The sequence below is a fragment of the Pelodiscus sinensis genome, chromosome 2 (assembly GCF_049634645.1).
Source record: "Pelodiscus sinensis isolate JC-2024 chromosome 2, ASM4963464v1, whole genome shotgun sequence".
NCBI lineage: Eukaryota > Metazoa > Chordata > Testudines > Trionychidae > Pelodiscus > Pelodiscus sinensis.
Window position 1 is genome coordinate 208,427,599 of NC_134712.1, and position 72,089 is coordinate 208,499,687.

The following is a 72,089-nucleotide window of genomic DNA, read 5'->3' on the forward strand; positions in this document are numbered from 1 at the left end:
TTGAGATTTTTTTTTGCTCATCTCATGCAAAAAGCTAAAAAAAAAACCCTGCTGAGCATTATAGCTTTGAAAATTGGCAGTCAGTTTAGAACATTAATCTAGAAATTTTTGCTATATTTAAATTTAAATTAAATTTCTTACCAAACATCTGGCTGCATAAACAGAGTCTGGATCAGATCCCAATGTAATGTCATCATCTTTTTAAAAAAAGCTTGTATCTTCTTGTAACAGTGTCATCTTATATACTTCTAATGCTTCAGATTCTAAAAGAATAGTGTTGATTGAAATACTCAAGCTTTAAAAAACCTACCGGCCAACTAACTGTATAGCTAATTTATCCTAAAGAAGAGAAATAAATTGAAAATTCAAGAACAAAGCTAAAGGAAGTTTGAAAGGAGTTAGATATAAAGAAGTACACAGCTCTGAAGATAAGATGTACACTGCAATATATTATGAGCCAAAGCCTTATACTTTGAATCTGAGTCTTTAAGCTTGGAAAGTTTAATATGTGAGGATTTGCTGGATTAGGCAGTATGTTACCCCCACCCATAGGTATCTACTATATATATAAAGGAGAATGTTTGTATGTTTCTGCACTAATAACTGGGGCATTAGAAGAGCTACCGCAACCAAACTTTTCATGGGGTAACCTTTCCTCCATGAGAAGATTTTAAGGTATTTTTGACAGTTTGGGGAAAAGTGGCTTCCCGGGGGAAGCAGCGGGGACAGTCACTCACTAAGGCCAGTGTCAGCCGACGGTCAGGGCAGTGGGTGTGTGTATGTTTCCGAGAAAAGGTTTAACATCCGTGTCTTTACTGCTAGGACTGCGATCCCATCGCAGAGGGTGGCCAGCAGGCCAACAGACACCCCGTTATATAGGAAGAGCTTATTACACCTTAGATTTTAGCTGCTAGAACACAGGGGTTCCTTCGCAGCGGGCAGCCTAGGAAAGGCTGAAAAGGTGCCCCAACGGATCTTGTCACCTGGGAGTGACAGATCCAAATGCCCAAGCTCTCCCTATGTCTGTCCCTTTATGACCGGCTGAAGTTCTTTTAAATTGTGCTTGGTTCTATTACAGCAACTGAAGGAGTCAGGTTAAAGCTTAAACAGTTACAGGTTTATTAAAGAAGCTTATAAATCATATGGTTACAATGGCTATTACTTCATTTATTAAATGCTAGCAAATATATATATATAGGTCTTAAAAATGATTACAGGAAAAAGGTAAAGATAGAAAATAGAAATAATGGTACCAAGTGACAGCTTAATCTTTAAAGAGCTCTAACACTATGTATATAGATACTTAAACAAAGGACCACATCCAGGTACAATTTTTACCCCTTTCTGTGCCTCTCGACTCCAGCGTGTCAGGCCAGGGCCGGTCTCTCAATTCCTAGGAAAGACGAATACGAGGTGGGCGTCCCCTCTGGAACCTCGGGAGATCAAACACCTAACCCGACCAGCAGATAGATGGTAGATTGACACTCAGAGAAAATGTGCTGCTGGACCCATCTTTATACACCTGGGGGCCCGTATCCTCTTTCTTATCTAAGAAGCCAAATTGTACTGGTCCGTTTTGTGGCGCCAGTTCTTACAAGCAAGTTTCAAGTTAATTTACACTTGCAAGAGAGATAACTAAATTGTGAGTACTAGACATTTTTTTACTGGGCGAGAGATCCCTCTCCCCCGCGGACGGCTGAGTGTTTGTATCAGTCTGGGTTAAGTCAAGGACACTCCTTGGCAGCCTCTTGGTCAGCAATTGGCGTATCTCTGTTTACAGCCATTCACAGTCACACAGCCTGGGCCTTCTGCTCTGTGTGCCCTGGATGCTCCAGGCAAGCAAAAATGGATGTTACAAGGGGGGTTTCTGTCTGGCTACAGCCAGCGGCGGAGGCACGAGGGGAGGGACGGCGCTCCGAGTGACAGCTGCCCCACTCACCTCTACCAGGCCGTTCCACTGCACAGGTGTGTCCAGGGTGGGAGAGCCCCCTCTTCCCTTCCACCCATGATGTCACTCGGCCCAGGCCCCTCCCCTCCGGCGGTAGCTAAGGGTTGCCAAGTGGTGGGCTGGAGCTCGCGGCCACTGCTAGGGGGAAATTGCAGGCACAGCGGGGCTAGCCCAGCAGGGAGGCGGTGGTGGCAGTGCTGGGAGTGGCCTGGGGTCCAGAACAGCTTCCTGGCCGCATGGCAGGGAACCCGGCACTTGCTTGCTGCAGCCCGCAGTAGAGCGGAGCCCCAGCATGGCCCCCTGGTGTGGCAGGTAGCAGGGCGAAAGTTTCGGGGTGGGCGGTGTGGTCATTGCACTCCGAGCTGGGCCGCCCAGCCCACACTAGGTCCCATGCTTACCCCCTCCTGCTCCTCACATGGTGCACCCCTGGCAGGACCCCATCGCCCATCCCAAGCAATGCTGGGTAACCCAAGCTAGTATGTATATAAGTATGTATATAAACAACTTCCTAAAGTGCTTTAAGTACTGTGCTGTCCAGTATACGCCTTGGCTACGTTTATATTGCATCTGGAGCTTTGCTGGAAAAAAGATAAAGTCTAGACGCGGATCTTTCGGAAAATAAAGCCTATTCCAAACGATCCCTTATCCCTTATTTTAAGAGGGATAAGGGATCTTTTAGAAAAGGCTTTATTTTCCGAAAGATTCGTGTGTAGACTAGTGCTTTTTTCCGGCAAAGCTCCGTGCCGAAAAAAAGCGACAGCCATTTTTATGCTAATGAAGCGGGGGAGATTTAAATCTCCGCTTCATTAGCAATTGCGATACGTCTAATTTGCATCCCTTTTGCGAAAAAGGGATGCAATCTAGACGTAGCCCTTGACTGTCATGAAAAAGTCAACTTTTGTCAACAGATAACAGTTATTTCATATTCTAAATTAGGGAAAACCAATGTTTCTCAGACACCAATAAGTGGAAATATTTGGGAAGTGTTGTCTTTTTAATGGTGAGCACAGTGCAAGCTACTATAACTAGACAATTTAGCTCCATAAAGTGAAAATTCTCCGTCGATTCCAAAGACCTAGTTTAGTTATACTTTGTACATGTTATCTCAAATGGTCACAGAATATAGAGATCAGAGTGTATGTAAGAACATGTGTGTCTGCCTTACAGTACATATAAAATATACAAATGTGCTATCAATACGCTTCTTGGAATTTAATTTTAATTTGTATAATTTCAATGGATAATATCAATGTTTATTTCTGAGTTATTTTTTATCAATTTATAGTTGTGGCAAATTGTGGGGGGAGTCAGACAATAATTATTCATGGACAATAGATGTCGATTTAGAAAAGTTGAAGCTTTATAGCCATTAAAACACAAATTATCAATACCACATATTGAAATATACCAAGTTAACATCCTTAAATCAAGTTCTAATAAGTTCTAAGCAGCATTTTCTTACATTGCCTCAATATTAAATCTTGATTGTTATTGATACAAATTTTTTTGGGAGGGCTGTATAGTGAAACTGACCTTTATCAGCTTTTACCAATAAAAATCTAATCCTTCCAAATTTAGTTATCAGCAACTGAGTTTTTTATCACAGGCTAACATCTAAAGTGCAAAAATCAGGTAGCAGAAACAGTTTGCCTCTGTAAAGTAAATATTTGCAAGAGAACAAGAAACAAAAGTAGGTAGTTTCATTGTTTTGTTTTATAAACTCGGCAGAAGTTGGTGAGGTGCTGGTATTGCAGACATTAGTGCTGTGTCCTCTATTATTTTATTCATTTTAATGAACTGGATAATGCTATAGAAAGCAAGATTTCTAGGTGCTTCTAAATTACGAAGAACAGTAGATAATGAGAAACAATGGAGTCAATAACTGGACTAATAGATGACGGATGTAGTTGAGTATAGTTTAATGCAGAATAATGAGTCTGGGTGGGTAAATAAATGAAAAAAATGACTAACTGGAGAGAACACCTATTTGCAAGCACTCTTTCTTTCTTTCTCTCTCTCACACACACAAACATATCATAAATTGCATGAGCTTTCTCCTCTAATATGAATTCCCTGCAAATTTCAGCCCAAATATTGTCTACAACAGAGGAAACAAGATGAATGGTAGGAAGAATACAGAGAAAGAATTGATTAGTGTCTCTGCATAACAGAAAATTGTATAGTTTTATGGCTTTATTGTCCCATTTGGGTCTTACATGTTCTGTTATGGTCCAGGCACACACACACTCGCACTGCTGATTGGGCTTATGTACTGACGGAGACTTTTGCATGTGTTTATTTTTTTATTTGCATATACTTAGTTTCAAGCAGCTTTACTTCAACTTTTGCTATTTATCTATAGCTGGCTTAGTAGCCATAGGTTTCTAATGCTCTTGGTCAATAATGCACAGATCTCTTTTAGACTGTGTATTACTTGGACAATCCCACATGCATTTTCCATCTGCCAGTTCACAAAGATCAACAGGATATTCTCTTTCATCTACTGGTGGTACATGAAGAGCCCACCTAAGATTAATCTTGATAAGTATTGCCCGCATCCTGATGGGCAGCATTCCCCTCCCCTTCCAATCATGTTGGTTACTATATTTTGCTACTTTTCACCCACAACACATCTCATCTAGAAACTGCCTAATAACACAATGATATAACAATATAAGCAAATCTTTTTCTTAGAACTATAGCATAGGCTGGAAAATGCCACTGAACTGTAAAATATACATTTTTGCACAAAACAACTGTCATGTTGCTTCCAAACATACTTATGATTCTGGCTCATTATTTAAGCATGTGCTTAACTTTAAGTCTGTGAATAACTCTGCTGAAGTGTGGATCACTATGGCATTTCTTTTATAGTTAATCTTTTCTTAACACATTTTGCTGCTTTTCATGTCTCCCTTTGTACAGCTGTCTACTTTTGCGGGTTCTACTTATTTTCCCAAACTTCTGCATTTCTTTTTCTTTCTTCATATATCTTGCCAACTCTGTGATCTTTTTCATCCTTCTTGGCTCATATTTGGTGCTGGTTCCTGTTCTCTGACTTGAAGCTTTGAATTCTATGTTTTATTTCTCCTGGGGATCCTCTACATCAGGGATGGGCAATAATTTTTTTATGGGAGGCCACTCTAAGAATTTGGTGAGTGGTCAATAGCTACTCTCCATGATAAATGGCAGCTCAGAGTAGGGGGCGGAGATGCAGGAGAAGATGTCGAGTCTGGGAGGGAGTTAGGGTGAAGCAGGAGGTTATGATTAGGGGCAGGAGATTGGGGTACAGGAGGGGTTGCTAGGTTCAGGAGAGGATTCTGACCTGGAGGAGTTGTATAGAAGAGGGCACAAGGTCTGGGAGGGGTGTGTGATCTGAGGCAGAGGTGCAGGGATTTGGGTTGTGACCAGGGTTAGGAGGGGGGAAGAAGTTTGAGGGGCTGGGAGAGGAAGGGACCGGGGTGCCAGGTGCAGGCCCTGGTAGGGAGGCACTTACTTTCAGCAGCTTCCAGCCAGAAGCCTAGCAGGAGCTGTGCCCTTGCACACTGCTCAGAGCAGCCGGCTGTGGGTGCCATGAGCTCTGCATGCCACAAGCCTCTTCACAGAGTGTCTGTGTGCTGCCTGCACCACAAGCATGGTCCAGGCAGCTCCCATTGGCTAGAAACTAGCCGATAGGAGCTACAAGATTGTCCTGGGGATGGGGGCAGTGCCTGGCACCCCATCTTCTCCTTCACCCTTCCAGCTGCCCCCCTCCTTCACCTCTAAGGCTCTGGCTGGGCCATGGAATGACAGTGGGACAGATCCAGTGGTTTGGTGGGCTGAATGTGGCCTACAAACCATATTTTTGCCCACAACTGCTCTAAGTTTTTTCTTCCTTCCCCCCCCCCCCCGTTAATAGCATTAATCACTAAAGCTTAATACCCTCTTTCTGAAAACTCTGCTGTTTGTGGCTTGAGTCTGCAAAGTGCTGTTGGTAATCTGGTCAATTCGCTTTACCTTATACCACTTGGTTTCCAAATAGGTACTTCCATTGAAATCAATAGAAGTCAAGGGCCTCTGGGTACGTCTACACTAGCTCGTTAGTTCGAGCTAGGTAGAGTAATTAGGGCAAGCGGAGTTGCAAATGAAGCCTGAGATTTAAATATCCCGGGCTTCATTTGCATGTTCCCGGGCGCTGCCATTTTTAAATCCCCCTTAGTCCGAATTCCGTGCCCGCAGCTACACGCGGCATGGAGTAGGTAGTTTGAATTAAAGATCCTAATTCGAACTACCATTACTCCTTGTGGAATACCTCAAGGAGTAACGGTATTTCATAAGGAGTAATGGTAGTTCGAATTAGGTCTTTAATTCAAACTACCTACTCCATGCCGCGTGTAGCTGCGGGCACGGAATTCGGACTAAGGGGGATTTAAAAATGGCAGCGCCCGGGAACATGCAAATGAAGCCCGGGATATTTAAATCTCAGGCTTCATTTGCAACTCTGCTTGCCCTAATTACCCTACCTAGCTTGAACTAATGAGCTAGTGTAGACGTACCCTCAATACTTTCATGGCTCTGGTCCTAAGGAGCTGGCATATTGAAAAGGTCCTAAGGACCTGGCACATTGGCATCTCTTCTAAAGTCCATAGCTATTTTATACAATTAGCATCCTATACAAATTGCGTTTCTCATTTCTAACTCCCTGTTCCACATATTTCTTATCTGTGAATTTCAAGAACTATTGATTTCAATATTGCATTTTTTTCATGCATCTTACAAAGAGCCAGCTATTGGTGTCTTTGATAATGTATTCTCTCCAAATATGAGATCCTGAAGATCAAGTGTTCAAGGCCAACAGGAGTATTGTTTTGGTCAGATGGAAGGGAAATTGCCTTGACTTTGTTCCAAGCATGCAATTAAGAAATGATAAATTGGACTCTCTTTAAAGCTGGAACCCATTACTCTCAAACATACCATGCACTCCAAATATAAAATACCTGATAATCATAAAAATATTACCAATTGCAAACACATACATGTACTAGAAAAGGGAAGGATCGAAAAATTTAAAGTTCTGTTTAGAAATTTCTTCCTTATATAGGGGAATTAATTGATTATCAGAGGATCTTGTTTTCTTGCATTTTAATGCCTTGTTTGAGGTCCCCCCCCCCCCCCCCCCCACGGCAATGCAGCTTCACTAGCTCCCTCCCCATGCAAACAGTTCTATAGTGATTGCTGAAAGGACAATACAGAATGTTGAATGACACTGTTGATTCATGATTTGCAGAAAAGAAAGGGAGAAGGACATTGTGGGTCAGTACTGGGCTAAGACTTACAAGAGCAGAAGTCAGTCCCTGGTGTTAATTCAGTTCTTAGGCAAGTAATTTACTATCTTTGTGCTTCAGTTCTGCATCTGTACGATGGAAATAATATTTCCTTACCTTCCAGAGATGCTGTTAAAATGAATTCATTAATGTTTGCCAAGTTTATATACAACATTAGTGCTAGCCACCTAAATGCTGATCTTGTCAGAACATGTTGCAATGTCTCACTAGAAATACCTTGTTCCTTACCTAGTTTTTGTGAATTCTCATTAGTCTAATGTGGTCATTCTAACCTAGTGCATGGCCCTGACCTTTAGAATGCTACCCACCATGCTGATGCTCATGATATCTGTCTGATCTCAGTGAGATGTAAGTAAAACACTACACCCGAGCAAACAGGTACCAGGACTCTGCCAGTATCAGGACTGGCAAATTCTACAATGCAACATGAATTTCTTCCCCCATTCACAATCCCTATGTCATTGGGCAGTGTAATATAAACACATTAGGCTTTGTCTAGACTGGCAAGTTTTTCCACAAAAGCAAATGCTTTTGCAGAAAAACTTGCCAGCTGTCTGCACTGGCCACTTGAATTTCCACAAGAACACTGACTTCCTACTGTCTGAAATCAGTGCTTCTTGCGGAAATACTATGCTGCTCCCATTCGGGCAAAAGTCCTTTTGCGCAAAGCTTTTGTGCAAAAAGGCCAGTGTAGACAGCTCAGTTTTGTTTTGCGCAAAAAAGCCCCGATCGCGAAAATGGCGATTGGGGCTTTTTTGCGCAAAAGCGCGTCTAGATTGGCACGGACGCTTTTCCGCAAAAAGTGCTTTTTTTTTTTTCAAAAGAGGTTTGTCTGAAATTTGGCTCATGTACATGGGGCCAAATGTAGTCAAAAACTCCTATTTTGGAACATCTCTTATTCTTCTCACTGAGAGGAATACAGGGATACTGAAATAAATGTGCTTTTTTGGAAATTGTGCCGAAAAAGTGGATGCGTTCCCTGGACACAGCAGAGTTTTTTCCGGGATACCTCCGGTATCCCAGAAAAAATCTGTAGTCTAGACTAGCAATAATGTGACCTATGTGAATACTATTGAACCTGGTCTAAAGAAGAGACTTTTGGGATCCAATTATTCTGATTACCTCCTTAAGTGATCTTCTTAACACCAGAATAATCAAAATAATCTGAGATTATCTGGGCAAGAGGATTACCTGGTGTTGCCTAGGTCTTTGTGGAGGCTCAAGGAAGGCAGAGGAAGGGTGCAACCCTAAGGGCAGGGGGCAGAAGAGGTGTGTGTGCTCAGGGCAGGAGCTGGGAGGTACAGGAGTCTGGAAGGGGGCCCAGGGTAAGGAGTTGGATATGTGTGGGGGCTCAGGACAGGTGATGTGCAGGATTCAGGGCAGAGGGAGCTCTCAGATCAGGGAGCTGAGAGGTCGGGGGGCTTTCTGGGGCTGCCTTTGGTGGCAAGGATGGTGCTGCCCCCCCCTCCCCCCCCAGGGAACTGCACTGCACAGCCCACCCTGGCAAGCGTTGGCTATTTGGGACCCTGACTGGCCATTTTTCCCAACCTTTGCAGAGGTGGTCTGGGGGATGGGCTGCCCATTCCCTGTTGTTGTAGGGAGAGAGCCTGGGGTAGGCCATGGTTCCCAGCCACAGGAGAAGGGGAAAGCATCTCCTCATGGGGGACGAGAGGAAGGACTGCATTTCCTCACCCTGGGGATGGTACCCTGGTGCTGTGGCAGTTGGGCTGGGGGCTTGCAGGCTTTCCCCCTGGTGCTGCGGCCAAGGGATGGGGGAAGGAGTTTAGGGCAGGAGGGTTACTTACTCATGGCTGGTGGCTGGTAACATGGACAGCTCTGGCCTTTGCCGGCCACTCTTCCTGGTGCAGCTGCCCCTAGTGGTCACTCTGCAGTCACTGCCCCCATACTCGCTGCCCCCCAGTGGTCACTCTGTAGTATGGCTCACTCAAATCAGAGCCCTCCCTTTCCATGTTATGGAAAACAATGAAACACATCCCATTATCCTGGCACAACCAATCCCTGACCTTTCTTTAAGTTAGAGTAGGAGGAAGCTGCATACCAAATTTGGTGATCGGACCTTTTACTGTTTTGAAGGAGTTCTTGAACAAATGGACAGATGAACCAGATAGACAGATGGACATTTCTAAAATATATAGCTGGATTGGACATTATTTTTTACCTTGTTTTGCTTAGCATTTTCTCTTGGGGACTGCATTCCTGATCTCTTCCTTAAACCTTGTTCCTGCATGTACTGGACAATTTAAATTAAGTATAAAATTAAAATGTAAGTTTGATCTTTGTTGTCATTTAACCACTTGTTATGACATGAGCTAGCTTTTTAACTCCTACATGGTTCATGATAGGACCCACATTTTTTTAAGAGTTTGGAAATCATTTAGTTAGAATTTTTGATGATTCTTCTTAACAACAATTTAAGGAAACACATCAGCACAGTCTACTGTCATATTTTCTGTGAATATGGAACAACAGTGTCATTTAGTCTGAAAGTTCACTTTCATTAAGTATTTTCTTTAAAAAAATCCACTGTCTGGTATTTTAATTAGACTCAGTTAAAATCGAGCATAAGACAAAAAATAAACAAAAAACAATTAAACCCATTAGATCTAAAAAAACTTATGAATTTTAGAAGGCTAGCCTTTGACCATTTCTAACTTAACTGAAAATTAAAGCACTCACCCACTATTCTGTGAATCACTTACAAACAGAAGCCACTTGTTTTTAACATAGTTATAAGGCTTAGCTTAAAGGTTATACAAATAATAGTCACCATGGAATCTTTTATTTCCTGGGGTGGGGGTAGAAATGAATACTGTATATGCATTAAATGAGTAAGGAATAGTTTCACCCCCCAATATATAAATTAAGTCAATAATTCTGTAGAAAGAATTCAGTTGCTAACAATATGAACAATGAAAGCAATTTTGGAGTAGTCAGAATATGATCAAAACCCAAGATAGATACATCTGCAATTTACATACACTGGAATCTATTAGAAGTACTGGCAATCCAAGAAACCAGTTGAGATGCTTATATGCACTGAAATGCTGCTGCACAGCTTCAAACAGGGATGGGCAACATGCAGCCAACTGGGGTTTCACTTGTGCCCTGTGCCCTAAGTACCTCCTCTCTGCTCCCCTCTCCCACCCATTTCACAAGCATGGGTGCATTGGAGCCCCACACTTCCTACTCTTCCCTTTCCCGCCCAGGAATTTCAGAGCACCATGACTCCAACGATTTGCACTCCCTCCCCACTCCTCCCCGCTCCATCCCAGGACTAGAACACTGCAAATCAGCTGTTTATGGCTGATCAAGCTCTGGGAAGGAGGGGGAGGAGTGGGGAATGGAGCACAAATCAGTAGCTTTATGGTGCTCCAAAGTGCTGGGAGGGAAAGAAGAGTAGGTCAGAGCAGGGCTGCAGTGCTTCAGTGCACCAACAACACGGGGGAAGGGAACAGATAGGAGGTATGTGGGATGCAGGTGGAATACCAGTGGGCCATGGGCTGCTGTTTCCCCACCACTGGAATCATGAGGCCCCCTGAGATGGAGGGCCATTCATGAATCTCAGACACTAGTCTTGGTTGCCGATTGCTGGCTTGAAACAACTAGGAATACTGAAACAATGAGGATTTGATGAAAATCTTGAGACCACAATCTAGATTAGTCCTGGGAGTGCCCCAGACATTATTATGTATGCAAGAGGGAATGTCAGAGAAAGACCCCAGAAGAAGTATTTAGTAATTGTGGCTGTGAAGAACCCCTTTTAAAATGTGAAGCAAGCACAATCAATACAATAATGCCACCCTGTATTTTCTGAGAGCCTGAAAGAATAGCTCACAGCTATAAACTTCTCCATTCATTTCAGTGGGGGCTAAACTCAGATGCCAATGATAGCACTTAAAGAGATCAACATTCTTAAGTATTTCACCGCTCTTCAATGGATGTGAAAAAAGAGGTAGTGCCATATTCTGAGCATTTATTCCTGAGGATAGAAAGTGTTTCCCAAAGTGTGTGTGTATCTGTGTGTATGTGTAGATATGTAGGAATATCTACGAGATGTAGAGGAGAGTTTTTAATCCATATAAAATAAGATGTTTTGACCTACAGCAACAAATACTATGACTACAGGAGGGCACAACATGTTTCATTTTGCTGATGGTGTTGTTCAGCTTTCAAAGATTTTGGAAGCACACTGCTACAAGATTCAAAGTTATTTCTTTATAAATCACACACTGTTCTCCTGAGTTTTGTGTATTTGGTCAAGGCTGGATTAAAGCAATATGGGCCCCTACATGCACAATGTGGACCCTCAGTAACATGGCCTTTTCTACTCCAGAGGGAGTGTGAGCAGGCCCTCCTCCCTCCAACTCAGAAGCAAAGACACTGATCCTATCTCCCCTGCAGAAAAGTAGGGAAAGCTAGCATGCCTTCCACTACAGACTCTAGAAGTGAGTATAGCTGCAGTAGAAGTACTCGCTTCACACACAGAGGGCACATTTATACTATGCGGAAGACTGATGGTGCCATGGTCGATCTTCTGGTAAATCGACCTCTGAGGGTGTCCCCATCAGTGGCAGTACTTCTGCTGCTCATAAGGAATAAGGGAAGCCAATGAGAGTGTTTGCTCCCGTAAGCATCCCACTCTGGGCAAGGTATGGAAACACAAGGTAAATTATGTTGATTCCAGCTATGTAATTTACGTAGCTGGAGTTGCGTATCTTACTTTTACCTTCCAATGTAGTACTCTTTAACCTGGTCTACACTTTTCTGGGCTGGTGTTGGCGGGGCTTCTCCCAGATAAATGGCTCTTGGGACTACCCCCCTAATGCCACAAGCCATTGGATGATGTGGAATAGTTAACATCTCTGAGGGAGACTGTTTAAGGCCCTATGCAGGCTCTGCACTTTAGGATCTGCATTGGGTACACGAGTCACTTGTATTTTTTTATTAAAGGAAAGAGATTCTCATGTAATCACAGAACATCAGGATTTGGGCCCTGGACACAAAATAATCCAGCCCTGATTTCAGTATGACATACATATATACCCATCCTTTTTTACTTAGGGGTAGTTTATATAGCCTCTTCTAATATATGTTGCCTGTATTCATAGCATGTAGAGAATTCCAGCTGATTGTAAATCTGTGGCATATTTTAGTTTCCTTCTGTTAGGAAAGTTTCTTTTCAAAGGATGTCATTAAACAGGCTCTATTAATTTTTTTTTTTTTTTTTTTGCTGTTTTCTTTTTAATAAAATTCCCATAACTTTGTGTACGCCGTATGTCCTCTGTGGTGGCATAAATCCTGAAATGCAGCAGGATAAGTAGCTTTGCCACACACAAGATCAGAGAGCTTCTTCTCTTGCAAGATGTGGAGTCCAGGTCAAGGAGATTTTCAAATATGTACTGGCACAGAGAGGAGTGGGGAAGGAGAGGGGTTCCTTGTTGCAGAAATCTGTCAATGGGCAAACTGAGGTATGTGAAGTTAAGCATGCACATAAGTACCATGTTTTAGTGTATATAACCCACGGGTTATGCAAAGTTTTACAAATCCTGCCCCCCCTCCTCCCTGTGGGCTATACTCATCCACGTGTAATACAGGTGGATTTTTTTTCACTGAAAGTACAGGAAGACAAGACTGACTCTTATTTGATAAAAGCAGCATATTTTAATTTAATAATTGAGGCAGTTATGGTAAAATGCATTAAAATACATTATTTTACTGTGCAACTAGTAAAACAATAAATATATGGTAAAGCTATTTTTAAAAAAAAAATCTTTTTTTAAAATCCTACAACGCATGTTCCTACAATTTGAATGTTTGTGGAAATTCAAGATCTAAATTATAATCTGACTCTAAAATTTTGAAATTAGCCCCCATCTTTATATTAATCCCCGCTGAACATGGGGGCAGTGGAAATCCAAACACAGATCTAATTTTTGTAGGTTGAACCCAACTCTTAAAAAGGTAATGTATAAAAAAATTCTGGTTGCTTGAACAATTATCCTCAGAACAGTTGTAGTCGCAGGAATCTGATGGGGAAAGTGACTGCATTTCCATCTTCTTCTTGGAAAATAAGATATGGAAACTGAATCCTAATCTAATCTGTTGCAGAGAGTAATCCGATGACTGTTCTGCAGGGCATGTCCTATAAAATCACTGCCATTTCAGCAAGTCAGAAATTACCTTTTTCCCCAGTCTAGCAAGTGCTGACTCTGGGACTTATCTGCACATTAATCTTTAGTCTACTGAAAGGTGCATGTAAAGAGTTATATGATAGTGGTCACTATACAGGTAGAAAAATATGTACCATTCTTTATTGTTAAAAATTTATAGCTACTGTAATTTGTTTCAGTCTCCAAGTGACCTAGTAGGTTAAGGTACTTAAAGTCTTTTACTTTTACTTCCAGAGACACTGGGTTGAAATAATCTGTTTTAGGTGACAAGTGAAAATGTGTTGGTCTCAAAACCTATTTCTTAGTAGATGTTTGTGCACATCCCCAATCCACCATATAATTCAGCATGATTGATCATCCCTGTTCAGAAAAGCATTATGCCTGAAGCAAGAGGACACAATTTAAATCCAAGCAATGCAACTAGCCAGAGGGAAAAAATGCAAAGCAAATTAAATGGAAAGACATTTCCTCAACCCTGCATTCCTTTGATTTACAGTGTCATAAATTCTCTTGGAAGGATGTAAATTTCAGCTTTGCAATCCTTACTCATGCAAAATTCCCACTGAGTTGCATGAGTAACAGCAGCTTTATTGGCACTTCAATTCTTGTGTCTCATGTGATCATACTGAAATGTATCTCTATGATCATGTTTGTTCAGCCTCTAAATCTGTCTCTCTGTGCCGATCCACTGCATGCTTATGATGCCCAATTAACAAAATACCTTGCAATGCTGTATCCTGTTTTGAGTGTTGTACCCTGCCAGGTTGTTAGAGACAATGGGTGATGCAGTAACTCTTACTGGGTCAACTTCTATTAGAGAGAAAAACAAACTTTCATTCTTTTACAGAGCTTTTTAGGTCTGGAAGAAGTGTCACAGCTAAATACAAAGTAGAAGAGATTTTTAAGCATAAGACATTAATGCATGTTACAAGAGTCATTCAAGATGAAGTGGACAGTTAACACCACTACAGTCATAAGAAAAAGGAACATTGGTGAGCTACAGATTTTGGTAATCAGCCATAAATCCAGTGTCCATTCTGAGACCATGATTTTTAGTGTCTAGCAAAGTTATGAATTTAAGTTCCCAGGCTCATCTTTTGAAGGTGATGTGCAAGTTTTCTTTGAGGAAGAGAACTAAGAGGTCAGATACAGAGTGATCATTTTGTGAAAACTGTCAACCAATCACTGATACGAGGTTTTTTCTTTCTTTTGTCATTTTTCTGTGGAGTTCATTTGAGAGTACAGAAATGTACCATATCAATCACATAGTTTCTGAGCCCTGGTTGAAATGCACCACATTGTGATAGGCACAATGGTTCTTGAAAGAACATGCTGTGGAAGGTGTTGATTATCGTAACAATGAAGAAATGCCTACAAGTCTTTCATCCGTTGTTTTGACAGGGCCTGGGGCCACTTCAAGTTGGTGTCTCTTGGTCTCTGAGCAACTACTGCTACTGAGCCTGACTATGTGAGTAGGATGGTTGTTTGAAGGCCAAAAGAGGAAGTTTGGGAAAGATTTATTTCAGGATATAGTCACCATCCAGTTTGGATTTGCAACTCTCTAATGGTATCCTGTTTGAGTTCCTGTGTGAACTGAGAGGTGACAACTAGAAATATGCAGTGAGTGAGGAGGTTTTTTTGGTTTTGTTTCTCTCTCTAATCAAGCAGATTCTCCCAGAGTATTTGAATTTGATCTACTTTATTGATGTAATGTTCTTTAATAGCGAAGTTGATTTTAACTGTGTTAGTGTGTATCCTGGACTTTCTCCTTAGAGCACAGTCTGTTATCTGGGTGCCTTCATGTAAATAAAAGATTTTTGTTGTGTTTGGGATAGTTGCCGAGTCTGTTCCTATGACTGGGACAAAGTATTTGTTGCTTAATATAAAAGGGTTACTGATGAGGATGCAATGCAGAGAAACTAAACCAATCTAATCTATCTCCATTGAGAAGAGAAATGAGCAGAATGAGAAGACATTTGGGATACACGTGAATAGGTTCTAAAAATCATCTAAAATTAGCATCTTGATGTGTGGGTCAAGTGAGTAAAAGGAATTTCTACTAAAGTATCTGTTTTGCGGTCAACATAATAGCATTTAAACTTTTAACAATATGTCTGCAATTTGTGTCTGCAATTAGACACTTGGATATCAAAATGCTTTGACGAAGTGGGTCTTTGCCCATGAAAGCTTATGCTCCAACACTTCGGTTAGTCTATATGGTGCCACAGGACTCCTCGCCGCAAAATGCTTTGGTTATTTGCACGTGTAATTGATTGCAAGTGCAAAATTAGCTGTTGTGTTTAAAAATGTGGCCCACATTGTAACATGTAAGGCTAATTCATAAGGAATGATGCTCTGTGACAAAGAATCAAAGCACCAAAGCAACTTAAGCTGATAGTTAATTTTCCCCAGTATGTTGTTGGAATATCTATCAACTTGATAATCAAGGTGAGGGTTATTCAAAGATTGTAAATATATATGGCAACAAAAGTACTCTAAGGGGCTGAGTTGTAGTTGAATATTCCTACTGTGTGAATTGCACTAGTGCATGGGGGCCATAACCTAGAAACATGGTTCTCTCTGTCATGCCAGGCATGAAGTAACAGTCAGACAGACATTTAAAAGTATTAATGCTTTTAAAATTCAGATAGGCATTTAATGGGATATTCAGTAGTACGTAAGGGTATGTCTACACTAGCCCCCTACTTCAAAGTAGGGAGGCAAATGAAGCATACCAAAGTTGCAAATCAAGCCCAGGATTTAAATATCCCATGCTTCGATTTGCACGTTCCTGGCCAGTCGCCATTTTAGAAATTCACTAGCCCGGAGTAACTGCCCACGTCTACACGCGGCAGTGAAATGGGAATCCGATTTAAAGCCCTAACTCGAATTAGCTGGTATTCCTCCTGCAATGAGGTTTACCAGCTAATTTGAATTAGGGGCTTTAAATCGGACTCCCGTTTCACTGCTGCGTGTTGATGCGGGCAGTTACTCCGGGCTAATGAATTTCTAAAATGGCAACCAGACGGGAACATGCAAATCAAGCGCGGGATATTTAAATCCTGGGCTTGATTTGCAACTTCGGTATGCTTCATTTGCCTCCCTACTTCAAAGTAGGGGGCTAGTGTAGACATACCCTAAGGTATTGGAAAGGTTCATTTTTAATTGCCAGCTGCTTGATCAATAGGGGTATGTCTACACTACCCCGCTAGTTCGAACTAGCGGGGTAGTGTAGACATACCCTAGCTGCTTTGAACCTGTTTTACAGCATAATCTCTTATCTCATTCTCTGAAAAGCTTTTAATGAAAGATGTGAACACCTTCCTATTTTATAGCTATATTTTTTTCTAGAAACCTTCATTTAGTCATATTTTTAGCTAATTTTTGTCTGAGTCTTAACATATTAAAAATGTACATTGGTTTGGTTTTTGCAGAGTTCTTTTATGAAATCAACACTGAGGTGGCAAAATAAAAGTGAAAAATATGCAATATGGAAATAATTCCATAATTAAAAAACAGTTGGAGTAACAAAAGGAATGGAAATAAATAAGTAAAATTATTGTGGATAATGGATTTCTTTTATAAAAAGGCAAGTTTATTTATCAGGTATTTACTTAAAAAGAAATGTGGTATTTTTGTTTCCCTATGAATTCTAAACCATTTTTGTTATAGGGCATAAATAGTAGAAATGTGACAGCTAGACTAACTGAAGGTGACAACAAGAGAAAGGACAAAGAAAAAAGTCGTTTGTAATTTAATTTTAAAAAGGTACCATCATTTATTTCCAGTTGGCATTCAATTTTCAATACACTCATTTTAAAATGCATTACTGTTTAGTTTTGAATGTTATGGTAATTTGAGAATTGACTTAGCTTTTCTCAGAGTTATAGATATGAGGCATATACTAATGAACATGAGTTCCAGATGACAAATGGTGCTTGAAGTTTCCATGTCTGCTAATTCATTTTTGATTAGAACATGGATGTCTTTTGAAATATAGATGGCATTTGCCAGGCAAAATGGTCATCTGATTTGAATGTGCATTGTGATGCTTCAATGCTGTTTGATCTTTGGAGTCATTTAAAATCCACTGATAATAGGGCTATAAAGGCCATGTTCCCCACCTCAGAATGCAATAAACTACAGGACTGTATCTGCTTTTCAGTAGCACTGATTCTTCAATCTATGTCATTGATATAGATTATTTGGAATTAATGCAATACTAACCTGTGAATTCACAGGTTGGCTAATATTACTTATGGTTTCAAAACCAGATTCAGGTGTATAAGGATTTTACTAAGGGGAGGGGAATGGGTTAGGGTATACATTGATTTACATTTGGTTGGACCATAATAGAAATTTCTGATTTATCTATGATTATCAAGCAAAGATGAAACATATGCAGATTAAACTGTATTCTGGGAAACTAAATTCATCTGGCCACGTGTTTAAAAACCACAAGATTGTGTTTATAATAACCAGTCTGAATGATTGGCTGAAATGATTTTGAAAACAAAATAGTAAAAAATGGATTTCCCATATTCCATTTTTCTGCTACTCAGCAAAGAAAATATTACACTTTAAATGACTGTCAAGGCTCCAGACACTTCCTATATGCTGAGATAAGCCAGAAACTAGAAGTCTCTTGAACTCCTCTGTTTGGACTTTACAGAAAGTCTTGTATTGGACATGTGCACAAAATGAAATTTACCCCTCAGGTGTATGTTATTTTTCTTTGAAGTTTTTTTTTAATACTATAAATCCTGGGTAGCCCTTAAAAATACACCTTTTTCTCATAATTACCATATCCTGTTATAGGAAATAGCCAGATGTTTCTAAGCTAAATATATGGGAAGGCTGCTGTTCCTTGGGTATTGTGTAGTATCTGTTGGCAAAACATGTTTTTAATGGTGCTGCTGTGGCTCTAATGAAATGCAGCCCTTATTTCCCTCACTTTGTTTGTCACACACTTTTTACAGCTGGATAAGTGGCTTGCCCAATTTCATGTAGAAAGCCAATGGAAGAGTCAAGAGGAGACCTGAGAAGTCCAGACCTGCAGTATCTTGATCCAGCCACTAAACTCCACTCCCTGATCTGTTGTGCTGGCCAGTATTTATATTTTAGTTACTATGGTGAAAAGCCAGCCAGGTTTCCAGAGTGGAATTTACTACAAATTTAATGAAGCTCAGAATCTGGCTTCCACATTTAATTATCTCTCTTGGCAGTGTAGTATTGGGAAGTTTGAAAGGAATCTCACATTGCTAAGCTTTGTTTCATGGTAAAAATTAATATAATTTAGACACTAAAAAGGATCTACCACCTCATTTTCCTGATCCCTCTGTGAACGTGCAAATACGTATACGTAAGTGCTTTGCCAAATTCAGTCCTACATGACTCAGTCCACAAGACTGTCACCACTTTCACTAGAAGTAAGTTCCACGGTGACAGCGTTAGGACATTTTTCCTGCCAGTTATATTCTTTTTACTTGACTCATTTGCCACATTAAAAAAAGAAAATTGCATTCCTTCCTTTACACCTTGCAAATACAGTTAAATTGTTATAATACCCTGAGAAATCAACAGTAAGTCAAGCTATAAATATTTAGTTTTATTAATCATCACTCATTAATTAAATAATGCCACCTTTTAATTATGTGTCTTGCTCTTCATTAAATTCTTTGTAAATAGTGGCATGTACTTGAATATCTGGGCTGCAGGAGAATTTGTTTGTTATTGATCCCAGGATAACTATCAGTTTGAGTCGAATCCTATGAAACACTGAGTGTACTCAACTCCTACTGAAGTCCATGGAAGCAGAAGTAGTTAGGTTTTGAGGATGCTGATCAATTGATCGGCAGCAGCCTCCGCATCACAGGATATGTGCCTTTCTTCTGGTCTGATTCTGCTGCCACTGATGCAATGATCATTGTAATTTATTTGCATAAAGATAGTGCTCACAGACCCCTAACTAGGTCAGGCTTCCATTGTGCTGTGTAGTAACAGAGGGTATGTCTACACTACAATATTATTTCGAAATATCTTATTTCAAAATAATTATTCAGGTTTGGGGGGGAATGCCCCCAACGTCCATGATCTCTGCACTAGATGAAGGAACGTGGCCGTCTATGGCAGGATAGCTGCCAGCCTGGCCAACAAAGGCCACATGCGAACCCAGGAGCAGGTTTGCATGACAATCAAGTTGATCCAGCAAGGCCCCCAAACCTGAGCCCTGAGGCCCCCTATTTCAAAATAAGTGTCTACACAGCACTTATTTTGAAATAGCTATTTTGAATTTGGTATTATTCCTCATAGAATGAGGTTTACTAAATTCGAAATAAGCACTCTGCTATTTATTTCGAAATAGCAGTTTGGCTCTGTAGACACTATGGGTATGTCTACACTACAAAGTTAATTCGAACTAACGGACGTTAGTTTGAATTAACTTTGATAGGCGCTACACTAGCGCTCCACTAGTTCGAACTTAATTCGAACTAGCGGAGCGCTTAGTTTGAACTAGGTAAACCTCATTCCACGAGGACTAAGCCTAGTTCGAAAGTACTAGTTCGAATTAAGGGCTGTGTAGCCCCTTAATTCGAACTAGTGGGAGGCTAGTCATAGAATCATAGAATCATAGGACTGGAAGGGACCTCGAGAGGTCATCGAGTCCAGCCCCCCGCCCTCAAGGCAGGACCAAGCTCCGTCTACACCATCCCTGACAGATGTCTATCTAACCTGTTCTTAAATATCTCCAGGGAGGGAGATTCCACCACCTCCCTTGGCAATTTATTCCAATATTTGACCACCCTGACAGTTAGGAATTTTTTCCTAATGTCCAATCTAAACCTCCCCTGCTGCACTTTAAGCCCATTACTCCTTGTCCTGTCCTCAGAAACCAAGAGGAACAAATTTTCTCCTTCCTCCTTGTGACATCCTTTTAGATATTTGAAAACCGCTATCATGTCCCCCCTTAATCTTCTTTTTTCCAAACTAAACAAGCCCAGTTCATGAAGCCTGGCTTCATAGGTCATGTTCTCTAAACCTTTAATCATTCTTGTCACTCTTCTCTGTACCCTTTCCAATTTCTCCACATCTTTCTTGAAATGTGGCGCCCAGAACTGGACACAGTACTCCAGCTGAGGCCTAACTAGTGCAGAGTAGAGCGGCAGAATGACTTCACGAGTTTTGCTTACAACACACCTGTTGATACAACCTAGAATCATATTTGCTTTTTTTGCAACAGCATCACACTGTTGGCTCATATTCAACTTGTGGTCCAGTATGACCCCTAGATCCCTTTCTGCCATGCTCCTTCCTAGACAGTCGCTTCCCATCTTGTATGTATGGAACTGATTGTTCCTTCCTAAGTGGAGCACTTTGCATTTCTCTTTATTAAACCTCATCCTGTTTACCTCTGACCATTTCTCTAACTTGCTAAGGTCATTTTGAATTATGTCCCTATCCTCCAAAGAAGTCGCAACCCCACCCAGTTTGGTATCATCTGCAAACTTAATAAGCGTACTCTCTATCCCAATATCTACATCATTGATGAAGATATTGAACAGTACGGGTCCCAAAACAGACCCTTGAGGAACTCCACTTGTTATCCCTTTCCAGCAGGATTTAGAACCGTTAACAACCACTCTCTGACTACAGTTATCCAGCCAATTATGCACCCACCTTATTGTGGCCCTATCTAAGTTATATTTGCCTAGTTTATCAATAAGAATATCATGCGAGACCGTATCAAATGCCTTACTAAAGTCTAGGTATATGACATCCACCGCTTCTCCCTTATCCACAAGGCTTGTTATCTTATCAAAGAAAGCTATCAGATTAGTTTGGCATGACTTGTTCTTCACAAACCCATGCTGGCTGCTGTCCTCCCCAGCCTTCCCTGGTGGCCACTCTGGGCACCACCAGGGAAACTCGTATGCCCTCCTCCCGGCCCCGGAGCCCTTAAAGGGGCACGGGCTGGCTACGGTTCCCGTGCCAGGTGCAAGCCTGCCAGCACCCAGCCAGCAGACCCTGCACCTGGCACAGCTCGAGCCAGCCACCCGATGCCCCCCAGCCCTCCACCTCTTCCCGGGACCAGGCTGGCGGCTCTCGGGGGCCTGTCCGGGACCGCAAGAGGCGGGCACCCGCCTGGTCTAGTGCAGACATCACTAGACCTCATCCACGACCTCCGCACTAGGCACAGGAAAGTGGCCGTCTAGGGCAGGAGAGCTGCCAGCCTGGCCACCCAGGAGCAGGTTTGCATGAAAATCACGGTGGTCCACTGAGACCCCCGACCCTGAGCCCTGAGCTTACAATGGCCGTACTGGGTCAGACCAAAGGTCCATCTACTCCAGTAGCCTGTCTGCCGACAGCAGCCAACCCTAGGTATCCTGGAGGGGATGGACCAAAGACAGTGACCAAGCCATTTGTCTCGTGCCATCCATCTCCAGCCTTCCACAAACTTTGGGCAGGGACACCATTCCTACCCCCTGGCTAATAGCACTCCATGGACCCAACCTCCATGAATTGATCTAACTTCTCTTTAAACTCTGTTAGGGTATGTCTACACTACCCCCCTAGTTCGAACTAAGGGGGGTAATGTAGTCATACAGAGTTGCAAATGGGATTTGAATTTTCCGGGCTTCATTTGCATAAAGCCGGCCGGCGCCATTTTTAAATGCCAGCTAGTTCGGACCCCGTGCCGCGCTGCTACACGCAGCTCGGACTAGCTAGTTCGGATTAGGCTTCCTAATCCGAACTAGCTGTACACCTTGTTCCACGAGGCCTCTCTCTTCCCCTCTCCCACCTCCTTTTCCCAGTCTCCCCCAGTTTTGTTCAATAAAGAGAGATTCTATTTTTGAACACACGTGTCCTTTATTTTGTACATCAGGAAGGGGGGCTAGGGAGGGGTAAGTGGAGGGAGGTGAGGGAGGAATGGGGTACGAGCCCCCACTGGGGAGGACTTGGCTGGCTCTGCGGGCTGCTCCCCGATTGTCCCCTCCCCCCGGATGGCAGCCTGCGTCAAGTGCAGCCGGGCTGATGGCACTCAGGGCACTCCAAGCCATGACTGCTTTGCAAGCAGGGCAACCCTGAGAACTGTCTGTCCGGGGTGGGGGTCGGGTCCCTTTAAGCACAGCCCTCGGCTAGCCTGAGACAGCAGCTCCACGCTCTAAGTCCTACTCTGATGCCCTGCCGGCACTGCTTCCGGCCATCCTTAACCTCTGTTCAGGGTCCACTTAATGTGCACATACTAGTTCGAATTAGCAAAACGCTAATTTGAACTAGTTTTTAGGTCTAGATGCACTAATTCGAATTAGCTTAGTTCGAATTAACTAATTCGAACTAAGTTAGTTCGAATTAGCACTGTAGTGTAGACATACCCTCGGAAAGTTATTTTGAAATAAGGGCTGTTATTTCTAAATAACTTTGCTGTGTAGACATACCCAGAGAGTGTATGCAGGCCCACCTACAGAGTGGGGCAAAGAGGGCAATTGCCCCTGACTTGGTGATTTAAAGGAGCCCGGGCCTCCCACCCTCCACTGCTATTGTGGTAGTGACAGTGGTGGGAGTTCTGGGCCCTTTAAATTGCCACCTGGAACACCGTGCTCTGTGCTCTGGGCAGCTCTGAGGGGTAGGGGGAATGAGTGTGCCATGCTCTGGGCAGTGAGGAGGGCTGGCTGCTCTTGCCTCACCCCTTTCCACCTGAAGCCCCATTCTTTCTAGAATTGCAGAACCACTTCCACCCACTTTGGCCACGGAGGCTATTGGCACCCCTGAGTGTGTGCCTTAGATAATTAACAAACTTAGTTGGCATTCTTACATATTTGGAGTTTTGTACCGTATGGCTAAAGGAGGAGGTGGCCATTGTCAACACACATTTGCATTTCATATGCAACTACTTTTGTATGTGTAATAAACAAGCACATTTAAAATAAGTGTAACTAAATTAAAAAAAACACAGTCACAAGCAGAATCTCTATTCTGTACAAGATCTGCTTGGTTCAGCACATGTGGATGGTCACTGGTTACTGCTCTCTTAGGGTATGTCTACACTACCCCGCTAGTTCGAACTAGCGGGGTAATGTAGGCATACCGCGCTTGCAAATGAAGACCGGGATTTGAATTTCCCGGGCTTCATTTGCATAAGCCGGGCGCTGCCATTTTTAAATCCCGGCTGGTTCGAACTGGTTCTAGTTCGTGGAATGAGGAGTAACAGTAGTTCGAACTAGGAAGCCTAGTTCGAACTACCTAGTTTGTGCCGCGTGTAGCCACGCGGCACGCGGTTTGAACCAGCCGGGATTTAAAAATGGCGGTGCCCGGTTTATGCAAATGAAGCCCGGGAAATTCAAATCCCGGGCTTCATTTGCAAGTGCGGTATGCCTACATTACCCTCCTAGTTCGAACTAGGAGGGTAGTAAAGACATACCCTCATTCTGGTACAAAGAACCCAGAGTAATTTGGATAACATGTCTCCAAATACTCACCACAACCTCTAAATCCTAGTCCTGTGAGGTGCTAAAAGCTCATTAAGAAGAGTTTGCAACAAAATGGGGTTCATCTTCCTCTTGTTCTGAATGCTTTGTTGACTTGCCAACTAAGGTAAGAAATGATGACAATTTTGCTTCTTAGTTATCAATGGGAAATTATTTGAATTTTAATAATTTAAATGGCATTTCAGCATATTTGTACTATATTGTATCTTGGTTTTCACTCATTCACTCAAACTATCCAGCGTGTCTTGCCATTTTGGAACTTCCCTGGAAATAATTAATGCAGAATGGCTAATATTCTCAAAACATTCATTCACAAATGAATTTAGAAGCTTCCAGTACCAACCCTCCTACCTGCTATAGCTTTAGGTTACTGCACATTTCATCTCCTGCAAGGTTTGTTGTAAACCCCCACTGACTTCACTGGATCATACCCTTTGAAAGTGCTGTCCATACTGGCAGTCTGTTTGCTCACAGGTGGTGCAGTACATTAAAGTCACTTGTAGAACCTCCTCAACTCTTCATTTTCCCATCATTTTTATGACAAATTCCCCATTAAATGTAGTTGACAGTTCTATGTGCAAATCAATGGCAAATCAAATAGGAAAAGGTATGCTGACTGGTTAAAACTTTAACTCAGATAAAATTTTTAGTGCTGGTATTGATTTACTATGAAACAAGCTCAGGTAGGTACAAAGTTTGCAGCATCTATAGCTAGGTTATAGGACGATATTTAATTCATCTTAATGTCTTGCTAATGTTCTGTTAATTCTGATTATTCTGAAAGAGTTATCAATTTTCCTTGTGTGATTGATGTGGTTGGAAGCAAAGCAGTAGGCCGATAGTTCTTCACAGCGTGAGATGCTGCATTCTGGGCTGAGTGGAGGCAGTCTGGATTATCAAGACAATTTATCATCTAAGTATAGTCAAATTGGCTTCAATTTAATTGGTGCTATGATGGCATTTTTTCTTTGCTTTTTCCAAACCTAAGGTGCTGTGAGAATTTTCTGTGGTACATCCTATATCGTCTTCTACTTCGTGACTGCTTTTTCTGCTGCAGATCATCAAAGGACCATGTTGGTTCATGGGGCATATGAGGAAGGAGTGGATGTTTCAATGCTGAAGTGTCAATTACTATGTTTGTATTGACTCACTGGGGTGGAGGAGCGGAGGAGATTTTATTCCATGACTTTTCAGTGGGAATGAATTACCTGAGAGGATCTTTTGGAATATGACACAGTTAATGAACTTCCAGTGGTTGATATTTACTTTGCTTACAACAGAGTAGTGTCACTGCATCAATCAGCACTAAGTGTTAACATGTAAGACTTGGCCATACTGGTTGGATCAGCAGGCCATCAAGCACAATATCCTTCTTCCGATAGCGGCCAATGCCAGGTGCTTCAGAGTGAACGAATAGAACAGGACAATTGTTGAGGAAACTATTCCAGTCCCAGTAGTTAGCAGTCAGAGGTTTACAGACATTCAAAGCATAGGGTTGTTTCCCTGACCATCTTGGCTAATAGCCTTTGATGGACTGCCCTCTTATTTAATTTTTTTGTGACCTCTGTTAGAATTTGGCTTTTACAGTGTCATTGGTAATGAATTCCACATATGATTTGAGATGTTTGAAGTTCTTCTTTGTTTGTTTTAAGCCTGCAGCCTCATACTTTCACTGTGTGACCCCTGGTTCTTGTGTTACATGAAGGGGTAAACAGCACTTCCTTATTTACTTTTTCTATTTAATAGACTCTGTTTCCTATTCCTCTTTAGTTATCTCTTTTCTACAATGAATAACCCCAGTCTTTTTAATCTCTTATAACATGCAAAGCCATTCCTTACTCCTGAATTATATTTGTTGCTCTTCTCTGCTCCTTTTGAAATTCTAATATATCTTCCTCGAAATGGACCAGCCAGCATGCATAAGGGGAAAGTATAACATGGGTTTATATAGAGGCATTGTGCTATTTCCTGTCTTATAATCTATCCCCTTCCTAATGGTTCCTAACATTCTGTTAGCTGATTTGAGTGTGGCTGTACAGTGAATGGATGTTTTCGGAGAACTATCCACAATGACCTGAAGTGTAACAGCTAATTTAGATCCCCTCATTTTGTAAGTATAGTTCAGATGATGTTTTCCAATGTGCATTACTTTGCATTTATCAACACTGAATTTCATCTACAATTTTTTTTTGCCTAATCACTCAGTTTTGTGAGATCCTTTATTAACATTTTGGATATGTTTAACAGTACTGCTCCCAGCAGAGGCAACTCGTAACTATCCAGAGTGTGCTGGGGGGGGGCACAATCTAAAGATTGGGGGTCATGCAACCGCCCCACGTCAGCTATGCTGCCCACCCATTTACCCTTTATATGCTCCCTTCCTTACTGATCTCTCTCCCGCTCTCTCTCCACATAGCTATGGGTACCCTACATGCTTATTTCAAAATAACTCATTTCAAAATAACCGAGTGTGTGTCTACACAGCAAGCCCGTTATTTCAAAAGAATTAATGGGCTTCTTACTCCGTCTTCTGTAACCCTCATTTCATGAGGAGTAAGGGAAGTCAAAGGAAGAGTGTTCTTCCTTCGACTTCCTGCAGTGTAGACCGCGCCAAAAGCTGAGTTAAGGTACTTTGAATTCAGCCAGGGGCGGATATAGGGCAGGGCGAACAGGGTGGCCGCCCCGGGCCCCGTGCTTCAAAAAGCCCCGCGCATGCGCCGTGGTGCCACCACGCATGCGCATGGCGTCACTGCGCATACGCCGTGGCAAAGGGGAGGCCCCGCGGAATTATGCTGCCCGGGGCCCCGCAAAACGGTCATCTGCCCCTGAATTCAGCTATGCAATTAACGTAACTAAAATTGCATATCTTAATTCAACCTTATCCTGTAGTGTAGATATGCCCTACCTGTCCTCTCCCTGCTCTGCCTGTTCACCCTCCCAACCCCAACACTCTCCAGGACTGAGTGGAGTACCAGTCTCTGGCAAGTAGTGCTCAACATAGCTGCAGCCTGGTGAGATGGCTCCTTCCTTCCCAAATACCTTGGGTCAGGCTGACACCCTTGGAAAACCCAAGACCCTCTTGCCTAGGGTGCTGCCCATGAAGAGAACCTTGTGTGTGCCAGTGCTGGCTGGGGGAGACTTTCCCCCCCTCAGCTAAGCTCTGGCGTGGGTATAAATAATTTCCAGCCCATTGCCATCCCAAATCTGCAGGCTCCACAGCAGCCTCCAGCTAGGGACTTAGCACTGTCTTCACTCCCCTACCCTCCTACCCCAGGAAAGCAGGGCTGCTCTAGCTAAGCATCCTCCTTTTCTGAGCACCTGTGGCCAGATTCGGTGGCCACTGAAGCCCCTTCATTCAGTTTCCCTGGGGCCCCAGTGCACAATGCCTTAATCCTTTCCTGTCTGTGTTTCAGCGTCCAGTCATTGCTTTTACACTTGCATCAGTTTAGGGCAGGGTGGTTTTTTATTGATATCATGGAGAGGGTTGCTCCTGGGCCTAAATTCAGAGAATGCTAGGTATATCTGCCTCACTCACTCCATTTCAAATCTCTTGTAGAACTCTCCTTTTCTTAGTTTCTCCGGTTGTGTTGGAGCTGGCTTTTCAGTTCCCCATTCTTCCTTTCCCTTTAAGAATCCTAAAGAAATTAAGGATCAAAGACTCGTAGAAAGCTCTCAGACTTCCTAAGGAGGCTGTCGGACTCAGCATACGCCCTTTCCCCACATAATAAAACTCACACAATACAATTCCCTCCACAACAGATCACACAATAAAATTCAGCCAAGCGGGAACACTGCAAACAGAGAGCACATGACAAACTCACAGAGAGCAAACTCACCCCAACGGTCACTTAGTCACTCCTTCTTTACCTGGAGAGCTCCCTTGCAAAACTCTCTTTAGTGATCCTGTTTTCTAACTTATTTTTAGACTTATTAATCTCATCAGGAATAGGTGTTAGACCCTATAAGAGCATGTTCAGTTGTTTGATTTTTTAGCAGATATTTGCCTGTGCAAAGTCCAGGTCCCAGTTTGAGTCCATGGAAGGTTATATTTGTTGAAGTGGAACCAGATTAGGACCCATGTCTGCTTATGTATCTCTTCTGTCTCTGAGAAAAGCTTCCTTTTGAGATACTGCATTTTATAGCACCAAGTAAAAATCCTTGGAGTTAGAATTCAGTAGAGAATTTTGGACAGTACTACAATTAGCCAGAGAAGATTAGAGAGACCATTTTCAGACACATGGCAAAATTCACCTCCCTGCAGAAAGCATCTTGCAATAACAAGGAAGTTAAAAAATAAAAATGAGTGAACTAAGAGCACTTAGTCTTAGGGACAGTGAAGAGTGTAGTCTTTCATGATGGAAAGGCCTGTCTTCATTCTTGAAGGAAGCTGCAGGAGCACTCCTGGTATATATCTTCAGGAAGTGAATTCCATATGTGCAGTCCCAAAATGAAGTAGAATGTCCCTTGTCTCAGTTCAGATGGAACCTCAGAATAGTTCCTCAGAATTGTTGGGGTTGGTCCTACTTTGGGCAGGGGGCTGGACTTGATGATCTCCTGAGGTCTCTTCCAGCCCTAGGAGTCTATGATTATTTAAAACAGCACAAAGGGCTTAAATTGGCTTGAAGAGACAATCTCTGAAGTGTGATAGGTTAAATTAGCCTCCTATCAGAACTCCATGTAAGGAAGGATATGAATTCTACTCCTGAATGATTTTGTGAAATTCAGAGCTTCAGGTCTGGCCCCGGACATTCTAAAATGTCACATTTGGAATTTGGGGCTAAGTGCTATATATTTCTAGTTGGCTTTAAACCTGAAAATCTATGGTTTTGAAAGGTAAATTTGCATTCAGTGGCCAATGACCTCGTTACTCCTCAATTATTTTTCTTTAACTCTGATACTCTGGCACCTCCAATCTAAATAAAATGCAGTCTGCCAAGTTACTGTATCCTATTCTAAGTAAAACTTCAGGAGTATTTTGGAACAGCAGCTCAAGCAATATCACAGCTCTTAATTATGTTGCGAAATGATACCAAATGGTAGTATTCATCTAAGAATAAACCAAGCATTACAGTAAAAGAGGTGTGAAATAACCATAAACACTTCTAATTCTAATCATTTTTCTCTTCACTGAAAACATTGTTTCAGGGGGAAAAATACCACCAATACTATTCTATTTTGCTCAATGATCAGTTTAGTCTAGAAGCTTTAGAATGAGTATTTGAAAAGAAAAAAAGTATTTCTCATTCACAAACATGACTGTGAGTTAGAGTATAAGCTAGTTTTCTAAAATTATAAGAAAATTTCTCAAGACTCTATGCTGTTAAGCTGTTAAATGTAGATATGTGCACCTAGATAATTGGCATTTTATGTTCTACATATGTTTAGGAATGAGAGATCTGCTCCCAACTGCCCCTTGTGTCTTTTTGGTCACACTACAAGCGGCCTGACTCAGTTTCCCCACTTGGCTCCTCAAACACCACACACTTTTTTAAAACTTTCCTAACACTCCTTCTTAGATTCTGAGTTTTTGCACATACAGGAAGTTCAAAAATCAAACTCAAAATCCATCCATTTTATCTTCTTGTCAGGCTATTTTGCATGTCTTTTCAGTCTCACAGCCCAGAACTTTCTGCTGGGTCCAATTTACTTGTACAAGTCTCTAATATCCCCAAGCATACACTTCACTGTAGCTCCCTGCTGTACTTTATGGCAAATCACCTGTTCCATACTTAGCTGATCAGTAATCAGGGCTGCCAGTCCCCAGACATGCTAGCCATAAAGAGGCAAACTGCTGCATTACAAGGTCCTTTTGCTACCCTCAAAAGCAGGAGTCTTCCACACAGATGAACTTTACCCTGAATTGTTTACTTACATCTCCAATGTGGATGTAAGCCAATAATTTCAAAAATATTTAGTTTCCTAAAGACTCCCATAGGGAATTAGGCAGTTAGGCTCAGTCAACACTGCACGAGTTAGGTCAACATATGGCAGCTTGTATCAGCCTTCTACACTACAGACTCGCTTTTGCGGATGAAAGAACTCTGGTACACAAACAAAATAACTCCACCTCCACAGCTTATGGCATTTAGGTTAGTGCTACATGCAGCTATTGATATCAGATATTGGCTAAAATTCTTGTCAGTTTCAAGTACTGTCCTGGAGCTATGAAAATGACAGGAAAAGCCTACTTATGTTACCTGCAGTGAACACTGCACTTGGTTCACAGCTCAGGCTGTGAACCCAGGGAAGTGGAGGCTTCAGTTTCTGTCTGTCTGTCCTCTGGGCTCTCAGCTACCTGCTCCTAGCAGGCTGCTCTCCGGGCTTCCCTCTGTCTACTGGGATCCCTGCTGACACCCCAGGCTCCTAGCTCCTTGCTCTCAACCAGGCTGCTGCTGAGAGCCCAGGATCACAGCTCCACACAAAAATCCTAGAGCTGGTAGAGCACCCCAGCTTTGAGTGGAGACAACAGCAGCATGAAATTGACAAGACTGTCAGTTCCACTGCTTCTAGATTGTGTGTGTGAAATTGAGCCCACGTGGTGCTCACAGCTGGAGCTGTTACCCTGGATGAGGGGTTCCAGTTGTGAGTCCCACAGTCAGCTCTGAGTGTTCCTGGTGAATATCCCCTCCCTGGCAGAAGGAACAGCTAATTGAATAACTGCAGTGGCTATAGGTCTTCCTAAATTGAGTCGGCCTAATTTGATAGTGTAGATAAGCCCTTAGATGTTTTGGAACTTCTACTAGCAGGCTATCTACATCTCTAGGGGTGTGTCTAGACTACAGAGTTTTGTCGAGAAAAGTGGACTTTTGTCGACAAAACTATACCTGCGTCTACACTACCGCTGAGTTCTGTCGACATAACGTCGACAGAACTCAGCAGTTTTGTCGACGCTGGTAAACCTCATTTTACGAGGTATAACGCCTTCTGTCGACAGAGTTTCTAGGCTACGTCTAGACTACAGGATTTTGTCGACAGAAGGTGTTATTGCATGTAAACTGTCCTTTGCGTCTACACTAACATGTCGACAAAGCAGCTTGCTTTATCGACAGAACTGAATGTAGTGTAGACGCTCTTTGTCGACAGAAATTTTGTAGACAGTATCTGTCGACAAAACTTCTGTCGACAAAATCCTGTAGTCTAGACGTACCCTAGGTGTCTAAATATCTTTAAAAATCTGGCCCTTACCAACTAGCTTACTGAGCCTTTCCTCTCCTTAGCCTACATAAAAATAATGTCAAAATATTTGTGCTGTTCCTATATAACCCCTCCTGTTCACTAGCCCAGTGTGAGGTTATTCATCATAGGGGAAGCCTTGTGACTTCTTACACAACTGTGGGAGGTTAGGCCTGAGGCTCCTTGGTGTGCTCTGCATTGTGTATTAGTGTGTGTGCACCTCAGACCAGACTCACTCAGACAAACTACCAGGAACAGGCTTTATTCTGTAAAAAAACATAGAACAGGATCACAGTTCAATAGTACCTCCTCTCTGCATGCAGCCTCCGTGTTGCTTCTAGCTCAGCTCCTGCTGAGACCCTGCTGGGGGGCAGAGGTTACAGCATACAACACAGACCCCTTACAATATGTTCCAACTCCCACAGTAACTAAGCTCCACAACAACCATGTCCATGTTCTCCCTTTGTGTCACTTAAACTCCTCTCAGGTGCTCTATAGCCATTTTTGGTCCTATCTCTAAAAAACAAACAAACAAACAAATCTGTGATTCTATGGATTTTTATTGTATGTATTTGTGGAACTAAATTTCAGCTGGTATCTAACTGTGTTCACAATATTTGCAAGTACTACTATTTCAATATATAAATCCTGAAGTGGTGTCTGTGAAATAAAAGTGCATGCCCATTTCCCACTTGTCATGGTGGTGATTATCTGATTTCCTCGCACATGTCATAGGTGCACATTTATTCCTATAGGGTATGTCTATACTATAATGCTATTTCAAAATATCTTATTTTGAAATAGTTAATTCGAAGTAAGTTATTTTGAAATAACGCATCTATACACAAAATGCATTTTGAAATAGTGTCTTGCTATTTTGAAAAAGCGTGTCCACACTGAGTGGATGCTGAATTGCATTTAAGGCCGGCCAGAACCAGATCCTGCAGGGCATCAGGTCAGGAGTTACTTTGTGTGGCTGCTGCCTGAGGCTATCTGAGGCCTGGGTTAAAGGGACCCCCCACGGACAGCCGGTTCTCAGCTTTCCCTGCTTGCTTGCCTACCTTGATGAGGAACAGCAAAGTATGTTGTCTCTGTGTGATATGTTTGCCCTCACTTGAGACACCATGGCACTCCACAACATGGAACCAGAGCCCCAGGGCATTCCGGTGCTTATCGTGGACACGTTGCTCCGAGCCTGGCTGCACTTTCTGCAGGCTGCCATTCGGGAAGTCCATCGGGGGGCTATCAGTATCCAGGAGGCTACCTGAGACCTGGTTCTAATTCATACCGAGACAGCATTGCCCATGATGACATCCTATTGAGAGACAGTTAAACACTACTTCCCAAATCGTCTAATTTACACCTAATTTAAGATGAAATTTAAGATGCAGTACTGGAGTGGTGTAATGGCACCTCAGTGAAGGTGAGAAACTGGTTCACGCTGTTTTAGCTAATGTATTGTTAACATGTACACAGTAATAATCCTGTGCATATTGCCCAGTAGGGTAATTCTTTTTTGTTCTAGGTAAAGGGAAAGCTCTCCAGGACTGGATTATCCCTGGTCCACCCATATGTGTTCAGGGATGAGACAGAGAGGATACAGAGAATTTTCATCCCATAAAAGCAGGGACAGTCTCACTCCCTGTACTTGGAAGAGGTTAGTGATGTAAAATCTTGTAGCCATGCGGGGAAGTTAAAGTAGAAGATAAGTGACATCTGACTCCTTATTTTTTTCTGCCCTGTTGATATTTTTTTCCTGCCCTGTTCATTCAGTGCCTCTTGAGGACTCATTCATTCATATGCCTGGTCTCCTATTGTCTTCTCATCTTCTAACCACTCCATTCAAAAAATCTGGTTGCATCATTACTCTGCCAATTATGTTCCTCTAAATGCATATAAGCAGAGAACTCATGGCTTCTCCATGCCAGCTAATCCGGGGCTAGAAAAGAGCCCTCCGACACAGTGTGCATGAGGTGCAGCATCTCTTCATATGGTCACTCCTTCTACACCCATCCGCCACCCCAAGGTCAACCATTGAGCTCAAATGACAAAGAACGGCCATATGTCAGACCTCTATACCTGATCTGCCAAAATATCACCTTACAATACTATATATGACATCAGAGAGATCCAAATCAATAGTTCCTTAATACTGTGGCTGTATAATCTTGTAAACAGAATCTGGAAAGTAAAGCAAGAGGTTTGATTTTCAATTTTCATAGCAGAATGTTAACATTCAAAAGTTTATTCCATCTTGAGAAAACAACATATTACATATAGAATTATTATGAAAGGCATGTATAAGTCTTAATGTGAATCAAATTCAGCCTCAGCATTTCATAAAAGTACACTCTGGCTTTTGATTTGCCTCAAGGCACTTCTGTTCTATCTGCTATGTAAAATCAGTAGCTGCTAATTCCTTGATTTGTACTACAGAGGCACCACTTTGGATGATTAAAAATCTTTTATGTTGTAGTAGTTACTGTTTTTCATTACACACTGTGTTAAAGGAAATATGAGTTTGTCTTTGTTATGAATGTAGAGGACCTGCGGGGGGATGTACTGAGGTTCCAAGAAACCTTTAGATCTTTTGAGGGGGCAAAAAAGTTTGAGGGTCTTTAATTATTCAATAAAAAGTTTTTGAACTTTTTCTGTAAACATTTTCCCAGGAAGCACTTCTGAATTTGCTACGGAATATTTCTTTAATAACATTTTTAATAAAAGACCAAATTTATTTAAAATGAATGTACCAAAATGATGGCTTCAAAGAAGGGTTAGGATATGCACCAGCACATACAGAAGTTCAAGAATGAAATTAGCAGGGTGAAATTCTGTGCTTGAGCACCTTTGGGATGTAGCACTAGATTTGTATTCCCGAGGGAGAAGGGAGCTAAAATGATTTAAAACCATACTTGTGCCCTTCCAATGCTGCCTCCTGTGGGTTTCCTCCTCTGGAGATCTGTGTAAATTAAAACAGGCACCACACTTTGCCCTTTGAGCCATAATAGTGACAGGATTTTCCACAGGGCTGCATGCTACAGCTGCCTCCTCACCCCCTGCATCCCTGATGTGCCCTTCTTGCCGACAGCCCTGCCCACATCTACTTGAAAATCTATCATAAGAAAGCTGTTTTATCAGTTTTGCACAGCAGAAAAATAAGGTGCTCAGGGATCTTTTATGCCACCCCAGATCTTGCGTGCATTATCAGGAGGGGAGAGTGGTGGCGAAGGATCTGACCCTCAGATTTCCAGAAATGAGGCCAAAATCTTAGCTGGTGTAAGTAAGCAAAACTCCATTGAGATCAAAGCAACTGCTCCAGCATTTACATCAGCAGAAAATGTGTCCCAAATCTACTATTCAGCTTCTGAAGTGGATTTCCATTACCTTCTCAATTACTGAGTATGAAACTCCTTGGAGTAACAATTTTTGGGTGAGGTAATGGATTGAGTGTCTTCTCCTACCTAACTATGGGGATACCATCACCACCACCAGCCCCACACTGGCGGCATCAGTCTGTAAAACAAAAGGCTTTTAAAAAACAGGATGGAAAAAAGTAAGCTCTAAAGCCAGGTGATCTTTCAGTTATGAAAGCCTTAGAACAATCTTGAGAAGGACTAACCGTGATTTTTGGGTAAAGAAGTTGCAGTCTTATTTAATCTGGTAGTCTCAGAGGAGTAGAAGTGTTAGTCTGTAACTTTAAAAACAACAGTGTGCCTGATGCACTAGGGATCCCTGTTAAGCAAGATCATCTGGTCTAGCTGAGCTGTGCCTGGCAAGACTATGGCTATGTCTACACTCTGTTCTTTTTCTGGAAAAAGATATGCAAATTGAGAACCTCAATTTGTGCACATTTTTCCGCTTTTTTTTTTTATTTGAAGAGGCTTTTCTGACATTTGGCCTGTCTACATGAGGCCAAATGTGGGAAAAACCTCCTCTTTCAGAAGATCCCTTATTTCCATAAATTGAGGAATACAGGGCTTCTGAAAGAACACACCCACTTTTTCTGAAACAGTTCAGAAAAAGTGGATGTGTTCCCTGAATGCAGCAGAGGTTTTTTTCGGAATACCTCTGGAAGCAAGAGATAGATGTATATAAACTACTTTATACTCCTCAAATCCTGGTGTGATTTGGGACATTCACAATCTCCCCCTCCTGTACTGAAATTTTATGCCACTAGATCCACAGTTCTCAAAATGTGTCTTAGTGAGCCTTCCTGAGCTATGACAAAAATGACTGACCCTTCCCATAGCTCACTAAAACAATTTAATAAACTGAAAACTCAATGTTGTGAATACATGAATACATAAATCAACAAATGAGGGGATTTAATTAAAACAGACCTTGTGACCTTCAGAAGTATTAATTTTAAGTTCAAAAACAGTACAAATGGAAGCAGTTAAAATAAAACCTCACAAATATTGTAGGATACATGACACCAAGCAATAATGGATTGATGCAAGGGTCCTACAATATCTACAACTGCAGTAGTCATGTACCAGAAATATGGCTGACAGCAGGAAAAGACCAGGAACAGATGCCTTAATTCAACAGCAGTAACATGTTATCTTTCTTCTGTGGAAACAGGACACCTAAACCCCATTTAGTTATGGGCACTGTTGTGTGTGAGGAACTGCAAGGCAACAGATTTGGACTTCACAGATCTGGATTAATTTCTTAGATCTTCATTCTCCATAACTCTGAGATTTTTACTTAACCTGTCTGTGACTCAGTTCTCTGTTTGAAAAATGTACATACTATCAGTCCCTTAATTCTCAAGGCTATTGTGAGGATAAATTCAGAAATACTTGGAAGGCACTATAATACTGTGGTGCTTTGATGCAATGAAAATATCTAAACTGTCCAGATAATTGGTGCTTGGGCCAATGATTTTACTGAAATTAAAAATTTCTTCACTGAGGCTATGTCTAGACTGCAAGCCTCTTTCGAAAGAGGCTCTTTCAAAAGATACTTTCGAAAGAGCCTCTTTCGAAAGAGAGCGTCTAGACTGCACGCGGAACTTTCGAAAGAGCAAGCCGCTTTTTCGAAAGAAAGCACCCAGTGAGTCTGGATGCTCTCTTTCGAAGAAGCCCTATTTACATTCAAGAACGCCTTCTTTCGAAAGAAGCACTTTCGAAAGAAGGCGATCTTCCTCGTGAAATGAGGTTTACCGCCGTCGAAAGAAAAGCCGCGTTCTTTTGATTTAATTTCGAAAGAACGCGGCTGCAGTCTAGACGCAGGTGAAGTTTTTTCGGAAAAAGGCTACTTTTCCCGAAAAAACCCCTGAGTCTGGACACAGCCTAACAGGAATTCAGACTAGGAAAAACCTGTTTAGTGATGGGTAAAGAACAGAGCTAACATTTGTCTACCAATTTATCAACTCATGTTTTTTACTTATATTGTTTTCTAGTGGCTCAGTAACGAACAAGTAATAGCAATAACAAGTAACTGAAAATTAAAACAGAAAACATGCTTCCATAGATGCCAGACACATCAGAAGTTAAATAGTAAAGGTACTATTGTCTTTTGTTTCTCAAGAGAGTTCTTAGTTTACAGTAAACTTTTTCTTGTTTTGCTTAACAAGAGTGACCCCACTGGCATGACACTCAGCTGGAGGAAGCAAAAGGAAGACACTTAGATAAATCTTTTTAGGCTTCTTTTTTGGGCTCCAGTACTTATTTTTGGTTTCATTAGTGTTGCTGTGTCCTGTGCAATATGAGGCTTGCTATGACATTTCAGTTTTAAAGAAGTACAGGAAAATACAAGTTAAGAAGCCTTTTCTTTTTGTTGTTCCTCGGAAAAAATGTAGTATTTTATTTCTTTCCCAGTTAATACACGAGTTATTGTTTAGTATGTGTGGGTATGTCTACACTACCCTGCTAGTTCGAACTAGCGGGGTAATGTAGGCATACCGCACTTGCAAATGAAGCCCGGGATTTGAATGTAGACATACCCTGGAGGATCACTGGAGGATCACTGAACGTAAGCTTAAAAGGTGAGAACAACTAATAAAAGACAGGGTACAGAAAACCATTAAAAGGATCAAAAATCAAGCTTTGTGGGAGATCGGAAGTAGATGGATGTACAATTCATTTCTCGGAGGATAAGGGGTGGTGGCAATGAGGCCAAGAAGGACAGGTTTCCTTGTGATTAATCTAAACCAGAAAAGTGGTGAAAATCTGCTACTTGGCTTTTCATTTGTTATTAAAAATATGATGGAAGTTGGTACAGATGAATGGGGAAGTTGCGGTAATGAAATGGCTTATCTGTCTCAAGCTCCATTGCACAATATAAATACAGACGTTTTAGTAGCTTCAGAGATCAAAAGGAATAAATCTTAAAATTTGGACTACAATAAGAATAGATTAGATTAAATTTTGTAAAATATTGGTATGTTGTCCTCATAGACATAGTTTGATGTCTGCATTGGGAAGGGGACTGCTCCAGTTAGATCAATGGGTGTGTGTGTGGGCTGGGTAGGGAAAATTCCACTTCTGTTTGTGGCCTTCAGTTTGGGAAGGCTCTGCCCCCTGCAAACAATGCTCACGTTAATGAAAAATTGTGCTTAAATTCAGAGTTAGGACCCTCACTCTGTTTCCAACTCAGCTCCTCACACTCTGACTCCTTGTTATGACTCCTACCATATGTATAATGACTAACTCCATTATGGGCTGTATAATGATGTCTATGAGCTGCCATATATAATCATAATGGCAAAACTTTAGCCTTGCTATATTGGTTTCAGTCAAAATCTTAATATTTATATTTTGAATACGTAACATATACCAGACTTTCTGGCTTAGAACCTATGGGAACAAGGAGACTGCCTCCAGCTTCAGGAATATGCCAGATAATCTTGTACATGTAATTCCTTTTACTTACAGAAAAAATTCCCCTTGGAGTGGATAGTGGCTTAGAGTGTTCTATGGAATTGATCTGAAGCAAATTGTAATTCGTCCTTACATTCTGGCAGGGTGTATTCACTGAAACTTCATTAAAGTTTTCAATTCTGTCTTGAAGGAAAATATTAAACATGGTTTGAGCTAATTAAATAAATCAGTGGTGTAACATGATTTTAATATTTACCACTATCTCAAATGTCTGAAGAAGAAAAAGCCTCATTGCATGTATAGAAAAGTTTCAGGATCGAGTCTCAGATTTATTAGTCATCCTTCAATACCTTGAGACCAATTCAATTTGTCAGAACGGGATACCATTGCCTTTTTCCACAGAATCTTGGGTTTTAAATCAAGGCCAGCGTAGCATCTAACCTTGGAGTGAAAAAGAATTTATAGTATTGCTGGAAGGGCCATGTCGCAAAGGGATTTAAATCTTTTGAATAATCCATTCTGATTTTTTCCCCTAGAGGTGTGAAAAAGGGACAGTTGCTACTATGTTTAACACAGTAAGTAATAAAATCACATGAACAGCAAGAATGATCCACACAGCAGAAATAATATGTGTATTTTTACTGCTTATCTTAAAGCAGGGTTTTGTACTAGAAGAATCCTGTGTAGTCTTCTAATCTATTTTATATGATTTAGAGCTATTTTTCCATGACATTTTCTGCTGGCTTCTTCTATCTGAAGTGTGTTTGAGTAGCACCCATACCTCACCAGACCAGATCAGGTAAGTGTATATATATTTAACTTTATCAAATTTTAACCATTTAAAGTGAAATTTTACATGTCAAGTGTCCGCTACAGGCTGATAGTTTTGTGCTTGGAGGTCAGGGAGGGAAAGAGAGAGGGAATTTCAGTCAACATAGTTTAGCTATTTATGAGAATGAGGCTAGGGAAAAATAAGTTGCTTTACTCATATTAAAGCAGTTCTGATAATCTTTTGTTGTGGAAGGCCTAGGGTCATCGGGTTCTGGAGAAATTGGGCAGGATACTGGTCTTTGGTTCTGGAACATGCCTTTTGACATCCCTGTGAAAATCTGCCCAGATTTAGCCAAGTTATAAGCCTAAAGAATTAGCACATGTTCAGTCACAACTCCTAGATTCCCTGACGAATCTGTCTCCTCTAAGTATGCTTCACCTTGGAGGTGAGCACAGAACATTCCCTGCAATTGAAGCTGTCAGGCTGCTGCAGGCCATGTGGGATCTATACATCTGAACTGAGATCAGAGCTTTACTGTTCTCCCACAGTCCATCCTCCTGGGCCAAGGAAGGGGGGACAAATGCACTGCCTGATTCAGAGGGGACAAGAGCTGGTCTTTCAGGATGATGAAGGGAATAGACTAAGAAAAGACTACGGGGTAAAACTGGGACTGCAAGTTGGGAGACACAGGGGCTGCGTCTAGACTGACATGATTTCGCGCAAATACTTTTAACGGAAAAGTTTTTCCTTTAAAAGTATTTGCGCAAGAGAGCGTCTACACTGACATGGATGCTTTTGCGCAAAAGACATGTTTTGCGCAAAAGCTTCCGTGCCAGTGTAGACGCTCTCTTGCACAAGAAATTAACTTGCCTGACTACACTGGCCCTCTTGCACAAGAATACTTGCGCAAGAGGGCTTATCCCTGAGCGGGAGTGTTAAAGTATTTGTGCAAGAACCACTGATTTTGTACAAAGTCAGTGTTCTTGTGCAAATACTCCTGGCCAGTGTAGACAGGCGGCAAGATTTTGCGCAAAAGCAAAAAGGGTGTCTGGAAGTTGGGAGATGCAGGGAGTTTTGGTGGAGGAGAGACTGAAACTGGTTGGGCCAGGAGATTGGGACTGAGGGAAAGGGAGAGGACAGGTGGCTGGGAGGTAATTGTGGAGTGACAGATTAGTTGAAGGGAAAGGTTATATGATTAGATGGGAGAATGGGATTGGATGGGCAAGGAGACTGAGGCCAGGATGAGAATCTAGAGAAGTGGAGAATAGTACGGGGAGCCAGCAGTGGGCAAAATGGAACTAGGACAGAGACAAGTTTGAGAGGACATGGCAGAAGTGGTCAGAGGTTAGGAAGAAATGGATTCGGAGTAGATCTTACTAGATAAGTATTACAGTCTGAGTATTTTAGGTGCAAAATAATAACTCCAAAATCCATATGCAATGACAATTGAGTGCAGAATATGAATTTATTATAGATCTTAAAATCTTTCTATCCTGTTTATGGAATCAGAGACTGAAATAACCATCTCTGAATACAACACAGTTACATATGATGAAAAAAATATTCTTTAGGGTAACCTGCAATATAAAAAATGAATATATTTAAACTGTGCAAACATTCCCACTAACTAGTCTGACTGCTGGAGGCATTTAACACATATCTAAAGTTGGTATATTTATTTATTTATATTTACCCTCTAGTTCTCTGTTCTCCAAAGATATCTCAAAATATTTCATCTTTTGACATCAGTATTCCTGACATCAGACACTGCAGTGATACTTCTGGAGTATTATCAATGAAACCAGTGATTTCACAGGGTGAAAAAATAATTTACAAATAAGGGTAATAGATGCATATTCTTTTGCTAAATGTATTTCACCCTCTGGCTATAATAAGAATACTTAGCTCAACTAGAACACTTTTTCATTAGATCTCAAAGCTCCTGACAATCTTTTTGGTGTATTTATCCTCACAACACCCCTATAGAAGGAAGTACTATTATCACAATTTTATAAATGGGGAAATTGCAGCAGAGAGAGACTAAGGCTAAGTCTACACTAGGGGATAAGTTTGAATTAAGATACACAACTCCAGCTACATTAATTGCATAGCTTGAGTTTGAGGTATCTTAAATCAAATTTGGTGCCATCCACACTATAGAAGGTCGAAAGGAGCACACTCTCCCTTCAGTTTCCTTTACTCCTGATAGGAGCGGTATTATTGGCTTTGAAAGGAGCACCCTCTCTATTTGAATTAGCATATCTTCACTAGACCCACTAATTCGAAACCTGGAAGAAGCTTTGATCTTCTCTGTAGTGTAGACCTGGCTCAAGAGACTCACTCAAGGTCATATTGTAAGTTCAAAGCAGAGTAGGAAATTCAGTGTTGGTCTTTAAATCTTAAACTAGTGTTCTAACCACTGGGACCATTTTTCTTCAGGAGAGGTAGATACGCTTAAGGGCAGAGATAGGGAACAGAATGACTTAGACAAATTGGAGGATTGGGCCACAAGAAATCTGATGAGGTTCAACAAGGACAAGTGTAAAGTCCTGCACTTGGGACGGAAGAATCCCAAGCATAGTTACAAGCTGGGGACCAACCGGTTAAGTAGTAGTTCTGAAGAAAAGGATCTGGGGGTTACAGTGGATGAGAAGCTAGATATGAGTCAACAGTGTGCCCTTGTAGCCAAGAAGGCTAATGGCATATTAGGTTGCATTAAGAGGAGCATTGCCAGCAGATCCAGAGATGTCATCATTCCCCTTTATTCGGCTTTGGTGAGGCCGCATCTGGAGTATTGTGTCCAGTTCTGGCCCCCCCACTACAAAAAGGATGTGGATGCATTGGAGAGGGTCCAGCGGAGGGCAACCAAAATGATTAGGGGGTTGGAGCATATGACTTATGAGGAGAGGCTGAGGGACTTGGGTCTGTTTAGTCTGCAGAAGCGAAGAGTGAGGGGGGATTTGATAGCAGCCTTCAACTTCCTGAAGGGAGGTTCCAAAGAGGATGGAGAGAGGCTGTTCTCAGTAGTGACAGATGGCAGAACAAGGAGCAATGGTCTCAAGTTGTGGTGGGAGAGGTCCAGGTTGGATATTAGGAAAAACTATTTCACTAGGAGGATGGTGAAGCACTGGAATGGGTTATCTAGGGAAGTAGTGGAGTCTCCATCCCTAGAGGTGTTTAAGTCTCAGCTTGACAAAGCCCTGGCCGGGTTGATTTAGTTGGAATTGGTCCTGCCTAGAGCAGGGGGCTGGACTTGATGACCTTCTGAGGTCTCTTCCACTTCTATGATTCTATGATTCCATGACTTCACTCACTCTTTTTTTTTTCTTTAAATGAACAAGAATGAGGTTTTAGTTAGAGCAGACAATAAACAAGATTTTCTTTTAAGTGGAAGTATGTTAATGCCATTGCTGACCTAAAGCAAGCAATTGCAGGCTGTGTCTAGACTACGTGCCTCTGTCGGCAGAGGCATGTAGATTAGACAGATCAGCAAAGGCAAATGAAGCCGCAATTTAAATGATCGCAGCTTCATTTACATTTACATGGCTGACGTGCTGAGCCCACAAACAGCTGATCAGCTGTTTGTCAGCTCTCGCGCTAGTCTGGATGTTCCCCCTGTCGACATCAAAGCCCTTTGTCGGCAGCCCCGTTATTCCTCGTGGACTGAGGTTTACTGGGGCTGCCGACAAAGGGCTTTGATGTCGACAGGGGGAACGTCCAGACTAGCGCACGAGCCAACAAACAGCTGATCAGCACGGCAGCCATGTAAATGTAAATGAAGCCGCGATCATTAAATCGCGGCTTCATTTGCCTTTGCTGAACAAACAAATCTACATGCCTCTGCCGACAGAGGCATGTAGTTTAGACGTACCCACAGTGTGCAGCAATAAAAATGCAGCTACTGAAGAGCTTAAGTAAAAAACATTGGTTTGGTATATTTTAGGCAATTCGTTTTTTTATTTTTATTATATTTTTCAAGCATGTTTACATGGTTTCCTAGCTAAGGCAATTAAATTCATAATATAAGTAAAAATCCACTTTGCCTCCAGAGTGAAAATTTAACAATGGCTTTATACTTCATGGCTTCGAAATATAATAGAAGTGCTGCGGTTTCTTATGAAATCACTTCAGTCCTAGGAAAGACAGCAAGGAAAAATTCCGCTAATGCCAAATAATACATTTAAATTTTTCTATTGACCAAATGTGAGTGCTGAATCATCATTATGTGTTGTGTGTCTATGCAGCATAGGAATCAAGAATTCCCGAACCATTCCAATTGCACAGACATAATGTTTGACGATTAATCAGGTCTGATGGTTGAAGTCTGATGTTTTCATATGAATTTCTTAGTGAGAGTGTCAAAGCTGTTCTCCATTCTGGCATTTTGAGTGCAGACAGTGAGAACCCACAAGAGACTTTAAAATATCCTCCCACTAAAGGTTTCTGCTTAAAAAAAACCTGATGTCACAGATTCCCTGATCTTGGATGGTACACTGTCACCATCCAAATGCAAAAACCCCTTTGAGAACCCAGGAAGATGAACTTGGGAATTTCTTTCTGTAGAGTACCTTCATGCTCTTTAACGTTCCCTAAAGAGGGAGCTTAAAAACAAACTGTAATTCCTAGTAGCTGATCTTGAAGTTATAGGCATGTGCATATAATACCTTCTGCCTCCTAGGACACAAGAATCAGATAATAATCTTAAAAAGGTGCTTTTATTAAGAAAACAAAGACGACATGGTAAAGCATTATTTGATTGCCAGGTGTTACAGGGCAACTGAAAAAGGCAAGATTAAAAACACAGAATTGGTTCCCTGGGATTCAGTTAAAAAGTTACAGTGTACAGGGAGTAGGCTCGTCACAGGGGAGTTCAACAAACCCCAAAATAAAGAAAATACCTTGATCATGGCTGACTAAACATTCCGGCTGTGTCTATATTGGCATCCCTTTCCGGAAAAGGGATGCTAATGAGACACATCGCAATTGCAAATCCGCGGGGGATTTAAATATCCCCCGCCGCATTTGCATTTATATGGCTGCCGCTTTTTTCTGGCTTGGGGATAAGCCGGAGAAAAGCGCCAGTCTAGATGTGATTCTCCGGAAAATAAACCTTTTCCGGAGGATCTTTTATTCCTACTTGTGCATGGGATCTTGAAAGTAGGAATAAAAGATCCTCCGGAAAAGGGTTTATTTTCTGGAGAATCACGTCTAGACTGGTGCTTTTCTCTGGCTTATCCCCAAGCCGGAAAAAAGCGGCAGCCATGTAAATTCAAATACCGTGGGGGATATTTAAATCCCCCGCGGATTTGCAATTGTGATGTGTCTCATTAGCATCCCTTTTCCGGAAAGGGATGCCAATGTAGACACAGCCTCCCTATTCTACTCACATATTCTACTCCAAGGTTTAGTCCTTCCCCAGGACATTTCATGCCTTGTTCCTGATTTAACTCATCTCTCCCAGCTTGGCTCTAGCCACACACATACTGCAGCAGGAAGGCCCTGCTTTTCAATGCAAAAGCCCACACTCTGTTTTCATTGGCTCTTCTGGCTCCCTGACAACACTTTCTGGAGATTATTTAGGACCATGTCTGTGAGTTTAACCATTAAAGGCAATTTAGTTAACTGAATGGTTGGGATGTCCAGAAAAGGAATCCTCCCATTCATCACAAGGAGCAATAGGTGTCTGGACACAATATGAATGATAATTTTAATAGGCCCTGAATAGAAGTTGAATTATATGGAAGTCAATTTTACTTTGAGATGAATGGTCACATGCATCCCAAATGTACTTCCATTCTTGTCAGTGGAATTACATCAGACATGGGCCCTTATTTTCAAAGAAAAGTTTTTCATTTTATAACTTCATTTTCTATGATGTGTGGTTTAATCTAAATTTCTTGAATAGGAAAAAAATCATCTAAAAGTTAGTTGCTGAAATAAAACTCCTCATTATTATAAAACTCATTATTGTATTGAATACAAAAATGATGAAGTCCCAGTTCTTAATCCACCCTTAGATACAGCCATAGGTCATAATTTTTTAATATTTTAAGAGAAATATGGAACAAAATGTAACAACAAATTTAAAATGTTTTACAACACTGGCAGCGCTGATCAAAACAATTTAAATCCATTTTGATTATATCAGAATTCCAAAATTGCTAGGATTTTAAATACTGTATTATTTAATGAGTTGAAAGTGAATTCGCTACCAAGTAAAAAAGAGACTTATACCAGAGTTAACAAAAACATGACGATAATAGTAGGGCTGAGTACGGAAATAAGTATTTAGCATCTGGGAATAAAATGTGGAGAACTACTGTAGAAGTAGGACTGAACATCCTTGAAATATTTCTTTTTGTTTTTATAAACATTACGCTACGTCTAGACTGGCATGATTTTCCGGAAATGCTTTTAACGGAAAAGTTTTCCGTTAAAAGCATTTTCGGAACAGAGCATCAAGATTGGCATGGACGCTTTTCCGCAAAAGCACTTTTTGCGGAAAAGCGTCCGCAGCCAATCTAGACGCGCTTTTCCGCAAAAAAGCCCCAATCGCCATTTTTGCAATCGGGGCTTTTTTGGGGAAAACAAATCTCAGCTTCTACACTGGCCCTTTTGCGCAAAAGTTTTGTGCAAAAGGGACTTTTGCCCGAATGGGAGCAGCATAGTATTTTCACAAAAAGCACTGATTTCTTACAGTAGGAAGTCAGTGCTTTTGCAGAAATTCAAGTGGCCAGTGTAGACAGCTGGCAAGTTTTTCCAGAAAAGTGGCTGATTTTCCAGAAAAACTGGCCAGTCTAGACATAGCCTATTTGCTCAACTTCAATGGGAGCAAGAACTGTCCCTCAGAGACCTAAGTTTGTAGTATTGAGTTGCTTTATTTTTTTTTAAATGAACTAGAGAGGCAGTTTGTGAAAGAAAATATATTTTTCCTTATTTGGAACAATGTCTTTCCCTAACATGATTTTTTTTTCCAGGAAAGGAAAATATTTTACATAGTTCTAATTGCTAGATGTCTAATTATCTGGAATAGTGGTAGAAATGTAGCCGTGTTAGTCTGGTGCAGCTTAAACAAAAAACAGGACTGTGTAGCACTTTAAAGACTAACAAGATGGTTTAATAGGTGATGAGCTTTCATGGGCCAGACCCACTTCCTCAGATCAAATAGTGAAAGAAAATTGTCACAGCCATATATACCAAAGGATACAATTTAAAAAATGAACACGTATGAAAAGGACAAATCAAATTTCAGCATCCATACCAGAAGGGGGGTGGAGGGAGGGAAGGGGGGGAGGTAAATGTCTGTGAGCTAATGATATTAGAGGTGATAATTGGGGAAGCTATCTTTGTAATGAGTAAGATAATTAGCATCTTTATTCAAATTTGCATGTAAAGTGTCAAATTTAAGCATGAATGACAGTTCAGAGGATTCTCCTCAAAGTGAAGTCTTAAAAGGTCTTTGATGCAGGTAATCAAGTCGTTGAGACAATGTCCTTTCTGGTTGAAATGGCAAGAAACTGTTTTTTCTTTGTGATCCTTTTTGATATCTGTTTTGTGGGCATTGATCCTTTGGCGAAGTGTCTGAGACGTTTGTCCAATGTACATAGCAGACAGACACTTTCGGCACATGATAGCATAAATTATATTTCTGGATGCGCAGGAATATGTGTTCTTGATCTTATAACTCACTTGGTTGGGTCTAATAATGGTATCAGCAGAGTGAATATGTGGACAAAGCTGGCAACGGGGTTTGTTGCTAGGGAAGGTACCAGGGTTGGTATTAGTGTGGTATGTCCTGTGGTTGTTGGTAAGAATCATCTTGAGGTTAGGTGGTTGTCTATAGGAGACTATGGGTCGGTCTCCCAGAGCCTCTCGGAGTTTAGTATCCTGTTCCAGTATAAGCTGCAGTTTATTGATAGTGTGTTGGACAGGTTTAAGTTGGGGGCTATAAGTTATAAGATCAAGAACACATATTCCTGCGCATCCAGAAATATAATTTATAATATTTGGCCAAAAAATATGGAGGATCCCCTGAAGACTTCTGGTGTGAAAAATTGACAGTATATTGAGGTCGTACTCTGTCATCTGCCAGCATTCTGATCCATATAATAGTGTTGATAAAACACAGCTCTGATAAAGCTTCACTCTGGTATGGATGCTGTACTGTAATGACTTCCATACAACATTCAGACTCCTGAAGACATTTCTGGCTTTACTGAATCTGCTCTGACGCCTCCGTCTTGCCTGATAATACTACCCAAGAATGTAAAGCTCTCTGTGACAGGTAGGTCGTGGCCATCGATCTTAAAGATGCTGGTGCCTCAATATTTAGGATCTGCAACTGTAGCCAGATAGGAACCCCCACCTGTAACATCCATCTTGCTTGCATGGAGCATATGGGGCGCACAGAACAGTAAAATCAGCATAGTCTTTGAAGCCTTGACAGGAGGCCCAGATATGCTAGCTCACAGTGACCCTGAATGGCTGTAAACAGAGATACGCCAATTGTTGACTTCGAGGCTGTGAGAACTGCCTTGGCTGGCACCGATATTGATACGAACACACACTCGTCCGGGGGGAAGAAGCTCCCGCCCAGTAAAGAATGTCCAGTACTCACAATTTAGTTCTCTCTTGCAAGTGTAAATTAAGTTGACCAACACAATTTGGCCTCTTAGATAAGAAAGAGGATACGGGCCCCTATGGGTATAAAGATGGATCCAGCAGCACACTCACTCTGAGCATCAATCTACCATCTATCTGCTGGTCGGGTTAGGTGATTGGCCTCCCGAGGTTCCATGGGGATGCCCACCTCATATTCGTCTTTCCTAGGAATTGAGGGACCGGCCCTGGCCTGATACGCTATAGTCGAGAGGCACAGAAAGGGGTAAAAATTGTACCTGGATGTGTCCTTTGTCTTAAGTGTACATATAGACTTAGAGCTCTTTAAAGATTAAGCTGTCACTTGGTACCATTATTTCTATTTTCTATCTTTATTTTCTTTGTAACCATTTTTAAGATCTATATTTACTAGCAGTTAAGAAATAGAGCAATAGCCATTGTAACCATATGATTTATAAGCTTCTTTAATAAACATGTAAGGCTACATCTAGACTGGCCACATAAGACGGAATAGGCAAGTAGGAATAAGAGATCCTCCGGAAAAGGGCTTTATTCCGGAGGATCGCGCCAGTCTAGACGCTCTTTTCCGGCTTTTCCCCAAGCCGGAAAAAAAGCGGCGGCCATGTTTATTTAAATCCCGCGGGGGATATTTAAATCCCCTGCGGATTTCCCTATTCTGACTTGCCTGCTTTGCATGCCTATTCCGTCTTATGTGGCCAGTCTAGACGTAGCCTATAACTGTTTAAGCTTTAACCTGACTCCTTCAGTTGCTGTAACAGAACCAAGCACAATTTAAAAGAACTCCAGCCGGTCATAGGGGCAGATGCAGGCAGAGCTGGGCATTTGGATCATGTCGCCTCCAGGAGACAGATCTGTGGGGCGCCTGTCAGCCTTCCCTAGACTGCCCGTTGCGAAAGGGACTGTGTTCCCTAGCAGTTAAAGTCTCAGGTGTAATAAGCTCTCCTTAAAAAAACTCTGGGACGTCTACCAGCCTGTTGGCTGCCCACCGTGAAAGGACCCTGGTCCTAGCGGTCAAAGACACGGACGTAAAACTTCTTCGGGTGCCCATCAGCCTCCCCTAAGGCCGCACTGTCCTGACCATTGGCTGACAGCAACACACTTGAGCATATGCTTAAATCCCTTTCAAATTCCATTATGTTAAAAAAAAGGTTTAAAGTTCAGTGTGTGCTTAAAGGCTTGGCTGAATCAGCATCATATACAGTTCTGCTTTCCCATGCATTCCTTGAAAATGGATTTGACTTTAATTTAGGGATCATTTGTTGGCATGGCCCTCAAACAGGTTCAGATCTTTGTCCTCAGGCATACCTCATGTGAGATCCCAAGTCTCTCCCCCCCCCCCCCCACATATCTCACTATGTCTACACTAGTTCGAACTAGGAGGGTAAAGAAGACATACCGCACTTGCAAATGAAGCCTGGGATTTGAATTTCCCGGGCTTCATTTGCATAAACTGGGCACCGCCATTTTTAAATCCCTGCTCGTGGAATGAGGAGTAACGGTAGTTCAGACTAGGAAGCCTAGTCCGAACTACCTAGTTCGTGCCGCGTGTAGCCGTGTGGCACGGGGTTCGAACGAGCAGGGATTTAAAAATGGCGGCACCCAGTTTATGCAAATGAAGCCCGGGAAATTCAAATCCCGGGCTTCATTTGCAAGTGCGGTATGCCTACATTACCCCGCTAGTTCGAACTAGCGGGGTAGTGTAGACATACCCTATACTATTAGCATCATAGGCAGAGACTAGCAGGAACCCCAGTGCACCTGTGTCCCATAATTAATCTCCTGGAACACATCAGAAAAGGGGTATTTTCATCACTTTACACTGGTCACCCTAGAATGAATAGAGATTTTGGTTAATCATCCCCACCAAAGTATGTAAGGTGATTAAAACATCCTCAGTGGTTGAAATAAATAACTCTTCTGCATTACACATGCACAAAAGTTTCTTATGGTCTTCAAAGTCATGGCTATGAACACAGTGTCGGGATAATTAAAGTACCTAGTCACTTTAGTATTGTTTACCATAATGTCAAATCAAGATAAGTTAATATAACAGATCGATCCTTTTTTGTCAGCTTCTTGTTAAAACAGAGACTTCTACAAAAATCAAAGTAAAAGAAAAACATGTACATATATAAGGGGAAAATACTGTACCTTATAAAAGAAATGTAAAGCACATGATGAAAAACCAAAGTAAATTTTGCACAGATATTTTTGTGTGCTAGACTCACCATTTCAATATAAATTTATGTTATACAGAACTGTAAGATTTAGCTAGCTCTTAATATTTGAATGAGGAACTTACAGATTGGGAAACTTTCCAATTTTAGTAAACATGTCCACAAGTAGATATTTTCTGCATCTTTATTTCAAAACGAAGGAAATATTTTCAGTTTTCACTGAGCCAGAGAATCATAATATTGAATAAAGTGTATTAAAGACATGAGATGTACAGAATAACCTCAATCCAAGGAATGTGTAAGACAATTTCCCCAGTAGCATGAAACATCTCTAACCCTAATAGACACAATAGCTATATGTTACATACTGAAAGCATAGTGTATAGCAGTGATATTACATTTAAAGGGCTTATCAGTCCCTCCTTGCCACAAAAAAGAATGTTGTAGACTAGAAAGGTACATATTACGGAATCACACAGAAATTAAACAACACTTACATTGCTCTGTTGCAGCATATGATTTATCGATTTTACATCTAAATTATTCAGGTCACTTATTGGTGGTAGAATTATACAGTCCCACTGCAGCAGAAACAAATATGCAATTCTAACAGAAAAGTGTCAGATATCAAAAGCTGAGTTGCTCAGTGGAATGGTAAACTTCCATGCAGGTGGAAAAATCAGTAGTGTCAAAAATGAGAAATAACATATTATTGATAAATGTAAGGCTTGATTCACAGCTGGGAATAATGCTTACATCCAATCAATAGTAACATTTAATTTTCAAACCCTCCACTGGCTTGTAACACTAGAAGACATGAAAATAACATTCTCATAAAGAATGTAATTGCTGCGCTTTTTTTCTCTTTCTCTCTTTCTTTCTCTCTCTCTCTCTCACACACATTCTCTCTCTCTCTCTCTCTCTCTCTCTCTCTCTCTCTCTCTCTTTTTCCCTTTTAAAAAGATGAGTTATATCTGCTTTGAAATATTGGGTGAACACTCAAAGCAATCAAGTTGAATCTATCTAATTATAATTTTGAATTTGGTTTTAGGTACAGTTGGCTGAAAACATTTTGAAGGGCCAGTTTTCTGTCAGACAATAATAGTGTGTCAAAATCTAAATACTTTGTAGAATGGGAAAATATTGATGAAAAAATATCATTTTCATTTATCATTTTGTTTTGCCTTTTATATTATACTAGCCACTTAGCCCATCATAAGATGGGATTTTCAGGTCTCTCGCTCTGCCTCTCTCTCTCTCTCTTTCTCTCTCCTCCTCCTACTGCCTCCCCCTTTCTCTCTCAGCTCTCCTTCGCCTTCTGCCTCTCTCTCCGTCTCTCTCTTTCTCTTCTCCCCCTCCTGCCTCTCACTCTCCCTTTCTCTTCTCCTCCTCCACCTCCTCCTGCCTCTCTCTCTCACTGCTTTCCTCTGTCTCTGTTGGGGATGCACTCTCATCCAGGCCCTGCCCCCTGGGAGTATAGGTCACCTCCCCACCCCTCTTTGCATCCCACTGTGGCGCTCAGCTGATTTCTGTGCCGCTCAGCCAGGCCGCCACGGGGGAGCCCAAATGGCTGCTTGCTCTGCTTGCTCCTCTGCGGCGGCCTGGCTGAGCAGCGCAGAAGTCAGCCAAGTGCCATGGCAGGAGGTGAAGGGGGGCGGGACGTTTTCTTGAGGCTCCAGGCCCCATCCCCTGGCTGTGCATGCCTGCAGGACGCAAAGGGGCAGTGACTTTCATGGCCAGGGGGCGGGGCCTGGAGCCGCTGTCATGCTGCACTTCACCCTCCCACCCCCCTTCGCCTCCCACCATGGCACTCAGCTGACTTCTGTGCCACTCAGCCAGGCCGTCACATGAGAGCAAGCAGCACAAGTGGCTGTTTGGGTCCCATGCTCCCCATGCAGCACCCCCATGCTGCATGGGGACCACGGCACCCAAACGGCCTCTTGTGCCACTTGCTCCCCCATGGCTGAGCACCAAGGTGGGAGGTGAAGGGCGTGACTCAGGCAACAGTGCTGCTCAGAGGGAACAGCCAGGGAGGCAACAGAACCACCCAGAGGGAACAGCCAGCATTTCAGCATTACAGAGTCACAGACATTGGGCTATTATATATGAAGATTTATCCAGCATTGCTCTGGTGCTTACCTCATATATTTTGGAAAATAAAATTAAAATGAGGGCTGCATTTCCCCTGGCTGGGTCAGGGCCAGGTTCATCTGCCCACTGCACTCTCTAGTCAGAGTGAGGAATACAGCAAACTGTTCACTTTCCCCTTGCTCCCTGACAAAGGAGTTGCTCACATCCTTAATTCAATAAATATTTGGTTTTCTTCATTTAAATCATTGCTCTGCGGTAGAGCTGAGATGAGGGGATCAGTATGCTTGCTTCCCTGGAGAGAAAAGACAACTCCCAGTCCACTCTCACCAGAGTGGTGAGAAGCGCCTCTCTACTGTATCTCTAGCGGGCATAGCCAGGGGAGGGGTGAAAGTTCTCCAACTGGTGCAGGTCCAACTTAGATTGAGTGTGGTCCAAGGGAGCACCACCTGCCATGGGCAACAGCAGCTCTGGAGCAGCTCCATCTGGGTGCCATTGCTGAAGTGAAGGTGACCCTTCTCTGGCTCCAGCATGGAGCGCATGTATCTCAGGGTTGGGATGAGGCTCACCCTCCCACAGTCTCAACACAAAGCTGCCACAGCTGGTTGGGAGGACCAGCCCACTGTTGGCTCAGAATGGAGTTGCTGCAACATCTCTGTACTGGGACTGGTGGGCAGAAGTAGTGTAACCGCCACCAGGTGGATTTGAACCTGGGACCTCTGAAGTGGAGTATAGGAGCCTCTACCCTCTGAGCTAAAAGCCACTGGGCTCCCAGCCCCTGCTGTAGGTCACTTGGTCTTAACTGTTGCTGTGGTCTAGGTACCACTTGCGTTGCTCAGTAACCACACTAGGTGTGTGGGTTACAGTAGCACTCAGTACACTTGCCCTGAGCCCCTGCCCTTCCCAAGCCTGCCCTTAGCCCTCTTTCAGCATTTGCTTAGTTATGTCTGCTTTGAGGACTGTTCTTGATTTGGTCATTCTATCTCTTTTCTGTTTGGTTTTCTGAGAAGCAATCCCATTCCAGGGACATCCAATTTTCTTGGCACAATCCAACCCCTTACCTTGCTTTAAGTTATGACAAGAGGAAGTTGTATTCCAAATTTTGTGGCCCTAGTTCCTACCATTTAGGAGGAGTTCTTGAACAGATGGATGGATGGACAGATTGACAGACAAACTCTCTCAAGTATATAGTAGATTGAAATATCAATTTTGATATTGTTTGTGTATCACATTTAATATATAATACATATTTTATTTTACATTTAATATAATAATGGCTCAACATGATCAAAATGAAATGTTTTGGCAGCCCCACGTCAGAATTTTTCTCAATTTTTGTTTTTCAGGAAATTGTGAAATTTTGTCTTATTGTTCTGATTTGGAATTACTGTTTCAAAATCTTAGAATTTGCCATTGTAACAGAAATCTTGATATCTGAACTGCTCTAGTTGTAAGAATATGTCCTCAAGAACCAGCTTGCCAATCACACAGATTCCATTTTCTCAAATAGTTGGTAAAACAGAATACATGTGATAGTCTAGAGAAAGGGGTTCTTGGGTGTTTGTATATTAATGAAATGACTTTCTGGGGAAGAAAAATACATCACAGATAATCTCATTCTTCAATAATTGGAAGTCTTTTCATTCAAATACATCTTTTTGTTCTTGAGAAAGGGAAGAGAAAATCTAAGATTTGCTATACAATATCCTATGATTTGCTATACAATATCAGAAAGCCCAGAGTATTGTCCCGGGCAGTGGCCAACGGCTCATGTTTCAGAGAGAGGAAAGACCCAGTTAATGCCTTCAGCCAAACATTAAATGGCACACCAGGGTGGAAAGTGGAAAATGGAAATGTGATTCCTGACTTCTGTAGCAATCAACCTGTACCCTTAAGTGTGTGACTGATACATGAGAAATGACACATATGTCAACAGCTCTAAGGACTTTATATGTGTTTACTTCAGTTCTAGATTATTTCTCATAGAAACACATTTTTTTGTGTGAGAAATGAATTTAGCAGGATGTTGTACATTTAACAGAGGTGGGTGGGGGGACTGAGAGAGGAGTATTCCTAGAGCAAAGATTTTGTCATTACAATATTTTTTTAGCTTTCTAAAGTATATTGTTTCCCCCTATAGTCTCTCTCCAATCAGAGAAATAGGGGCAGTGTAGAGAAACAGACCTCTCCAATTCTGAAGAAATAGCACTTTATTTCTCCCAGAATCTAATTCAAAGTGGATAGATTAGTTTCTGTTGAATTTGTTCTATAGCTATGATTGCAGCAGAGACTCACAAAATCTTTTTAAATGATATAAGTGTATCCCCAATAGTGGGAAAATGATAGACTTAGAAAGTAAAAAGAATCTGTGGAAAAAAGTTGAAAAGTATCCCCATTAATAGAAATGGACTTATAAAACTGACCTTAAAAATCCTGATGTCATAACAATTCAATGGATTTTCTTTTCTTTCTCAGGCTTCTGAGAAAACTGATTCATTTCATATAAATGAAGAGCCAAAACCTGCTTTTTTATAGTGTGTTTTATTTCACAAACAAAATAGGAAGTCTGAAAGGCATTTCACAGTACTGTTCTACAACCACAGCAACTGCATTCTTTCAGTATATTGGTATCCAAGTGCACACATAGTCTGAGATATAAATGAATTAGTTGTAATTCTTATGCCAATTACACCAGTGCAAATCTGGAGTAAGTATATTGAATTTCTCTTCAATTGCATTTATCATGGTGTAAATGAGAGAAGCATCTGGCCTGCTGCATACAAATGGAATATAATTACATGCAATAAAATAACTGTCTTAACTTGTTGCTGGTTTGAATTAAACAGCAATAGCAACTTGTAGTTAGTTTGTTTTATCCGGTTTTGTTGTTAATTACTTGGGTAAAGGGATGGATTGCACCCTCAGCAAGTTCGCAGATTAAATTAAGGCTAAAGGGAGAGATAGATATGTTGGAAGGCAGGGATAGGTTCCAGGTTGACCTATACAAATTGGAGGATTGGGCCAAAAGAAATCTGATGAGGTTCAACAAGGACAAGTGCAGAGTCCCATCCTTGTGATGGAAGAATCCCAAGTATTGTTACAGGCTGGGGACCAACTGGCTAAGTGATAGTTCTACAGAAAAGGACCCAGGGGGATTACAGTGGATGAGAAGCTGGATATGAGTCAACAGTGTGCCCTTGTAGCCAAAAAGGCTAACGGCATATTGCAGTGCATTAATAAGAGCATTGCCAGCAGACCTAGGGACGTGATTATTCCCCTTTCTTCTGTACTGGTGAAGCCTTCTGGAATATTGTGTCCAATTATGAAGCCCCCATGATGAAAGTATTTGGATGCATTGGAGAAAGTCCAGTGGAGGGCAACAAAAATGATTAGGGGGCTTGAGCACATGATTTATGAAGAAAGGCTGAGGGATTTGGGCTTATTTAGTCTACTAAAGAGAAGAGCAGACAGGGCAGGATTTGACAGCAACTTTCAATTACCTGAAGAGGTTTTCCAGAGAGGCTGTTCTCAGTAGTGACAGATGACAGAATGAGGAGCATTGGTCTCAAATTGCAGTGGGGGAGGTCTAGGTTGGATATTAGGAAAAACTAGTGATTTTTTTTGTAAAAAAATAAAAAATAAAAAATGGTGCCGGTACTCCAGGGGAAAAGTTGTTGAGCTCTGACTAGAGGTGCTGGTACTGTATCTGGAGGTGCTGGTACTGTGTACTGGGCAGTACCATCACACACAAAAAAACACTGGAAAAAACTATTTCTCTAGGATGGTGGTGAAGTACTGAAATGGATTACCTAGGGAGGTGGTAGAATCTCCATCCCTAGAGGTTTTTAAATCCTGGTTTGATGATTTAGTTGGGATTGGTCCTGCTTTGGGCAAGGGGGTAGACTTGATGACCTCCTGAGATCTCTTCCAACCTTATGAGTCTATGGTCCTAATTCTGCAGTTACAGGAAAGAGGGCAGCAATTGCTAAGAGGTCCCTCATTGTCAAAGCTGTTCTGTCCATAGGATATATCGGGGCGGCTGCCTCAGGCCCTGCACTTTTGAAGGCCCCATGACAGCCACCCAAACTGTCCTACGGAAAGGAGAGACCTGAGGAATTATGGGGTCCTGACTCTGGCAACAGCAAGTTGTGCCCACACACTCACCACACGGGCACCGGGAGTCAGAGTGGCCCAACAGCTTGCTCTGCCCTGCCACAATACTCTCTAACCTCACTGTGCTCACCTGTGTGCAGTGTGGGAAGCAGAGCAACCTGGCCTCCACACACTCTGCTTCCTGCTGCTATGGAGAAGCAGAGCACAGCGGGTCAGAAGAGGGCAGCAGGTTGGCTGCCTGCATGATAAGTGGAGTGTGGGGGGGTGTTTCCTGCCACCTCACCGTACTTCCTGTAATCCACTGGGACATGGTGCTTGGGGGAGAAGGCAAAGGGGCAGAGCAGGGGCAGGGTGTGGGAAAGGGGTTGAGTTGGGGAGGGGACAGAGCTCTCCAATAGGAGGGGATTGCCCCAGGCCCATGCCTCATATACTGGGGGGTTTGCTCCAGACCCTGTGCCTTCCTCCGGATGGCCCTTGTCATGGTGCAACATGACCTACTACCTACATTTGCCTTTGAACACCTGCTACTGAATTATCCCTGTCTGGAATTCCAAACAGAGGAAAAAGAAAATATAACCATTTGGAAGAGCAGTTGTTTAGTGCAGACTATTTTTTTTAATTGCAACTGAACAAGAAGCCTGAACTATAATGAAAACGTGTAAACCTTAACAACCACAAACCACACTAAACCTTATCAATAAATGTGGGAACTTGGTTTACAGATTTGTGCAATCAATATCCCAATAAACAATTTGACAAGTGATATAAGATTCTTCAAATGAGTTTTTCAATGACATGTACTCTTTTTTAAATGATTCTTACAGGCAGAAGCCAAGTCTGATAATTTAATAAATATATTTGTGAGTATGCCAAATTAATGTTGTGGTATTTTTAAATAAATTATTCAGTTAATGTTTTTTAATCAGTCACCTAACTCTGCCATGAACAAATCCCTGCGGTAATATAATGCCTCTTCCAAAAACAGAAAAGTAAATTAGCACTGAAATGATTAGCAGAAAAGTAAATTTGCAACAGTCACTTAACACTAAGTTAAGGTGAGGCGCTACCTTTTTCTATAATTCTACTTGTTTGATTTCTTACAATCACATTCTGGGGGAAAAATCTTTGTAGTTATTGTGTATTTGTCACTATCAGTAAAAGAAAAGAAAATAGCACCCATTAGTGCCATGAGAACTAGTTCTTTGGTATTCATATTAGTCCACTGTTCCATAAAAGATCAAGGAACTTATTAGGCTACATTTTCTGGCCATCATTTGGTCTCTTTCATCATTGCCTACCAGTCCCCTCTCTTTCACCTTGTCAATCAGCCATAATTTCCAATCCATCAAATCTGATGATTACTAGTCTATTCTCAGCCCCCCCATTTCCTTTCCTCCATGCTTCCCTTCTTTATTTACTATATACTTTATCTCTGAGCAATCTTCTCCACAAACACTAATTAAACCACTATCTCTGTGCAGACAACTCACCATCTACCTCTGAATTCCAGGCCTGTCCTCCCCTGTCCAAATTAAAATCTTGACCTGTCTCTCTGACATCTCCTCATGGATATGTAACTATGTCCTGTCAGGTTCAACATATCTATAACAGAGCACTCAATATCCCACCCCAATCCCATCCACTACTTCCTTTCCAACACCGTCTTGACTATCACTCGGATCATTACCTGGGTGCCATTTTTTATTCCACCTTCTCCCTAGGTCCTCACATCATGTCAAGTCATGTCTAAATCTTAAATTTTTTTTCTGCATAATATCTCTGAAATGCATTTGTTCCTGTCCATCCACACAGATAAAACTCTCGTCCATGCTCTCAGCATCTTACATCTCAGTTACTATAACCATTCTTCTCTCTGACCTAACAAATGCAATCCTGTCTTGCTCATAGCAATTCAGAATGTTCCTACCAAGTTCATTTTATTAGCCCATTGCTTTAATGATGTCAGCTCTCTATGTGACTCTCTCCACAAGCTCCCCCCTTTAGATATCACTTTCAAAGCCTATTGCCACCCTATTATCTGTCATTCATTGCCAAAATGAGAACTCCCCTCAGGTATTAGCCTATGGCACTAGCCTCCATCAAATTTTTAAACAAGCACTTCCATTCCTTCTCTGAGGCTGTCCCTCACACTTGAGGAGAAGGTCCATAAATATCCAAAAGCTGCCTCTTTATCCTACTGCAAAATTATCCTTAAAACCCTCCTTTTCCATAAAGCCTACAAAAATCTTACCAGTAGTTAGGCCACTGGTGTTCTGAGCCAATTGCCTATCATGCTACCAGTAGGGTCTCATTGATTCCTTGTACTCTATGGCTACGTCTACACTGGCCCCTTTTCCGAAAGGGGCATGCTAATTTCACAGGTCGGAATAGGGAAATCCGCGGGGGATTTAAATATCCCCCGCGGCATTTAAATAAAAATGTCCGCCGCTTTTTTCCGGCTTTTAGAAAAGCTGGAAAAGAGCGTCTACACTGGCCCCGATCCTCCGGAAAAAAGCCCTTATAAGAGATCCTCTGGAAAAGGGCTTTTTTCCGGAGGATCGGGGCCAGTGTAGACGCTCTTTTCCGGCTTTTCTAAAAGCCGGAAAAAAGCGGCGGACATTTTTATTTAAATGCCGCGGGGGATATTTAAATCCCCCGCGGATTTCCCTATTCCGACCTGTGAAATTAGCATGCCCCTTTCAGAAAAGGGGCCAGTGTAGACGAGCCCTTATCTGTATTCATCTCTTGTGTCTTGTTTTATTCTTAGCTTGTATACTCTTTGTGGTAACAATCATCCTTTCATTCTGGGTTTGTACAGCACCTTGCAGGACAGGGAAATTTTCCCGCACTTCATTTGCATAATGGTGGTCACGGAATTTTTTTCAAAAAAGGGGCTTTTCTAAAGAAAAATGGCTATTTAGATGGGGATCATTCGAAAATAAAACCCTTTTTTGAAAGATCCGGTATTCCTGAAAAAATGAGAAGTACAGGATCTTTTTAAAAAAGGGTTTTATTGTTGAACGATTCCCGTCTAAACAGCCATTTTTCTTTTGAAAAGCCCCTTTTCAAAAAAAACCCCACAACTGCCATTATGCAAATGAAGCATGGGAAATTTAAATCCCGGCTTCATTTGCTATTTCAAAGTGTCTAATTTACATCCCTTTTTCGAGAAAAGGGATGTAGTTTAGAGACAGCCTGAGGTTCTAAACTTGCTCAGAAGTTCCACTGACAGGAGTTGCAGTAGGGATGTATTTAACCATCATATCCCCCTGCTTGGGAATCAAGCCTCCATGTGCCTAGAGCAGTATACTGTGGGTAGTGTTTGAGTTGCTTGTCAGCTCTCCATTGAAGTAGTGAGAGCCACATCTTGTACCACTGCAATATCCAATCTAGCGGACTCTGCTGATTCATAGATTTATAAATTTTTTTTTAAGACTCAAAAGGGAATCATAAGATCATCTGGTCTGGCTTACATGTCTCTCAGTTTACCCTTATATTAAGCCAAATAACTTATATTTGATTAAAGCAGAAGTACAGAAGTTGTGTTTCGCTAAAGCATACCTTCCAGAAAGGCATCAGCACTTTAGAAGCACTCTGTTTTTGCACTAGCATAGTGAATCTGGATCTTCATTTTACTACTATACACATTGCACTATTAATCCTATTAGCAATACAGTTGGGCGAAAAATAGTATAAGATGGTTACAAGCCATGAATGTCTCATTGTTATTTCACTTATGTGGAAATGTAATTGTGCTAACCCAGTTTCTGTTTTTACTAGTACTCAGTACACCGTACCTAGTATTGCTTTTCCCCAGAACACAGCACTCTTCAGGTATGTCTATACTACTGCACTAATTCAAAGTAACTTAATTCAAATTAGTTAATTCAAACTAAGCTAATTCAAACTAGTGCATCTAGACCTAAAAACTAATTCAAATTAGCGTTTTGCTAATTCGAACTAGCATGTCCACATTGAGTGGACCCTGAACCGAAGTTAAGGCTGGCCGGAACCAGTGCCGGCAGGGCATCAGGTTAGGACTTAGGGTACATCTAGACTTCATGCCTCTGGTGACAGAGGCATGTAGATTAGGCTACCAGGCATACGAAAATGAAGCGGCGATTTAAATAATCACCCCTTCATTTAAATTTACATGGCTGCCGCGCTGAGCCGACAAACAGCTGATCAGCTGTTTGTTGGCTCAGCACTGTATTCTGGACGCGCGGGTGTCGACATCAAAGGCATTTGGCGACCACCCAGGTATACCTCATCCCAGGAGGCATACCTGGGTGGTCGACAAATGCCTTTGATGTCGACACCGGCGCGTCCAGACTACCGCGCTGAGCCGACAAACAGCTGATCGGCTCAGCACGGCAGCCATGTAAATTTAAATGAAGCGGCGATTATTTAAATCGCCGCTTCATTTTCCTATGCCTGGTAGCCTAATCTACATGCCTCTGGCGACAGAGGCATGTAGTCTAGACGTACCCTTAGAGTATGGAGCTGCTGCCTCAGGCTAGCTGAGGGCTTTGCTTAAAGTGACCTGACCCCCACCCCGGACAGACAGTTCTCAGGGTTCCCGGCTTGCTTGTCTAACTCGATGAGGGACAGCAAAGCAGTCCTGTCTTGGAGTGCCCTGAGCACCCACACTCGGCACAACACAGCACTCGGCCATCAGCCCGGCTGCACTTGCCCTAGGCTGCCATCGGGGGGAGGGGATCAATCAGGGGGCTGTCAGAATCCAGGGCTTCCACCCCAAGGAGCCCACAGAGCCACCCAAGTCCTGCCCATTGGGGGCTCGTGCCCCATTCCTCCCTCCCCTCCTTCAATTTACCCCTCCCTAGCCCACCTTCCTGATGTAAAATAAAGGACATGTGTGTTCAAAAATAGAAACTCTCTTTATTTAACAAAACTGGGGGTGGGGGCGATTAACCTCTGGGGAGACTGGGGAAAGGAGGTGGGAGAGGGGAGGAGGAAACCTGGGAGGAGGGAGCTGGAAGGGGGAAGCCAGGGGAAGAAGGAGGAGGGGAAGTATAAAACTATGGTACGCCATATCTTCAGTACTGTGTACATATGTGGTCTCCTCACCTCAAAAAAGATGTTTTGTCCTTGGAAAGGGGTCAGAAAAGGGCAACTAAAATGATTAGGGGTTTGGAACAGGTCCCATATGAAGAGAGGCTAAAGAGACTGGGACTTTTCAGCTTAGAAAAAAGGATACTGAGGGGGGATATGATAGAGGTCTATAAAATCATGAGTGGTGTGGAGGGGGTGCATAAAGAAAAGTTCTTAATTAGTTCCCATAATATAAGGACTAGAGGACACCAAATGAAATGAATGGGTAGCAGGCTTCAAACTAATAAAAGAAAGTTCTTCTTCAAAAAGCAAATAGTCAACCTGTAGAACTCCTTGCCACAGGAGGCTGTGAAGGCTAGAACTATAACAAAGTTTAAAGAGAAGTTAGATAAAGTCATGGAGGTTGGGTCCATGGAGTGCTATTAGCCAGGGGGTAGGAATGGTGTCCCTGGCCTCTGTTTGTGGAAGGCTGGAGATGGATGGCACGAGACAAATGACTTGGTCATTGTCTTTGGTCCACCCCCTCTGGGGTAGCTGATGTTGGCCGCTGTCGGCAGACATGCTACTGGGCTAGATGGATCTTTGGTCTGATCCATTACTGCCGTTCTTATGTTCTTATGTTCTAAGCTCAGGGTCGGGCGTCTCACTGAACCAACTTTATTTTCATGGAAACCTGCTCCTGGGTTCGCATGTGGCCTTTGGTGTCCAGGCTGGCAGCTATCCTGCCCTAGACAGCCACTTTCCTGTGCCTAGTGCGGAGATTGTGGACGTTGGAGGCCTCTCCCCAAACCTGGATGAGGTCCACAATCTCCGCACTAGACCAGGCAGGCGCCTGCCTCTTGCATCCCCGGGCAGGCTCCTGTTACCGCCAGCCTGGTCCTGAGAAGAGGCGTAGGGCTGGGTTGCAGCGGGTGGCTGGCTCATTCCACGCCAGGTGCAGGGTCTGCTGGCTGGGTTCTGGCAGGCTTGCACCTGGCACGGGTACCGTAGCCAGACCATGGCCCTTTAAGGGCTCCGGGGCCAGGAGGGGGGCATAAGAGTTTCCCTGGCTTGGCCCAGAGTGGCCACCAGGGAAATCTGGGAAGGGCTAGCCTCCAACTAGTTCAAATTAAGTGGCTACACAGCCCTTAATTCGAACTACTTAATTCGAACTAGGCATTAGAATGAGGTTTACCTAGTTCGATATAAGTGCTCCGCTAGTTCGAATTAAGTTCAAACTAGCAGTTTGTATGTGTAGCGCCTATGAAAGTTAATTTGAACTAACGGCTGTTAGTTCAAATTAACTTTGTAGTGTAGACATACCCTTCCTGTTATGGAAAATTGCTCCAGTGAAGCAACTACAACTTTACCTACTTTTACTGCAATTAAGTTCATGAGCAAGATGATCTACTTCCCTCTTGAGAGCCAGGTTAATATACTGGGAAATAGATTCTGAAGGACTAAAATCCTATTTCCTTAACTGAACCCCCACTCTTGAGATTTAGTCTTCTGGCTGGAAATCAAAGAAGGACATTGAGGTTCTGCCCTCAGTTTTCTCTTTTCTGTTACCCTTTGTCATAGAAATTCAAGCCCATTTAATAAGGATTTCATCTTATTCCACATTAAAACAATTGATGGTATATAATGGTCCATAAATGTCAATAAATTAAGAGGTTTTTTGAGCATTACTGAAGCAAAATTTGGAAGTGAAGGGCCAGGGAGTAAATCAAAATAAGAGGATACCAAGTGAAGTAACACTGTCCCATATATGAGCACCCAATAATATATATTTTTACAGCATATCTAGGCCATTGTCTTACCATTTGTTCATTGGACCAGAATTGAGCCTATAGATTTTTATATCTGACCTGCAGCTTTTCACAGGGCAAAAAGGCTTTTTATGATATTTTCTGTATTTTTACTGATTTTTTTCCTCTGTGAAGCATATGGTTTTTTATTAACAACATTGTCACAAATTTCTTGGGTGACATACAATATGGTGCATTTTGATGTTCCACAGCAGGTTGCATCAGTTACCATGTTTGATGTTACATGAGAGATGAAACATGACACAAGCAATGAAACTTGATGAAATATGTCACAATCTAAAGCATTGCTCTGAAAGTCTGAAATGCTGTTTCTTTGAAAGTGATTTTTTTCCCAAAAGAGGGGGGAAAAAACCTACAGAAGGAGAATGTATCCTGCTCATTAATATCTTAGAGTTATATATTTACAGTCTATGTATTCTGAGTGTAAAATAGCCACAAAATTGTAAAGGGTCCAAGTGAAAATTATGTGGAAAACATTCATACTGAATAGCACATTCTTGAATTTTAAGGACACCAAAAGAGTGTCAATTACATTCCTGATTATAAGACTATATAAGTTTCTGCATAGTGTAGAAAATAAAATGGAAATGAGGGAACAAGCATAGCCCCTCCAAACCTTCCACCGAAGAACAATACATTAATTAAGGTAAGATACAGCACTGGAGTACAGGCAGTCTCCGGGTTACATGGATCCGACTTACATCGGATCCCTACTTACAAACGGGGTGAGGCAACCCTGCACTAGCTGCTTCCCCCCAGCAGACCAGGGAGATGCGAAGCAAGCGCACTCCCCCCCCCCCCCCCCAGCAGACCAGGGAGACGCGGAGCGGCTTTTCTCAGCAGACACCTCAGCTTGAGAATAAAGGACTGAGGGAAGTGAGGTGTGGGAGAATAAAACTGAGCTCTGGAGAAATGTTTGGCTAGAGTTTCCCCTACAATATGTACCAGTTCTGACTTACATACAAATTCAACTTAAGAACAAACCTACAGTCCCTATCTTGTACGTAACCCGGGGACTGCCTGTACTTGAAAATTTGATCCTTAGTGCCCAGATGATGGATATGGTTCACTCTAAAATGGACAGGACTCAGGAGACAATCTACATTGACTGATAAGGATTCCAAACTCTGTGGAAACTACATCTGAACTTACTTAGATGAACTTAGGACCACTCTGCCAAGGAAAGAGATAAATTTAAGCCAGTATGGGAACACATCTTTAGGATGATGAGTTGGACTGGAGTAAGAGTATCCTGATTTGAAGAGGATTATACTTTACAGTGAGACCCCAAGAACAGGAATGTATTCCTAGAGGTTGCTCCTGGGAGTGGAATGAATACAAAGAGCAATGACTGAGCATGTAACGCAGGCCTTACACTATATTTAATCAAACTCCTTTTCTTATCATTCTTACAGCTTCTTGCAACATACTTATGAAACAACTATGAGACAATTTTGCAGCTATATTTTCATGCTTAAAAGTTCATTTTAATCCCAAAGCATTGAAGACATTGGAGCATACATTCCTATATCCATCCTACCTATCATCCCTCATTCTGTATCAAAAGGTTGACACATATTTCCAATAAGCCCACGATGTCAGCTCTCTAATACCAACTTCTTACATTTTCAACATTTCACTTTCCTGCTTTCTCCCATGCTCTTCTTTATGCTTGAGAGCAGATTCTTCTAAATAACTGCAAAGCTATTTCATTAGCCTCCTTCAAATCCTCCACTAACTCTCTCCTTTTTTGTGATGCCTTGGAAAACTTGACAGTGGTTAGGTTGCTGGTGTGCTAAGATAACAGCCTTTTTATTCTGACCTCTATTGTCTTCTTGTTTCCCTGTGGTCCTTCATTGGTATGTCTGTATCCTTTTGTTGTCTCTCACCTGGCACTGAAATTGTAAGCTGTTTGAGGAAGGGACTGTCTCACAATGGGATCTTCATCTGTGATTGGAGCTACTCAGTGCTATGAGAACACAAATAAATCATAAAAATAATAACAACAAAATCCGGAGTGGTCAGCTTAATGTAGATCCATCCATTGGGATCTGTCAATAAATCCCAAGGCAGGACTTGGTTTTGTGGCTCAGTCACTGGACTGTAAGTCCAGAAACAGCTTCTTTTTCTGTCACAGGTTTCCTGTGTGACCTTGGATAAATCACCCTCTCTGCTCATCAGTTTCCTCAACTGTCATCCACCACAAAAGTTCACAAGTCGGACAACCCCCCCAATCATCAGATTGCCCCCCCCAAATCATAAGATTTTTAAATTGTCTTGTATTTTGCATGTCTTTACATTGTGGGACAATGCCTCCCTGCCTACCTCCAATGTATGTGTGACAATTACAGTATTGCCAGCCTCCCAAATATACAGCATAGGGCAATTTTGCTCCCTGCTGCAAGAGCTCTCACTGGAAGTCTCAATAGAAATCAAAATTACAGAGATTTATGCAAAGATTGCCCCCAGACCCAAACATTTATTAATTCCATTCCTGCCTGGCCCCATATCTGCCCATCCGCCAGACAGAAATTAATTAATCACCCCCCAAGCCAGTGTTGCCACATCGGTTCAGTGCCACCTGCCCCACAGATCACCTATGGGAGCTCTTCACTCCTTTTTTAGCCCTGAAAGGGCAGGCAGGTGCAGCAGCTTCTACTTCCCCATGCCAGGTCAAGGAAGCAGGTCCAGGGATTCTTTATCCCCTCAGACCTTCCCAGGCCTAGTGTTGGAGAGATTGAGAGGGGAGGAGGAAGAACAGAAAGAACATGAATCATTTGTCATTGGAGGAGCGAGGAAGAGGAGGGAATAGATCCTGAACTTTTTCTGCACCCTGAACCCCACTCCCTCCCTCACTACCACATCCTAAAACTCCTCTCATCACCTCAGGGAAGTAGGGGAGAGCGGCATCAATTTTGATCAGCTGCTCTTTTCCCAGAGGTGGGAAACTGGGATGACATCCAATTATTGTGAGAGCCTTGTAAAAATCTAGAAATCACATAAAGACTGAAACTTCTTGCACAATGGGGGCCAGCGGACCTAAAACTGTATTGCCCGTAAGCTAATCATGAGAGCTGCCAACACTTCATCTGTAAACCCGAGAATATTACATATGTGCCAATGTGCTCTGTGAGACTGCATGTATTAATTGTGAAGTGTTGGGAGACCATTTGGTGAATGGTTTTCTAAAAATGCAGACTGTTACTATTCACAGGCTAATAGAGAGTAATAAAAAGGGAACCTCAAAAAAATCTTGATAAGCATCTGAGTGTGTAATTTAAAGGGCCTTTTTTATCTCAATTTTGCCATGTCGATCCTTGTTTTTCATATAAACTCCCAGTGTCTCAGGAGCTGCTCTTGAGGCACCTGAAATTTTCTAGTATCATTTCACCAACCAAAATGATTTTTTTTATTTAGTTACAAAATATTTGGGAAAGACATAATATTATACTGAGCAGAATTCAACAGACACAAACAGTTCAGTGGATGGAGTGTTTGAGGAGAAAAGACAAATAAGTGCAGACACTATCAAAGCTGCTGTTCTGGTCAAAGCAAACCTTAACAATAGTTGCTCAGTGTTTTAGGATAAATTGATTCACAGCACTAAATTATTTCAAGAAATCATCCACTCTTCAAAATAGACATGACTTACTGTGGTTTCAGAAGGTGGCAGTCATGAAATGGGCACTTACTTCATTTTTTAAAATCTGTTTCTGCTCTGTGAATATTTCACAACCATAAAAAGTATTGCCACTAAAGGGCCCCAGCTTTGAATCTGAGAATAAAGTCTGATGTGATCTTCAATATTTGGAGCCAGATTTTTCAGTGAGGTAAATCAGTCAATCAGCAGCGCTCATAGGTCCTTTGTTCTCAGACATCCAGGCAATCAGACTGTTCAATTTCTGATGCAAGTATTCTCCCAATAATCACAGCATTACACAGCAACTCCCAATGAGGTCAGGATATGGACAACAGAGTTTAGCTTTATTATTTGCCATCTATGAGCCCTAGTCATAGGCAAACATTCTTTGAAAATCTTGGCCAATATCAATATATGGAATCTCACACAAGGCCTGAGTGCCTTATTTATGTTTGGAGTGAGAATTTCACACACTTCTAAAGTGATTTAGAAGCATGAGTTCCATTAAAAGTCAAGATAATACTTTTGAAAATCCTTGCCTTCCTATATTAAGGTTATACAGCATAACATGAGCATGTTCGTTATCAGCTATTTCAGAGTCACCTGAACATAAGAAACAGGAATATGTGGACAGATAAAATTATCTAAAAGAAAGAATTTCTAGCTACATGATTTCTGATATTAACACACATGCATGAAACAGAAGTGAACTAAAGGTGAAATGCAACCCACTTTTAAGCTTTTTCAGGCTAGGTCTATACTGCAGCTCTATTTTGGGATAATGAAGTATCCCGAAATAGCTATCCCAAGTCATCACAGCAAGCACGTTATTTCAAAATATAACAGGCTCACTATTCCAATATCCCTGTAAACCTCAATTCATAAGGAGTAAGGGACATTTTGGAATAGAGGGTTATTTTGAAATTTGGTGCTGTGTAGACAGTTCCAAAGTACGAAATAAGCTATTTTGAAATAAAATCAAAAGAAGATATGCAATTTGCATAGCTCAAAGTGCATATCTTATTTTGAGCTACCATACAATGTAGACACCCTCAGATGGCAATGAACCACAGTCTGGAGTTCATCTGCATGTATGTAAATATTCTCTTGATTGACAGTTACAATGGTTATTATATTATGGGTGAAAAATTGAACTTAAATAAATCATACAAAAATCAACTATGCTTAACTTGTAATATAGTTTCTGTGTAATTTCTTACCCAGAGTTACATTAAATAATTTATGCTTCATCATCAATCTACTTTTTAATGCCTAAAAAATTCTAATATATCTAATTATATTAATTTTTATTGGAAAATGGTTGTAATGAAGGAGACATTTTAATAATGCTCTGCATATTATGTTCAGAATTGCAATTGTGAAATTTGAAATCTAATTTTACTCATTCATACTCTGTTGTTTAGTTGTTTTTTAAGTCATTTTAAGTATTAAACATTTACTTAGGAATTCAATTAAAATGTAATGCTATATGTACAATAATAATTTGCACTCTATGTAACTGGATTTCCTCAGCTTTTCAAAATTGGATTGGTTTATATTTCTCTTATGCAGAATATTTTTGCCACAGACTCTTCAACTATTGTCAATTTGGATGTAGTGTAATAGATAATTCTCTTTAAAAACATCTTTTCATATTTACAGGAGTTTCACACTTACACTGAGAAAAGAGTCAGACTTTCATTCAGCTAATGTGTGTCTTTGGGCCTGATCCTGATCCTTTGGTCAGTGTCAAATTAGCTAATTTGACTCTTCAAAAATTGTTTTCTAACAAGAGACTGTTTTTCAGTGAGAAGCCTCTGAAGGCACTTAGGGTATGTCTACACTACCACCCTAGTTCGAACTAGGGTGGTAATGTAGGCAACTGGAGTTGCAAATGAAGCCCGGGATTTGAATTTCCCGGGCTTCATTTGCATAAAGCTGGGTGCCGCCATTTTTAAATGTCCGCTAGTGAGGACTCCGTGCCGCGCTGCTACACGTGGCACGGACTAGGTAGTTCGGACTACGCTTCCTAGTCCGAACTACCGTTACTCCTCGTGAAACGTGAAACAGAGTCCGCACTAGCAGACATTTAAAAATGGTAACGCCCGGCTTTATGCAAATGAAGCCCGGGAAATTCAAATCCCGGGCTTCATTTGCAACTCCAGTTGCCTACATTACCACCCTAGTTCGAACTAGGGTGGTAGTGTAGACATACCCTTAGAGACACAACATGAAAAAGTAGAGATATGGAGTTGTTCTGCTTCGGGAGAAGCAACTGAAATAGTTAGCCTTTCATCTTAAATTCCTATTAAAGCTTAGATGAGCCAATGTTACAAGATTCACATTTCAATGTATATGGGATCTGTTTGGTTATTAAACTACCCTGGAACAATAGTACAGAGGGTCAGTTTGCAGCAGGAGTCCCTAGACAAGTTAGGCAGAATTCTTTTGGGAGCTCTTGGAACTGCCTCTCAGAGAGGGAACTGTGCTACAATTTAAATGCATGCAGAATAATTTTTAACTCTCTTCTGCCATACCCAGTCCAATTCTCTCCTTATCTCATTCCACAGTGAAGTGCTAGTGGTATTTACACTCAGTGTGTGCAAGCATCGAGACAGATCAAAATTTGTCAAGCCCTCTGTGTCCAGGAGAAAATCAACCTTCCTTTCTCCCCTTTCACACCAATGCAGAACATGCCACATTGTGGCTAGCTGTGAATAGTTCATTGAAAGTCCCAGTTTTACCTACCTCCGTGCACACATTCAAATGATAGGAGCTGAGTGTTATTGTTTCATGGTTTCATATAATTTATATAATGTTTTCTGAGGTATTTATGTATATTTTGAGGTATAATTCTATTTCTGTTGATCTAGTTCTCCAGTTTATTTTTGTTCTGCGCTGATTTTTCATTTATAGCCATTACAAATCAAGGTAAAAAAGACAGCAAGCTGTATTCCCTATTTGTTTCTGTGAAGACTGATCATGAAATTTGCTACCTTCTAAATAAGCCTTTACCAGAGCCACAGAAATCCTGTCACAAATATACTGTCACAGTTTATTGGCTAATCAGCAAAGAATTGAAATCTTGATTGGCTTTTTTTGTTGGTTGATTGAAACGGTAAGATAGGAAGTACTGGACAGATTAATTAATTTGTGCTGGGGAACCCAAAGTTAATCTAAAAGATGCTGTCACTTTGATTGATGGCTGTGTAAGAGAAGAAGTGTTTTAAAGAAAGCCCATGAATCATCACATTTGTGGCACATTGATACTAGTCTTGTCTGTTTAACCAGTTCAATGCTGGTTGTTAAAATTAAACACTTTCATCAAACACTATTTGTTAAATACTAATAACAACTGCCAGTGTGTTTTGGAGACCGTTTTAATTAACTACCAAAAGATAGAAGGCAATTTGTCTTTGCCACGTAATTGAACAGATAGGTACCAACAACCCCATGCTGACAACTTCTTCATGTTTTGCCATTGCAATTAAAAATGTCTACTGAAATTAACAGGAATCCCATGTATGTACTATGATAACCTACAATATTCAGTGTATGAAGTGAGCAGAGTGATGTTTTATCTTTATGTTCCAGTCAGTCATAGCTAATATTTGGAAATAAAGGCATGGTACATAAGAGCAAGGGCTGAAGAATGATCTTTATTTTCTCATTCCAATTGTCTGAAGTAGGTCAGAATTTTCAAAAGGTTATATTCCTGTCATGTGGCAGGTTGGGGTGGGGAGCGCAACAGAATTGCTGGACCCCTGTGCAAGGTGGGAAGGTAGCTCCACGCTCCTGGAGGGGGCAGGGCCTCATGCAGAAGGGTGTGGGTGGCTGTAGCCAGTCATCAGAACCACTTAGACCAGGGATGGCCAAAAGCCTCTTAGTGGGCCGTATCTGGTCCGTGAGGCAGTTCCAGGTCCCCCTCCCCCCTCCCAGAGCATTGCCTGGGAGCCAGAGATGCACGAGCCCTTTGAACAGCTTCTATTTAAAGGGTCCGTGTCTTCCCAGTATCTTCCTTGGAAGCCCCAGTGAAGGCGCGAGCCCTTTTAATAGAAGCAGTTGAAAGGGCTTGTGAGTCTCTGGCTCCCTAGCAAAGCTCCCATTAGGGTAGCTCTCAACCCTGCCCCTTTTGCCCAAGGCCCCGCCCCTTCCAGGTCAGCCCATGGCCACTTCTGAAATTTGTGAAGTGGCCCCCCTTCAGATATTATTGCATGCCACTGGCTTACACCATGGCACATCTTCCCCAGCTGGCTCTTACTACCACTTGGAATGTACCACCCAGGGTTCTGGTGGCAATTTCAGTGCAGTTGTTCCCTTTTGCCCTCCCTCCCATCAGCAGGCCTTTCTTCATTTACTCCAGAAGCTACTGTTGTAATATGATTTTACAGCTAAAGTTTGTGACAATCCATGTTACAAACCCCAAGTCTGTGACTTTAGAGATACGTTAACAGTAGGCCTTAATGCTGTATCAGACAAAGTCTAGTATTGCACCTGAGAGCTAGTAGAAAATAAGCCAGGCAGGTAAAAGAGATTCCTTAAATTATTGTTCTATAAATATCCACACCATTTCCCCAAATATGACAAGAAATAATATGAAGAGTTGCAAATGAATACACAGAGCAAGTGGTATAGCCTTCCCTCAGAGGCACTGTTTTTTTTAATAAAAGAGGAGACTATTATAAAGCACTACAAAATAATTTCTTTATCCAAAAGCTCTGAAGCAGTTATTAAACCAGCTGTTTTCAAAAGTACACAAATCTGCTAAGTTGCAGTTGGGTAACTGTTAAATGTTAAAGCAGTGAATGATCAGCATGTAGCAGATGGCCTGGGAATGGGTTAGAAAATGGCAATGTTAATACCACCAGACTGAGATGTTCATTTGTGCTGTGGTATGTGCAGACTGGGTGAATAATGAAGGTTCTGTAATAATTGTGTAAATCCCAACATTATTAAATCAATTCAGCTGGGGTTTCTTAATATATGTGAAGCACTTGATGTACTTTGAGAAACACCTCCTCTTTTGCTAAAGCTGTTCTCATTAACTCATACTGCTTTATTTGCTGTGACCTCAGTGGTCCTGTTTAGTAATGAGTGGAATAAAAATTAGAAATCTACTTTCAATCTCAATATTAGGAGTAGGGAAAATGGTAAGAAAAGTGTAAATGCATAAGTATTGTATCACAGTAGTCCTGTAGGGTTTTCAGTGTTTGTAATATAGACTTCCCTTGTAGGGTTTTATAATTAAAGCTTCCAATTTTGTGGGAAATCCTGAGCTATTAAACTTGATACTAAAATTAGTATAAAAGAAACAAAACTGATGCATGCTATAGCTTTTGCTCCATCAGTGTTTCACAGCTTACAACCACCAATGTAACATTTAAAGGAAATATAGGTTCCTATAGCTAGTGGAGCACAGATCAGGAGTGTAACATTTATATGTTTAAAATAAATTAACAAATATAAAAGAATATAAGAATGGCCATGCTGGATCAGACCAATGGTCTGTCCATCTTCTCAGTATCCTGTTTTCTGACAGGGATCAGAGCCAGATCCTTCAGAGAGAATGAACAACACACAGCAGTTTATCAAGAGTCCTATCTTTTTTCAGCAAGTCTTAGCATCTAAAAGTCAGAGATTAAGGAACACTCAGGGTATGTCTAGTCTACATGGCTCCATCGATGGGGCTATGTAAAATAGTTTACTCAGCATAGTCAAAGAAGAGGGTATTTAAATAATCCTTGCTTCATTAAAATAAAAATGGCCACCATGCTGTGCCGACGATCAGCTGATCTGGCACAGCGCGGCAGTCTAGACGCGGCACGGTT